The sequence below is a fragment of the Nicotiana attenuata genome, unplaced genomic scaffold (genome assembly GCF_001879085.1).
Source record: "Nicotiana attenuata strain UT unplaced genomic scaffold, NIATTr2, whole genome shotgun sequence".
Classification (NCBI taxonomy): Eukaryota; Viridiplantae; Streptophyta; class Magnoliopsida; order Solanales; family Solanaceae; genus Nicotiana; species Nicotiana attenuata.
Genome location: NW_017670295.1, coordinates 58,378 through 130,466, shown reverse-complemented (window position 1 = coordinate 130,466; position 72,089 = coordinate 58,378). Strand labels below are relative to the sequence as shown.

Genomic DNA, 72,089 nt, shown 5'->3' with positions numbered 1-72,089 from the left:
GTGAGAGTTGATCCTTTACTTCGGAGCATTTCCGGGGTTAGCAAGGTAGTTGCACGGCGTCCGCAACCTTGCCTTTCTCCTTCCTATCTTTTAGCACTTGTTTTTATTAGACTCATCTTGTATTGAGTAATCAGATTGTCCTTTAGACGCTCATGTACTCCGTGACACCCTAGTTTTGGGATGGTTGTATCGTAATATGAATCTTTCTTTTATGTCTTAAACAACTTATTTAAAAATGAAGGAAGTTTTTTCGCAAATGATTTGATTTTAGTATTTGTGGTTTTGGGTTGTGTTGAGTTGAGGCCGGCCTAGTTCCACGATAGGCGCCATCACGGCATAGTTTTTGGGTCGTGACATTTACCTAACTTCCAGTTGACCAGATATTATGTTCAATGTTTGTAAATGTGCCAGGTTTCAGTCAGCTCCTAAGGAGTCACAACTAACTGCAGTAAAGAGAATTATTTGTTATCTCATTGGAACTATTTCTTACGGACTATGGTATCCACGCTCTAAAAATTTTAAATTAGAAGTTTTTTCATATGCTAATCTTGCAGGTAATAAGGAAAGACAGAAAAAGCACCAGCGGGACATGTCAATTACTTAGAAAATCATTGATATCTTGGAATAGTGAGAAACAACGATCAGTTGCACTATCTATTACGGACACTGAATATATATCAATTGGACAATTTTGTGCACATTATTATGGATGTCTCATCAACTGGGTGACTATGAACTATTTTTTAAACCTATTCTAATATCTTGTGATAACTCTAGTGCTATATGTCTTTCAAAGAATCATGTGCATCACTCTAGGGCTAAGCATATAGACATCAAACATTTTTCATTAGAGATCATGTTTTCAAAGGAGATATAAAATTATCTTTTGTTGGCACTACTGATCAATTAGCAGATATTTTTTACTAAGCCCTTACTTGAAGATAGATTTTGTCTTTTAAGAGGACTACTTGGTATTATTTCTCTTGATCATAAAAATACCTATTTGATATTTTTAAATTCTTGTATGCTTGATGTTTTAATTTTGTTTGTTTGTTTGTACTCATTAATGTAGCTCCTCCGATTTTCCTCTCTTTTCCCATCAGTCGCAGCTTTTAAGAAAAAAAAATCAATTATCATGACCTTTCACTGACACCCTTTCCTTTCTTGTACTCAACCGTCAAAACTCCGCCTTTTTAACTCTGAACCACTCTTCTCTGTCTCCATTGTTCCCATTACTCAGAAACCCTCTTCAGAAACCCTTCAATCTCCTTCCCAACAGTTTCTCCCAAACACCCCAAAACTCCTTCTGCCTCCACTAGAAAGAGCACTCGTTCAGAGGAAAACACTCATCTCAGCCTCCAGAATCGGTAGACCTAAGGTCTGACCATGCAGAAGGGTTTGCCTCTTCTCAGGCAGAACTCTGAGATCACTCTCACTTAGGAGAAAAAGCCCTAGGAAAAAGGCCCATAGAAGACCCCCATGAATCTCTTACCCCCAAAAAATCTAAAATAGACCTTTCAAGCTCTCTAGAGTCAGAACTCAATTTTTGGGATACCCAAATAGGGATTTCTTCATTTCCCTAAAAGACAAGCCCATTGCTCATGGCAGAGTAGTCGACCTTGACGACATAAAAGCCCTCAATTGTAAGGTAAAGGATCTTTTTGTTTTTCAAGGATGGTCAAAATTCCTCTCTGTATCCCCTTCTAAAGTTTATGAACCCTTAGTGAGAATGTTTATGCAAATCTTCGCTCTGGCAAGCCTGATAAGTTAGAATCCTTAGTTTTAGGTAAACGTATTGTTCTTGATTGTGCCATGTTCGATTCAATTTTCTGTGTAAGTGCTCTGGTTTTTTCCCATGTTTTTAAGAATACTTGGCCTGATGATTTTAAAATTTCTTTTGATCAAGCAAAATATTGTATTGATGAGTGTCCATCTGATCTCCTCCCTAACCAGTTAGGTCCCAATGATGTTAGCTTTGTAACCCGAGTTTTAGCCCACATTTGCAACCACTCTTCTTCCTCGCACTGGACCATTCTCCACCTTCTCTCAACGAGATACTTTTCTTGTCTACTGTCTTGTGACCAAACTCAAGATTAAGTTAGCCTCCTGGGTCATAAATTTCAGGATAGAAAGTGCTGATGATCCCACCAGTTTGCCCCATGGTATGGCTATCACTTGCATCTTAGAAGCCCACAACATCTCTGTATCGCAATACCCCTTTGTCTCTATTTCAAAATCCTACAATTCTAGAGCGTTTGCTAGTATGGGTTATGTGTGTATAAAGGGCTCTTCGGTGAAGAAACAGGATGGTGAAGTAAAAAATGGTCAACATGATTCCAAGACCAAAGCCTCAGTTCCCAACACAGTGTAAGTGATCCTGATCTCGCCGAGAAACTGACTGCCATTGATAACAAGCTGACCAGCATCCAGGATCTTCTTGCTTCCATTCAGTCTACTGTTGGTGACATCCACACAATCTCGAAGGAAACAAGGTCAGATGTTTCAAAGATACGGGTCAAAATTCTCAGACTTGGAGAAAACGCAGTCAAAGCTTTCAAGGAAGTGCATGACAGGATTGACGGGGTCACAGGTTTCAGCCAATGCCAACTTTCACCGTCTAAAGGAGGCGATCTGCAATACTCTTACTTGTTTCTTGCGTCGCTAGCTGAGGAAATCTCAAATAATATTTTTTGTGTTTTGCTGTTTTGGACTGGATAACCAGTGGATTGGATGATTTCTTTTCTTTCTTTTGCTATAACTCTGCATGCCTATTATGCCAACTTTAGTATCTATATTACTTGACTAGCCTGTAGTTATCGTTACATTGCCTGTTTTAGTCTGTGTTTATCCCCTCTTTGTTGATGTCAAAAAAGGGGGAGGAAAAACTATACATTATGCATGTACAGAAAGCACATTGCAGGAGTCGACTAACGGAAAGAACATAGTATGAAAGCACTTGTTGAGGGGGAGTCGACCGCACTCGTTAAGGGGAAGTCGACTGCACTCATTGAGGGGGAGTCAACTACAAGAACTACATGGAAGTCTACTGTTGTTTACTTATATTATTTTTGTCATCATCAAAAAGGGGGAGATTGTTAATTATAAGTTTCAATGATGAAAAATAATATAATCACTTTTGGTGTAGGGACTCAAGGAATATTCTAAAGGGATGCGAGAAGCAATACTAGTCAGGAATAGATCAAGGGAAACAATCAAGATCCGCAATGCAAAAGGAAGATCAGAGATTGACGGAAGAAATACAACGCAAAAGAAATATCTGAGATTGATGGAAAAAATCAATCAATCAGAGATTGACGGAAGAAATCAATCAGAGATTGATGGAAGCTAACAAGGAAAAGAATCAGCGATGAAAAAGGAAGAGATGACGAAGATCCGGCAAGAATAATTAATCAGAAGCTATTACTGGAAGGTCCGAAATCAAAGGGAAACGCAATCACTGAGAATCAATAAAGCCAAAGATCAAGGGATCCAACGGATATGACTCGGCGATGGAAAGCTCGTCAAGAAACATATCAAGAAATATTAACGGGGACTCAACTTTATTCCGGGAAAGAATCAATCTATGATTCCTTTCAAGGATCAACTCTCTTGGATTTGCAATCTCTCAAGATTCTTGAAGGCCTCATGAAAAGTATATATACAGACGTTCCAGACATGAAAACACATACTTTGATCGAACCATCTACCCTCCTTTTGTTCTACTCCAAACAAGCATTGTAGTTCTTTTAGATCTGCTGTTAGAGCCGTCAAAATGGGCTTGGCCCGTGAGGCCAGCCCAACCCGGCCCACTACTTGGGTAGGGTTGTGCTAGAATTTTTTGAGCCTATTTAGAATTGAGGCTTATAAGTCCGGCCCAAGTCAGCCCACTAGCCCTTAAGGCTTAACCGAGGCTGGGCCTGGGCCGGCGTGTGGGCCAAAAATTAATTAAATATAAATAAATTACGTATTAAATATTTAATATTTAGAAAAAGTAAAAACTAAAAACTATTAACTGCAATCCCTATTCTCCAACCCTAGATTGCTCATTTACCTTACCATATCAACTAGAATTTAGATTTTTGACATGTATGTAATATGACAAAATTAGTTTTTCTTTTGCTTAATTAATAACGAACTCGAAAAGTTTTAGGTGACCAATAATAATCTTTTTTCAAAAGAAAATATTACTTTAAGTGATCAATGATCAGTTTGGATTGCTTCAATATATTATTAATATTGAAACTGCTCTTCAGTGTAGAAAAAGATCAATTATAAATACACAGGAAAAAAAATTGACCACTAGCAAATTTCAAGAATTTTAAAAAAATTATGGACTATAATGATAAAATCAGCAAATGATGTTAGTCCTTAATTAAAAAATCTTGGCATATAAACTTATGGAAGAAATCCCTGAATCTGAGAAAAATAAAAGAAAATATTAAGAAAATTTTCATGTAACTTTAAAAAAGAAGAGCTAGAGATATAGAGAATTCGCATTTCAATTACGAGATTCTTCGTCAAATATCAAGTTTTTTGTAGGCTCTAAGAAAATAGAAGTTATTTGCATGATTAGTTGACTACGTCACGAAAAAATATTTAAGGATTTAAAGAAATTCTTTTTTCTAAAAAAATTGAAGGGCCGACCCGCCCTAGCCCGCGGTCCTCTTAGGGTTGGGTTGGGCTAGCCATTTTAAGGCCCATTCATGTGGCGGGCCGGCCCATCCTAGCCCACCAAATTTAAAAGCCTACGAGGTTTGGGCTAGGCTGGCCTGGCCTGGCCCGTTTTAATAGCTCTATCTGTTGTGTAACTATTGAGAGAAGAAAGAGAGATAATCACTGGTGTGGTATTATATCAAGAAAAGAAAAGAGATACAAAGATTAAGCTGTTGGTGTAAAGCTACACCATTCCTTCTGTACTCAAGAAACATCGATCACTGAAAGAGAACACCCTTGCAACCCAAGGGGACTGGACTAGGATTCACATTGAATCCGAACTAAATTATGGGGTCTTTAATTCCTACATTTACTATTATCCTACTCTTATTTCTAGTTGACTAATTGGTAAACTAGTCAACTACTAATAACAATTTTTAAAATAAGCAATCCAACCCCCCCCCCCCCCCACTTTCATGTTATGGCCATTTTTTCTATAGGCAAAGCTGAATTTCAAACGAATAATTTTTATGAGTGTTTGTTTGCTAACTTATTTGCATGTGACTTGCAAGTTGGTGTTTGTGTGACCAGCTTTGAAGAAATTTGACCTTCAACTTCAAATAATTATTTGTAAAATAATAAGGGTTCAGAATCATAGGCGAATTCAGAATTTTAACTTTATGAGTTCAAATTAACAATCCTACTATTTCATAGCAAACATCAGATCATATGGTAGTTCTTTTGTCTCCTTGCTTTACGTTATGCTTGTTCAATTCAAAATATAGTATTAGCATAACTAATAAAAAAGATATTTCACTTTGTGCAAACAAAAAGATAACTTCCTTTGTTCGATCAGATAGAGCACCACATATTGGTTTTAATTTTGTTGGGGTGTTACAAATACTATTTGATGGATCATAGTGCTAGTGGTTTGGCCATGGTTGCTAGTTGTTTCAACATCGTAAGTAAATACATGCAGGGGCGGAACCAGCATTCTGGCTACGGGTTCGACGAACCTAGTAACTGTGAAGATCTAGAGGACAAATAGGACAAACAAAAGATTGTTTAGAAGATAGTTGAGCAGAAATGGAGGAAATATTTTTAATTCTAGCAAATTGAATATGTCCCAGCCTATGATGCCAAAGTACATCATGCTTGTTTATACTAGGTACATCATTACTAGAAAGTAAAGGAACACAATTAGATTGTTTGGTACTTGCAAGGGACCTATCACCACTATTCAGACATGGCACATTTTTATTGAAAACAGAAGTAGGACAACTAGGACTAGAATCAGACTCATTGGCATAAAGGAGCTTGTAGAGGCCTTGGTCCTGTCTACCAAGTTCCAGAAGCTTCCTCATGAAATGGGCCTGTATCAAAAGGCATGAAGAGGAAGTAAACAAAATGATGCATTGAAATTGCAGAATCAACTTGTAAACAGAGACTAAGTTATATTGAAAACTAGGAATGTATAGGACTTTATGAAGAGTGAAAGAAGGGAACAAGGTAACAGAACTAGTATAAGTGACTTTTGCTTTGTAACCATTGAGAAGAGTTACCAAATAAGGAGTAGGAAGTGGAGTAAGATTAGAAAGTATGTCTTTGTTAGAGGTCATATGGTCAGTAGCTCGACTATCTATAATCCAAATATTTCTACTAGCACCAGACAGTAAACAAACATGAGAATCATCATTAATATAAACAGGCAAAGAGAAAGTACTACCAGCAAAGTTGGCAGATCCCATGAGGCTAGTTTGAGAATCAGCAGCCGAAGGAACTTGAGTTTGTTGCAAGAGGGACATAAGTTGTGCATACTGTTGCTTTGTCAATCCAGGTATGAAGAAGCTTGTTCCTCATGATCAGAAGCAGTGTAAAGTTGAGGTGAGTTATACCGAGGTGGAGTATAGGCTGTTGCAGGACACTCAACTTCAGCAGCCACATTAGCAGCCATCCTTTTCCCTTTAATTAAATTTGAAATTCTGTGGAAATCCATGTAACTTGTAGCATTTATCGATTAGGTGTCCAGGCTTTTTACAGTATTTGCAAAAAATATTTCCCTTGGGCTGATCAAAATCCACTTTCTGAGTATATTGCTTAGGAGGGAATGCCTTACTGTTGACATTCGGAGGAAAAACTTTATTGTTGGCATTCACATTGAAAGAAGCAGCTTCTGGGACCAGCTGGGGAATGTGTTGAACTTGCCTCTGATTTTCATCTTGAAGTAGAGTACTGTATGCACTATCTAGTGTGGGAGGAGGTTGCATCATTAGCAAATTGCTTCTCACTCCCACATATACTTCATTTAGGCCCATAAGGAATTGATGAAGCTTATCCTCCTCCTCATCCTTTTGAATACCATCTCTTGCAGCACACGTGCAACGATTTCCATGATTCTTACGCATTGTACCCAGCTCATCCCAGAGTTTTTTTAGTTTATTGAAATATGATGCAATGTCGAGGGAGCCTTGTTGTGTGGAGGCCTTCTTTATCTCAAACACCTTAGTACCATTCACAGCCCCATACCTACGCTCCAATTGTTTCCAAATGCTCTTGGCCGTCTCGGAGTACTGGACACTCTCAGCTATAGTTGGTGAAAGTGAGCTAGTTAACCACGAAATCACCATATTGTTGCATCTATCCCATTGATGCAGCTTTGCAACATCAGTGGTAACTGGTCTAGGGCATGAACCATCGACAAATCCTATTTTATTTTTAGTAGAAAGAGACACTATCATGCTTCTTCTCCATCCTCCATACCCCGACTCAGAGAATGGAGTACTCACCAAACACATCCCAGGTATATAAGACGAGTGGAGAAATAAAGGACTTGTGGAGTCAGGAATGTACGTAGAATTATTACTAGAGCTAGCGTCCACAGGAGTTTCAGTATTCACCATTTTAGCAAAGTAAAAAAAAATACTCTTCAGCAAAAGAGAATTTCTAGGGTTTTTCTGGCAAAAAAAATAGAAGTTTCCAAAAAATAAATTCCAAATGAAACTCGGCAAAATCGAGAAATACTCACTGATAATCCAAATCAGCAAAGAATCGAAGAAGGAAATCACCGATGATCCAAATTCCAGCAAAGAATCGAAAAAAATTATTGTCGCATACCAGTCGCAACAAAAAAAATAGTGAACGAGCAAAATCTTCGAATCAAACGACGAGGGTAAGATCGGTCGACTCCTCTCGTTAAGGTCTATGTAACGCCCATGGCTCTGATACCATGTGAAGATTAACAATCATATGAAATTGGATATGGTTTCAGAAAAGAGAAGAAGAGAAAAATTCCGAAGGAAGCCTCGATATTTTTCATTCTCATTTGTTCATCTATACAGAGTCTTCTAGAACCTATATTTATACTTGGGGCAAAACTATAAACTCACTACCCTTTTTACATGGGCTGTAACCCGGAAGTTTATAAATACATGTGGGCCAAACTTTGGGCCAAAACTGAACAAAAGAACTGAAGTAAAACTAGCTAATTTGACTAACTAATAAGTGTGCATTATGTAATTCCAACAGTAACTCTTGTTCAAACTCTATATTTGTTTTGAAAAATTCATTAATTAGTTATAAATCAATAATATAGAACCCAGTAGCTTAAAAGTCATAGAAAACTAAAGCCATAAGCTTGAAATTCTAGCTCCACCTCTGTATACATGTGGGTATAAATCTTGTGACAATGCTTCCTAAATTGGAGTACTTACAAAAACAAACAAGAGAATCAGCACTTGTAAACAGAGTTAGAGTATATTCTATAAAGAAATTAAAATATAGGCCATCTCAATTTCGGTTTAACTTTTTATAAGATGGTGTTGGTCTTAGATTTTGGAAGAATTGCATTGGAAAACCAAACTATGTCCCAAAAACACAAACACATCAAATTCAAAGCCCCAAACTCGAGCCACTCGGAAAAATAGATCATTGTATACGGCTATACGCATCCCCAAACACATCATGGGCTACTTGCGTGTAAAAGGGATTTTCTTTATCTGTGTAAAAGATTGGCTATCAATGAAGACAAAGTTAAACCTTGACTAGGAAGAAAAAAGGGAAATTTTCATAAAACACTATCTTTTAGTAGTAATTAGTCATCTATATATACCATTTGTTATATTACGGATTATAGATACTTTTTCTGTGGTTATAAGATGTATTTGATATATTTAAGCTATTGTATTCATGAATACAGTAGCAAAAATAGGCGTGAATCAGGGAAGTCCAGCTAATCAGTTGTTGTATCCGACTGTATTCATAGAGTGAAACATGGGATTACAGCTGGACAGATTATTGTATTCGACTGTATTCACGGCGTGAAATAGGGGATTACACTGTTTTTAAAATGGAAAGTGAATCAATTAACATAATAGACTCCTAATATAACACAACAAACTCAATTATAACACACAAAAATTGTATTTTCAATTATAAAAAAGACTCTCAACCGAAAAATACCCCCAAAACATAGCAATCTTCAGAGAAATTATATAATACATATGAATACATAAATTATATTAATTAAAAAAAACATATGAATACATTCATGGCATATAGCGAGACAGTGAATACAATGAAATACATAGAATACAACAGGATACATTGAAACACAATGAAAAAAAAGACAGTGAATACAATGAAATACATGGAATATAACGAGATACATTGAATTACAATGAAAAAAAAGACAATGAATACATGAAAATACATTGGAATATAGTAATAGAAAATCAAGTTGCTCAGCCCCAAACTCCGTCGTCTTTGTTCAAGAACAAACCCTAATTTCCGGAGAATTCGCCGTAGCAACGTTTGAAGGCACAACACGCGACACCTTTGAGATTTGAAGGTACAACACGCGACACCTTTTTTCATTACCTGCTACCCAACAGATTCAATCTCGGCCGTCCACGCTGCTGTTCCGTCGCCGCTGCTCCATCGGCCACTGTATCCAAGGCTTTATATTTTGTCGGTGGTCAGATTGAATTCCCTCCGATAAAATCCCAAAGACTCTGTCACCGACGGATAAGACTGATTTGATGAGATCCCCTGAAATTCCATGGTTACCTACCTCAAAGCACCCAATCGTTGCAACTAAATCAGATTTTTCGAAATTGATTCATTGCTTAACGACGCTAAAGACTCATAATTGAGTTTTGATGGATTGCGAATGGATTTTTGCCTGGGGAAGACTCGATCAGGAAGCCTGAGGTCCGCTGCTACCCAACATATTCAATTCGGTGCAAGAATTGATCGGAATGAAAAGAAAATAGTGTGGGTGAGAGGAATTTTGAGATTGAGCATCGTGTTTTCAGGGAAAGGGGAAGAAACGGGATGTATCAAAGTAGAGAGAAAGAAAATAGTGTAACTGAATAGCGTATTTAGTGGCTTAGGGCTAGGAGGTAACCAAAATTAAGTATTTTGCTATAAACCTTAAAAGGTATCTATATGATATAATTTTTTTAAATGGTATTTATTTAAAATAAATAAGGTGTTAACCTTTGCTATATGAGGTAAAAACAAGGAGGGATTTGCATCTATACCCGCTTTTTGGATCACGTTTTAACTTGTGCCCGCTTTGCAAGAAAAATTACAAGCGTACCCACTTTTTCGCGTAACTTCAGCATACGGGGCTGAAGTAGCAAAGGCAATCACGCAAAACTTCTGCATTCTCGTAGACGGGCCTGAAGTAGCAAAGGCAATACGCTGAAGTTTTTTTGTCCTGGATAAGATGCTGAAGTTATTTAGTTCATTTGTAAAAACTTCAATACTAAAATAGCTGAAGTTTTTTTGTCCTGGATTCATTAGTTTTGTCATAAAGCTTTTTCAAAAACTTCAGCAGAAGATGCTGAAGTTATTTAGTTCATTTGTAAAAACTTCAGCACTAAATAAGCTGAAGTTTTTTTGTCCTGGATAAGCTTTTTCAAAAACTCAGCAGAAGATGCTGAAGTTATTTAGTTCATTTGTAAAAACTTCAGCACTATATAAGCTGAAGTTTTTTTGTCCTGGATTCATTAGTTTTGTCATAAAGCTTTTTCAAAAATTTCAGCAGAAGATGCTGAAGTTATTTAGTTCATTTGTAAAAACTTCAGCACTATATAAGCTGAAGTTTTTGAAAAAGCTTTCTAACATACTACATAAATAATCACATTATTCTTTCATAGTGTATTACTACTATAAAATAATCAGATTGCCAACAATATCTAAATCATAAATTTTGGAAACAATAAACGTGAAAAGAACAAAATTACGTGGAAATATTCACAAATTATTGTTTACTAACTTACGTAATTATTTATAATTTATTTTTAAATAATATGATAAACATACTTATAGCAATCATCCCCTGAACTGAAGTTTCATAGCATCACCAACAGCAGCAGAAGAAAGAAGAAGAAGAAGAAGAAAACAAAGGAGGAGAAGGAAGAGGAGAAAAGGGGTTGAAGTTGTTTAAAAAGTGGGTACAAGTTAAAACAGTTAAAAAAATTGGGTATAGGTTAAATGGGGGAGACCAAATAGGGCACCTCGTGCAATTTTTATAAAAACAAGTCAAAATAGATACTTCCTCCGGTCCATAATAAGTGACCTTTTTACCTTATTATTTTGATCCAAAATAAGTGTCCATTTATATAATCAAGAAGGAATTAATTTTATTTTTCCAAATTTTTTCTTTATTTACATATTCCAATGTGTCAAGGTAACAATTAATCAAGGTTAATTTAGTAAATACATCTTTTTTTTCTCTAAAAGATCGTATTTCCTTAATGGGCGTGTCAAAGGTAAATTGGTCACTTATTGTGTACCCGATGAAATAGAAAATTGCTTTTTAAAAGAAAAAGCCAAGTGTTAGCAAAAGCGGTTTTACCCAAAATTGTCTTTATATTTAGGAGTACGTCTAATATTGTCCATCATATATAATATTGAGCACTTTACATCCTCTTAAGGTGTGTTTGATACGGAGAAAAAATATTTCAAAATTCTTTTTTTTTTTAAATTAGTATGTTAAAATAAATAAGTTGCACCTTGTAGTTATCTGAAAAAGCCAGTCATCACTAATATTTTGCAAGTGTCATATCCCCCCTTCCCCCCCCCCCCTTATTTTCTAATTTTTTTATGTTTGGTTGGCTTCAATTTTGTTTGTTTTTTAATGAACTCATTTTCATCTAATTTTAGGCAAATAAATTCCCTACCAAGAAACCTCCCCTCCCCAGCCCATCCCCCATTTTTAATGAACTCATTTTCATCCAACTCATGAAAATTGTAGCCCTTTGAGTCTAGTTTCAAGAAAGTTAAACCAATTATTATTTGAATGTTTGTACAGAAAGTTATGATCAAATTACTAAAGCATGGTAGTGCATATGCTGCTGAAGTGCGGCCGCACAATTTAGATCGTGGCCGCAGAACCTGGAAGTGCAGACCACGCGTAAATTGTGCGGTCAGCACTGTGGGAGATCAGATTTTGTACTTTATAAACGAGGGTTAGAGTATTATTTCACATTTGGACTTTGGGAGCTCAAATTGAGGCGATTTTTTGTGGGTGTTTCAAGAAATTCATCGAGGTAAGTGATTCTAACTCGGACTTTGTTAATATACTCATTGTTTTCACATTTAATTAGTGTTTTGAGATGGAAATTTCGAAAAAATTGTAGAAACTTTATAGGCTTTAATTTGAGGATTTGAAGGTCGAGTAGTGATTGGATTTGACTAATTTTGGTATGGTTGGACTCGTGGTTGAATGAGTGTTCGAATTTTATAATTTGTCGGATTTCGGGACGTGGGCGCCACGTTGACTTTTGGTTGACTTCGGGGTTGTAATTGTAAATTCTACCTTTATTATTTAGAATTGTTTCCTTATGCATTATTTGATATATTTGAGTTACTTTAGCTAGTTACGAACAGTTCGGAGGATGATTTGAGCGAGACGACGCTTTTAGTGTATCGAATTGGCTTGATTGAGGTAAGTGTTTTGCTTAACTTTGTTGCGAGAATTTTTTCTACTAATAACCACTGTTTATATGCGGGGTTGATATATATATATATATATATATATATATATATATATATATATGAGGTGACGAGCATATATGCATGTGTTAGGGTTAATCATGCTCGGGGATAAATTATACGATTTATTGTGCTTTGCAGAATTATATGACACCCTTGTTTCATGTCTTCCTTGACTTCTAGATTACTATCACTAGAAAATTAAATGCTAGAAATAATATTTAGCTTATTATAATTTGATTAAAACTTGATGGACTTTTGTGAAATAATTGATGTACTAAATGTTATTTATCTGTATTGCTGTAATTAAATAAAACAGTAATCTTTCTGAAAAATAAAACAGAAAGTTAGTAGAAACAATTCTGAAAAATAATATTCGAACTTCAAAATAATTTTTGAAACGTTGAAGGAACAAATCGAGCCCACTGAATACACAGTGCGTCCTTAAGGAAATTATTCCCCTCAAGTACCCGAGGTTATGGAATATATCCTCCCAGGATAGAACGATTTAACTCACCAGTGTATCGGTACCTAAAACTCTGGTGATCGGCGAACCACTCGATGGTCGTAAAACACACTGAAATACTTTGTGCAGAAGAAGAAGAAGATTCAGAAAATTTAGTAAGTAAATATTCTGGGATTTGAAGGTCTATTTATAGCCAACTTGGTGATGTTTCTGAAGAGGTTTGCAACCTTTCAGAATAGTCATGACTGTTGGAACAGGTGTGACCCTCTGAAGAGGTTTGCAACCTTTCAGAACAATCATGACTGTTGGAACATTTTTTGCGGGAAATTTTAAACGAATTTAAATTAATCCGGGAAAGAAAAACGGGCTAGACCGGACCGGGTCGCGGGTCATCCCTCCATTTTTTTTCCCAACATTTTCCATTCACACCTCTTTTATTATTATTTATTAAATAACAAACCCAACAATCCCCCATATGAATGGGGAATGGCTATAAACTTAAAGGAATGCACAGACGTGTGTGTGTTTTACAAGCAAGAATTAATTGCATCTGGATAAGTAGGTTTTCCTTTGAACTTTCCGTAGTGAACTTATATCGGATATACTCGGTCAATCGGTAGATTTGATATCTTTGAACCGTCGAGCTTTGTTGTATACCTAGACAACATAAGTCACACAATCAATCCTTAACCATCTATGGTTCTCACGGTTGTGTTCGTTTCAGCCATGAACACCGCCTGGTTTCATGAGTGCTTAGAGAATGGGCCTTTACTTTCATTCTCCTTGAAGCGGCTTACACTTCACACTCACATAGGTGATTCCTAAACGTGTAATCCTAAAGACACACTATCTGGTCATATCCTGCCAGACTTAGCAAATCATTAAAAAGCTTTAAGCTTTATTGACTCATCAAAAAAGCCTTAATGCTTTACCTCGTTTTTGAACATTGTCTTCATCACGAGAATGGGTTGAGTTAGTTGACAATGTTGAACCGTCATTCATAACTTTGTTTGATCTCTTTGAACCTAGCTCTTGGGATCTCCAGTCTGCTAGGTAGAGTTACTGCCATGATGACTTGTCCTAGGCCTTTAACCCCATTTCCTTTGATGATCTTTCAACTGCCTCTCTAGATAGGCCTTTTGTAAGTGGATCCGACACGTTATCTCTTGACTTTACGTAATCAATTGTGATAACACCACTAGAGAGTAGTTGTCTAACGGTATTGTGTCTCCATCGGATATGACGAGATTTTCCGTTATACATAACGCTCCCTGCCCTACCTATTGCCGCTTGACTATCACAATGTATACATATAGGTGCCAAAGGTTTGGACCAAAATGGAATATCTTCCAAGAAATTCCGGAGCCATTAATCTTCTTCACCGGCCTTGTCTAAGGCTATAAACTCATCCTCCACTGTAGAGCGGTCAATGCACATTTGTTTGGACGATTTCCAAGACATCGCTCATCCACCGACTGTTTAGAATCAGTTGAACCGGTGATCTAATTTGCATCACTATACCCCTCTATTATCGTGGGATACTTATTGTAGTGCAAAGCATAATTTGGAGTATATTTCAAATACTTCAAAACTCGTTTCATTGTCATGAACGTTCAATGCAAACTTCCTTATGTTGTAGACTAATACGTCTCGATTTTCGATTGCATATCAGATTATTGACTACACTTAATGTAGTAATTATAACAACAACTTGAATGATTGGCATCAGTTGTGGCCGCAACCTTTTAATATATAACACATTTCGTGATCATTCCGTCATTTTCAAGCATTTGGATGCTATTCATTCATATGTCTATATGATATGCAAATTATAGCACCTCCATTCATGAAATAAATCCAACTTGCAATGGATTTTGGTCATGCTCATCGGTTAGTTCACCTCATTATAGACCAACGTATTAATATATTCATTCATGAACGGTCATGTCTATCAGACGTATCTTTCTATGAAAAGTTTCAACCTTCAAAGTGACATCATTTCATAAAAGAACTAAACAATATAAATTTTTTCATTAAAGAAAATGACCTTTCGAGAAAGGCATGTGACCAACTTCCGAATTAGTAGTTTCATCAACTAGTCTTTATTAAGACTAAACAACTGATGATTTTACCAACTACTATATCAATGGAGTTCAAAAATTATATAATTTAGACATTACGTCTAACATTGGCTTTTGTCATGCATAAGCTAAAAGCCTCCACATTTTAAATATTTCATCAACATATCATATATAATCAAATAATGACTATATGATTTGAAGTATTCTTAACGTAAACACATTTGTTTACACTCATTAATTTTTGAAACCATTTGACAATATTATTGGTCAAATCTTGCATGTCATTGTTTACTAAACAATTGTATCCAAACGTTACGACTTTCCCGGTTTCTCGGCCAGAGGAACAGCAGTGCGGCTTGACGAGGCTATCGTCGTTTGCACCAACAGTCGCAGAAGGAATTCCATTCTCATATGCCATTTCTTACAGTGAACAACAGAAGAGATCAATTAGTGGTAAAACCAAAACAGTAAATAATACTGTAATTAATAAACAGTACGTAATAAAAACAACTGAAGTTTTTATATACTGTTTTACAGAAAAAACGATGAAGTTTTTATGTTCTTCAAATCGTTTTCTGAATTTCAATACCCTGATGAAGTTTTTATATCTTCAAATCAGAATAATAAAATTCAGACAGTACAGAATATAATTTAATAATTTTCTTAAGATTGTTATTTATCTGTATTACTGTAATTAAATAAAACAGTAATCTTTCTGAAAAATAAACCAGAAAGTTAGTAGAAACAATTCTGAAAAATAATATTCGAACTTCAAAATAATTTTTAAAACGTTGAAGGAACAAATCGAGCCCACTGAATACACGGTGTGTCCTTAAGGAAATTATTCCCCTCAAGTACCCGAGGTTATGGAATATATCCTCCCAAGATAGAACGATTTAACTCACCAGTGTATCGGTACCTAAAACTCTGGTGATCGGCGAACCACTCGATGGTTGTAAAACACACTGGAATATTTTGTGCAGAAGAAGAAGAAGATTCAGAAAATTTAGTAAGTAAATATTCTGGGATTTGAAGGTCTATTTATAGCCAACTTGGTGATATTTCTGAAGAGGTTTGCAACCTTTCAGAATAGTCATGACTGTTGGAACAGGTGTGACCCTCTGAAGAGGTTTGCAACATTTCAGAACAGTCATGACTGTTGGAACATTTTTTGCGGGAAATTTAAAACAAATTTAAATTAATCCGGAAAAGAAAAACGGGCTAGACCGGACCGGGTCGCGCGTCATCCCTCCATTTCTTTTTTCACCATTTTTCATTCACACCTCTTTTGTTATTATTTATTAAATAACAAACCTAACACTAAATCCGGTCGTTATTATACTTAATCACAAATACGACGCTACGACCATTATACTTGAGATTTTGAATTCAATAATTGAGTGGAAGATCATTTTTGAGACTTGGTGAAATACTTGAATAATAAAGTACTTGCGATTAATTGAATTGTTATTGACTTGAAAGTCATGACTGATGTTCAATTGGAACATTCGTTTAAACACTCTCCTTGATGTTATTTATGTTATCTACCTTGCTTGTTAATGATATACATGTGCTTGTTAAGGAAGTGTAAAAGCACGAAGGGTGATGCCGCGCCATTCATACACATTATTATGCAGGAAGAATAATACCGTGCCATTTTATATACATTATCATGTGAGGGAGAGTGTAAAACACGAACGGCGATGCCGTGCCATTTCATATATATTATCATGTGAGGAAAAGTATAAAGCACAAAGGGTGATGTCGTGCCATTCATATACATTATTATGCATGAAGGATAATGCCATGCCACTTTATTTATATTATCATGTGAGGATGAGAGTAAAGTACGAAGGGTGATGCCGTGCTATTATTTTTATATTATCATATGTTCATGGCATGAAGGGTGTTTCCGTGCAGGCGAGGACGAGGGACATACATTATATTGTGATATCTTTTCGTTGTGTATACACTCACGCCTTTATCTTGAGCTGTTATTGTACACCTATGTTTTCGAAGGATGATTTGAGCAGGACGACGCTTCTAGTGTATCGAATTGGCTTGGTTGAGATAAGAATTTTGCCTAACTTTGTTGAAGGAATTTTTCCTTCTAATTGCCATTGTTTGCTACATGCGGGGGTGATACATATATGAGGTAACGGGCATATATGCATGTGCTAGGGTTAATCATGTCCAGAGGTAAATTATACGATTTATTGTGCTTTGCAGAATTATATGACACTTTTGTTTCATGTCTTCCTTGACTTCTAGATTACTATGGATAGAAAATTAAATGCTAGAAATCGTGATTTAGCTTATTATAATTTGATTAAAACTTGACAGACTTTTGTGAAATAATTGATGTACTAAATCCGGTCGTTATTATACTTAATCACAAATACGACGCTACAACCGTTATTCTTGAGATTTTAAATTCTATAGTTGAGTGGAAGATCATTTTTTAGACTTGTTGAAATACTTGAATAATAAATTACTTGAGATTTATTGAATTATTTTTTACTTGAAAGCCGTGATTGATTTTCAATTGGAACATTCATTTAAACACTCTCCTTGATGTTATTTATATTTCCTACCTTGCTTGTTAAGGATATACATGTGCTTGGTAAGGAAGAGTGTAAAAGCACGAAGGGTGATGTTTTGCCATTCAGATACATTATAATGCACGAAGGATGATACCATACTATTTCATATACATTATCATATGTGAGGGAGAGTGTAAAGCACGACGGGTGATGCCGTGCCATTTCGTATATATTATCATGTGAGGAAAAGTATATATAGAGCATGAAGGGTGATGTCGTGCCATTCATATACATTATTATGCACGAAGGATAATTCTGTGCCATTTCTTTTACGTTATCATGTGAGGATGAGAGTAAAAGCACGAAGGGTGATGCCGCGCCATTATTTTTATATTATCATATATTCATGGCATGAATGGTGTTTTCGTGCAGGCGATGACGAGGAACATACATTATATTGTGATATCTTTTCGTTGTATATACACTCATGCCTTAATCTTGAGTTGTTACTGTACACCTATGTTTTCTATGTGACTTATCGTCGTTGTTCTATTTGTGCCCTCTACTCCAATTGTTGATGCGTTATCCATGCCTTTTATCTGTTTAACTTGCAAATATTATGATTTTCTTCTTGTTTGTTATATTTGCATCTAAGTCTCCTACCATGCTAGTGAGTGCAGTTTATATTCTTCTTTCCTAATTGCTGTCATAATTTCTATGCCTTTTTCTTTAATTTTTTCCAAAAAAAATTCCACTACGTATTGTTTCTTCTTTCTTCTTTAATTCTCTCCAAAAATATTAATATCTTCGTATCTTTTGAAAATCTTATGGGTGTGTTTGGTATGAAGGAAAATGTTTTCCGGAAAATATTTTTCAATTTTTCCATGTTTGGTTGGCTTAATTGTTTTGAAAAATATTTTTCTTATCTACTCATTTTCCTCCAATTGGAGGAAAATGTTTTCCTTATCAAGAGAAGGGAAAACAATTTCCAAAACTCTTTCTCAACCTTCTCAACCTTCCCTACCCTCACCAACCCACCTCACCTCCTCTCTCCAAAAAAAAGGTTTTTTTTTTCTTTTCAAATTTCAGTTTTTCCGTTACCACCCCACCCCAACCCCCACCCACAAAAAAATATTATTTTTTTATTGCAATTTCAACTATCTGTTTTTTCATTTTTCTGCCCCCCCTCCCCCGAAAAAATATATTTTTTAATATATTTTTCAGTTTCAGCTTTTTTATTTATCGGTTTAAAGGTTCAAAATTTTACAAGTTCCAAAGTTATGAGTTCGGAGGTTTATGTGTTTGGAAGTTTACGGATTTAGAAATTATAAAGTTTACGAGTTAGAAATTCTGCTGTTTCGAAAGTTTAGCGGTTCGAAAGTTTATGAAAAATGTGAGTTCAGAAGGTTGTTGGTTTGAAAGTTTATGACTTCATGTTTAATATATCTAAATTATTTATGAATACTCTTGAGAAGTCATTTTCCTTAATTTGCATATCAAACACTGAAAAATGATTAAAATTACTACTTGTTTTTCCAGAAAATATTTTCTTGGAAAATATTTTCTACGAAAAATATTTTCTTGGAAAATATTTTCCACGGAAAATATTTTCCGTTATACCAAACATACTCTTAATGTTAACATTCTTAAAATTTTTATCCTTGACTTACTCGTGTAGGCGTACTCTAAATTAATGCTGTATTGTGGGCCGGTCTAGGACCGGGACCGGACCGGGCCCGCGATCTTAACGGGCTAAACGGTCCCGGCGGGCCTGTCCTGGTGGGCCGGTCCCTAATGGTGTAGAAAGCCCGTGGCGGGCTGGTCCCTTGCATGAGGCCCACGAGACCGGGACCGCTAAGCCCGGGACCGGCAGGCGGTTCTGGGCCGGTTCAACCGGGCCTAACGGTCCTAACGGGCTCCAACGGCTCTTTTTTTAAAAAAAAAAAATTTTTTTTTTTAAAAAGACCAACGGTCAGATTTTAAAATCTAGCCGTTGGCCTTTAATTTTCAACCGTTTGGAACTTTAAAAAATAGCCATTTGGCCCCCAAACTTTATATAATTACACTTTTCCCAATTCTCAACTATAAATACCCCCTCATTCTGTTATTTTTACTCACCAATTCATCAATCTATCTCAATCTCTCTCAATCTATATCTAATTTCTCTTCTATAATTGCTTATTTTATTATTGCAATTTCGTGAAAAATTGTGAAGTTGGTGAATTGAAGTATTCAAGTCTTCAACTACTTCAACGATTTTCAATTTTCAAGAAGTTGTTCGGCAATTCGGTAAACTCGTTCCAACTCTTAAGTTTTAAGAATATATTTTTGTGTGTTTAGTTTGCATAATTGTAATTAATATGGCATTTTCTTTGAAAAAAATGTTTGGTGGTAAGGGAAAAGCTAAAATTGGTGAAAGTAGTCTCCAACCTACTACCCTTCCCCCGGCTCCCCGACCCAGACCTGTTACCCGTCCTGCTGCTCCTATTATTCTTGATAGTGATAACCCTTGTTTTCAATTTTCCGATAGTGAATTTTGCCATAATGTTGCACCAGGTGAACAATTAAATGAAGAAGTTATGAATGCTCTTTATCCTAATCAAACTATCTTAGAAAATGATGAGGAAAATGAGGATGTAGATGAAACCCAACCGGATTTAGATGATTCACCTACTAGTCCTGTTAATAACCCAACTGATGCCCCGCCCGACCCACCTGTACAAACCCCTACTTTCAATAGACAACCTTCTAAACGCCTAGAAACATCAATAGTTTGGAATTTTTTTACTCAAGTAAGAGAACAAAATAAGGCTAAGTGAAAACTTGTGGGAAATTGCTGGCGCATAAATATACTGGAGACCATAGCGGTACGGGTAGTTTGGCTAGGCACATACAAACACACCCTACAGATAAAGTTAAATATTTACAAATGAAAGCGCAGCAAGAGGGGACAAGTGTAGATACTGCGGTTAACCCTAGTACAGGTTCAAATCTAGTTCAACCAGGAATTAACACTGTGACCGGTGGTATTTTATATTACGATCCTAATAAAGATCGTGAAGAATTAGCAAAGATGGTTACCGTTATGTGCTTACCATATACTTTTCCTTCTAACCCTAATTTTGTGCATTATATTAGAAAAGTTTTTCATCCTACTTATAAAGGTTGGCCTCGCGCAACAGTTAAGAGCGATATTTATAAATATAAACATGAATATGAACAATATTTGTGGTATTTATTTACTCATATAACTAATCGGATTTCTATTACTACTGATATTGGTAGAAGTAATAATGACTGTGATTATCTAACTGTTACAAGTCATTGGATAGACGAGGAGTGGATAATGCAAAAACGCATTATTGCGTATAGAATAATTAATTCACGTCACACAGGTAAGTTTATTGCTAACACTGTTGCAGATATTTGTAGATATTTTTGCATTAGAGATAAAATAATGGCAATTTCTATGGATAATGCTTCTAGTAACACTAGTGCTATAGGCATACTTACAACAACACTAAATCCTGCATTTAGTAATTGTTTCCATGTGAGATGTATTTGTCACATTTACCATTTAATCGTCGGTGATGGTATGAGAATTTTAAATTTAGAAATTGAAAAGGTTAGAATGGCTCTTAATTGGCTTTTTTATTCAAACCGTAGAAGTAGACTTTAGATCTTTCAGTTGAGGAATTCTACACTTGCAGAGGCAAAAGCCTCAATTAAAATAAATGCTCAAACAATTTATAATGCTTACCAACTTGTGTTAGATCATGCTAGGCCAAATGTTCCAACCCCTACTTCGTCTAGTTCACAATCATCTAAAAGAGCTGCGGGCCTAAAAGCACTTAAATCTTGGACGGAGTTTAGGGGTTCTCAAGGTGATAATTTTGATGAGACTTCACATCTAAATGAGCTTCAAGTTTATTTGTCGCAGGGACTTGAAAAGGAGAATCCAGACGGCACCTTTGATCTTTTGGAATGGTGGAAGGCAAGGGAAAAACATTTTCCGGTTCTTGCAAGGATGACTCGGGATATTTTATGTATTCAAGCTTCAACAGTGGCATCAGAGAGCGCTTTCAGTCAAGCAAGACTTCAAATAGGTGATCATAGAGCGTCTATGAGGGAGAGCTTGAAAAAATCAGTACTATTCAGAGATTGGATCCGCTCGGAAAGAAGAAATTTTGGACTTGCAGAATCACAACCGGAGATAGACGAAGCTTATGAAGAAATGATAGCGGAACTTGGGAGGATGCTGCTTCGCCCGAAAGCGGTGATGAACAAGCTTCTTTTCCGCCAACACCAACGGAACCTCCTTCGAACCTTGAAGGATTTATGAAATTTGTTAGAGATACTATGTAGATTATGGTGTAACTTGTACTTTGGCACATCTTCTTTAGTTTTTTTTCCTTTTAATGGTGGTATTAGAACCTTGTTGTGCTCATTCCATTGGGGGGAGGAAGTCTAAGAAAGATATTGCCATTTTTGTTAATGTCGTGATAATAAAAATATATATAACATATATATATATATATGTATATATATATATATATATATATGTATATATATAGTTTAGTTTATATATATATATATATATACACACACACACACACATCTAACACACACACACACACACACACACACACACACACACACATATATATATATATATATACACTATATATACTACATATATACATACTATATAAACTATATATACTATATATACTACATATATACATACTATACACACACACACACATATATATACTACATGTGTGTGTGTGTGTATAGTATGTATATATGTAGTGTGTGTATATATATATATATATTTTGAAATGGTGGGCCCCACGGACCGTTGCCAACGGTAATATTGCACAAATAGCCTTTTTTTTTAAACACTTTTTCAATTTACAAACTAACCTTCTCTAAAACTATAAATACCTCCCCCCCCCCCTCTTCATTTCAATACTCAATACTCATTTCTCAATCTAAATTTCTCTCAATCTCTCAATCTCCAATTTTCAAGACTTCAAGTCTCAATCTCAAATTCTGAATTCTCAAATCTCAAGTTAAATCATGCCTCGTACGGAAAGAGTGCACTCATTTGTTTGGCAACACTTTGAGGTGCTAGAAGAAAATGAAGAAGGTCAGAAATTAAAGTGCAAGAACTGTGGTCAAGTCTTAAATTTTCGTTCAGGGTCTGGCACAGGCAATTTAAGGAGGCATATAAAGTATTGTCTTGAGCGTCATCCGCAAATTCGTATTTAAGATTTTTCGACAATTTGTGTTATTTTAAAATTATTAGACGTATTTATGCTTCATGTTGTACTTTGTTATTAATTTATTATGCATGCCAATTTAGTTTTACTATTGATTTGTTATTTTACATTTTCGTCAAACACTTTAATAATTAGATTTCTATATTATATATACTACATATATTTATATAGCCATGCATAAGAGCAATTTATATATATACATACACATATGATTTACAAGAAATTGCCTTAAATAAAAAAAAATTTAAAAAAAAAGCCCGAAAATAAAAAAAGCCCGTTAGCCCCGCTAAGCCCCACGAGCCCGGCCCATTTAGCCCAGGACCATATGGGCTTAGGCCCGTCACGGGCTGGTCCTACCCGTTGAGCCCACGAAGCCCGGGACCGCGAAGCCCGGGACCGCCAGAGCCTGGGACCGCTAAGCCCGGCCCGTTTAGCCCGGCCCGGCCCCGGCCCACAGCCTTACTCTAAATAGATCTTATCAGTTGTACAAATGGGGATATTCCCTCATTTCATTTTGTCTACGCTCTTTTTAATATAATATATGTATAAATGGTACATTACTATCTCTAGAACTCTTAACGATATACTTTTAAAAGATAATATTAGCTGATATGACATTTAAGGACCGTGGTTAGTTTATAAGTCAAAAATCCTGTAAATGAAAAGAAACTGAACAGTAAAAATATACTTTTTATTTATACAATATTAGTTGGAAATATCTTTCTGATTGTGGAGAATCTCTGTATGTGCAGGTTGTACAGATATCTCTTTATTAAAAATCTATTTTTCGTTCCTTTTTTTCTAAATGTTTTACAAACATGTTTGAAATTTTTTGTTGTGAAATAATTGTGTTTCCGAATTAGGTTGTGGATTAATTTATGGATGTCAAAGTTCTTTGAACCGGTACAAGTCAGACATTGAATTGATCAACTATGCTTTAGTCCCAACTCCCAAACAACTATATTAGTTTGTAACAACATGATTATGCAGTCAGTTTGAAGGAATTGTTAGTTAAATGGATTAATTGGACTAATTCTGACCAAGTTTTATAAACTAGAGGATAAAAAGTGATATAAGAATTATATATGAAGGATAATATTGGACCAACCACTAAACTTTAAGGTATAATTTTAACTACATTAGTAAATACTAGGCGTCTGAGGTCTTCTTAACACACTTCGCCACTAGGCTAGTCTCTTAGTTGTGGTAGACCAAACTGTAGAAGAGCTTTGAAATGGGGTTTTGATACATTACCCACAAAAACAAAACTATTTATCCTTGTCTACCCATTTATTTTTCTACCCATAAACTGATTACATTTCCTACCCATAGTAAATTTTGTGGGGAATTTTCTCTTTATTCTCCAATTCTTTTTTATTTCCATACTTCTTTTCTTTTCTTTTTCTTTTCTCCTTTTCTTTTTTCTCATTCTCTTCTTATTTTTTTCTTTTTTCCTATTCGAATTTTATTTAATTTTTAATTTATATTCTTTTTCTCTTCATAATCTATTTTCATTTACTATTTTCACTATTTTTTATTATTCTTTTTTTTATATTATTACTAAAGAAAAATCAAATTGTCTACCAATTAAATGTAGCTAATACAATCAAAAAAATATTAACTAATATTTGATACCACTATAGTATATAGTTATACTAACATGGTATACAATTGTGCGCAAAGAGTTAAAAAAAATTTAATTCAATTATTAAACTGAAATAATATCAGTTGTCAATAAAAATTTCAAAAAATTCTAAAAGGATCTAATTGTATGAGTATACGTTACATTGTATAACATACTATAATATTTTTTTTTTTTTTGCATTTTCAATTTGCCTCTCAAGCTGGGTAAAAGCTTAAAACAAATTAAAAGGGAAAGGCAAGTGAATTTACGGGTAATAAGTATACTATTACAGTATATTGTATACTGTAGCGGTATACTGTTAGCTACCTGTGTTCTTCTTCGATTATTACAATATACCGTTATAGTATGTTGTAAACTATAATAGTATACTGTTGCAGTATAGCTATATACTCCTATAGCATATTGTATACCGTAGCAGTATACTGTAGCTGTGTTCTTCTTCGATTTTCAACTGAAAATTTCGATCTCAATCACCTCAAATCAGCTCCAAATGCTATCGAATTTCATATGAACTTCCAGAAGGTACTATAAGCAATATTTAACAGCACCCACTTTGAATCAAACAAGAAATCTTCAAAAATAAAATTGAGCTTCAAGCCCAACAATGGTGGATATTCAAATACACATATTGGTGGATTTCAACTTTCCGTGAGGAATATCATCATTTTGGAGGCCTTCATGCATGAAAGCTAAGGCCTTAGCTACAGTGGCTGCAATTCCTAATCTGCTTATTGCCCAGTCGAAAATTTGGTTGCCCTGAGATGCTGAAATGGATAGTTATATGCAGTAACTTTACCTTTCCATATTCATTTTCTATGTATGATGTACAAACTTGTTACCAGATTATTTTTTATATAGGAAAAAAGCTGATGGGTATAAAGTGAGTAAGGTAAAATGAGGAGGAAGAAGAAGAAAGGCGGGTAAATAGTTTGGGGAGCATGGGTAGGAGTAGTAAATAGTTTGGGTCTGGGCATTAAAGGGTAAATAGTTTGAAATTAATGGGTATAAAGTGAGATTTGCTCCTTTGAAATAGTGATGAGCACCAATCATGTCATCTAAATGGACTTGGCCGGAAAATTTTAGCGCTCTGAAATTTCATATTGTAAAAATTCGAACTCTAGTATACTATGGAAGAGATTTACATGGAGGGAGTTTCGAACTTCGTGATAATTGTGAACTCCAGGAAAAATGTTGGAGTTCGAAATTTTGTGGCTACTTTTTAATTATTTTATTATAATTTTTTTTGTGGCTATTTTTAAATTTACTTTGCGAATACTGGCTATATTTTAAATTGGTACCTAAAAGTCGTTACATTTCTTAATATCACCCTTCTAGAATTTTACCAGATACTCCTATATAAGACCGTGTTTTCCCATTCCACTTCCACAACACAGCCTTATAGCAACACACAAGTTTTCTTGCTTGCTTTTTTTTTTTTTTTTTTATTTAACTATCTTCACTCGATCACCACCATGTCTGGAGGTAAAATTAAATTTCTCTACCTATAGAGTTGCATTGTGCTATTCATGTACATGTATTTAGATTATAAAAAGTTTTACATGATTAACACATGATTTTTCATTCAAGTGCTTTTGTTTTAGATTTGTGATACAAGGTTGTTGGAACAACTAGCAATTGTAGTGAGAAAAGAAAGGAGTTGAAAGAGAAGTATAAAGGCCAGAAACTCATTTGCTTCCCTTATCATGTCATCACAACAGAAGAAGATATGCATTTTCTGGTTAGGTTAGCACAAGAGAAAGACAAGATTGTGAAGAAAATTGTTATTCCTCGTTTTATTTCTCAAAGAAAATCTCTCTATTTCTTCTTATTTCCTACTCTTCTTCTTTAAGGTAAAAATGTCGGAAGGCCAAAGCAGCAAAGGAAGGCTCCACTCTTCAAAAATAACCCGGTATACTTGATATTTTCCCCTGCACATACCAGCTCTGCATCTCCTCATGTTTTTAAAAGTGTTTTGGTATTCACTCCTTGATATTACTCTATTTCATATTTACAGAGACTAGCTTTAAGCATAAATTACAAGAATTTACAGTGAAAAATGGCAAGCCACTCCCAATTTACAATACAATTGAAGTTAGTAATGATCATCCACCGCAATTCAGATCCAAAGTCTGGGTTGGATTTGAATACATGATCGGATCAACACATCACATCAAGAAAAAAGCTGAGCAGGCAGCAACTAAACTTGCTTATAAATGCCTCAGCAAGTATGCAGCCAAAGAACTTCTTCTTAGTATTAGAAATTCATAGTGAGTAGTACTCTACGTAATTCATATAAGTAGAGTACAAAGGGATTTTGTGTTTGTCCAAAAAAGAAGATATCTTCTTTATTGTGTGTACTGTACACAAATCATTAGTTGCGCAAAGGGATTCTTATGATATTTATTCCTAAATTTTGATTGATCCGGTGGAAGAGTGATCCTCATTTTATATTTAACACCCTTGAGGACAAGAGTGGTTTGATGGAGAGGGATCTGATACGAGCTGGACTTAGTCATTCTAGAAAGGAAATTGTTGTGTTTATGGGGAGCTGTGCGTTCATCTGTAAAGGGTGCATCTGCGCAATTGGAGTAATAACAAAAGGAAATATATCAGAGTTGTGGAGCTAACACTTTTGGTCCCTATACTTTTAGAGTTAATATTTTTGATGTTACACATTAGTCCCCTTTAGTATACTTTTGTTCAAATTTATCCCTCCTTCCTTGTTTGACCCTTAACAGTCTATTTTCAAATGTGTGCAGGATGGACACTGTGCTACTGCAGAAGAAATGGAATACTGCCCTTGGCGATGCTCAAACAGAACAAAATAGGTATAGGAAAGCGCTGTGGAATCAGGCCGGATAAGGCAAGAGCTGCTTGGTTTTACTTGCTACTTAGTGTTCTCAGGAGAAGATGTACTATTTGGCAAGGCTAGCATCTGAGGAAGAAAAACTCACTAAAAGAATTGTTGTTCCTTCTTTTCTTTGTCAGAAAGAGCAGGCTGCTATTATGAGCATAGCAGATGACTATGGGTTTGCAGTTGCTGGTGAGTGGGCTATGGTTAGGTGGCTGCGGAAGGCATACCGATTGTTCAGAGTGTACTTTGAGTAGGTTACTTGCAAAGGCGTCTCAATAAAAGTCGTGGCCTAAAGCCAAATTTTGATAAGTGGCCTTAATTTTTTATTTTTTTGCCTATAGTATAGTTATCTTGCAAAATATAGTATTAATATTACATTGGTTTTTTTTTTTTGCCTATTATTGGGTTATCTTATAAAATATAATATTTATATTCACATTGGTAAGAAAATTCAAGTTTATAAGATATTAGCCGTGTATTTATAATTTATTACCTTGGATCTTATTGTAATAAACGTTATTTATCAATATGAAGATGTGAGTTTCTTAATTCAAAGTTCTAAAATATTTTTATTGTTAAAAAATAGATAATTTTTCTTTTTTTTTAATAAGGATTTTGTATTTTTTTTTCTTTTTTCTATAAACTTCTAAGCGAAAATAAGATTATAAATCCATAACTAAAAATATTTTTTGGGCTCCAAAATTTAGGGGCCTAAAGCAAAGGCTTTACTAACCTCCCCCTTGAGCCACCCCCGGTTATTTGGTGTAATTGTTTCCTCAATCCATCTTCTGTGGCTTCTTTGCCAGTTCTTGCTCTGGTTGTTCTAGCTTCATCACCTTGGAGTTTCGGATCTGGATAGATAATTGACTGGTAGTGGAAAATACTTATTTGTATGGGTTCAAATTTGGACGACCACGGCTATTGACCAATACGACAAAAGATGAGATCTTTACAACACGACGTCCTGTGGAAGACGGTGACGACCAACAAACGGATAGAGGACGCATGACTTTCGCAGTAATATAGGTCTAACAGGAAGCTTTAGGAATATACTTCGAATATTCCCTATGTTTTTTTTTTTCTAGGGTTCATAAGGGGGTTGTACCTTATATATAGTGAGGAAAAAACCTTGTAAAGGGGGGACTTTCGACTAAGAGCATCCATTACAATATTTATTCTACATTCTTGGTGATCGTTCTTTTTACGCTTAATCATTCGGTTCCACGAGATCAATATATATTGTTTACCTTGTTCATCCCTTATGTTCCTCACTCTAGAGTTTATTATACTTGGCTGAGATTTACCCTTTCATCTTCTTTAATTGATTTAATCAAAAAGGTTTCAAAATCTTTTGGGTCAAACAATTTGGCGCCGTCTGTGGGGATTTCTTTAGCTAAGATTATAGTTTTATCTAGACTCCTGAAAGGGATAATCACTTCTTCCGAGCTTGGTACAAACCAACAATGGCAGGGATAGGAGATGCAAGGCAAAAAGCCATAGTAGGCGTCACAACCAACCTCCTAGACACCATCAACGAAGATAGCAGAGAGGATCAGGAAAATGAAACACCAAACATCACACCCAGGGGAGGCACTTAACCTCCCCCGCACGGAAGTGTAACTGCTTCACGCGAAAGGGAAGCCTCCACATCTGCAACAGGAGAGGCACCACCGATAGTAAGAAGACTGCTGGAAGAATGGCTAACAAGTGCTCTGAACACCATCCTTGATAAACCCACCCAAAGGGATGATAGGAATGCGGCACATGCAGATGTCATGATAAACGAGGGTGAGCAAGACGCCCCCCGTACAGGTAACATTTATGTTGCTAATAACGCAGGCAATGATACGCTTGTTGCCGTATTCAAGAATATGGAGGAAATGAAAAATGAGAATAAGGCACTCCATGACCAAATGAAAGAACACCGAGAGAGAGTTGACAAAATACCAGGAGCTCCGAAGTTGCTGCCAAAATGCGATGTTGGTCGATTCATCGAGAAACCATACAGTGAAGAAACGGCCGCTTACACCATTCCAAAGACCTTCAAAATTCCACCCTACTTAAAGATATATGATGGTAATACCGATCGAGAAGACTACATCATCCACTACGTTACAGCCGTAAAAGGCAACGATCTCTCAAAAGAGCAGGTACCATCGGTGCTGCTAAAAAAGTTTAGCGAAACCTTAATAGGGGGAGCCTTGATATGGTACTCTCAACTACCAGCACGCTCGATAGCAACATTCGAGGAAATGGCAAACAAATTCGTCACCGCCCATGCAGGAGCCAAAAAGGCAGAGGCTAGGGTAAATGATATATTTGCCATAAGACAGATGCACGGCGAGGGACTTAGGGACTTCTTAGCTCGATTCAACAGGGTGAGAATGAGCTTGCCGAATGTGTCAGAAGGAATGGCAGTAGCAACCTTCCAGAATGGATTAAATAGAAGCGGGTCGAGGGCAACTAGAAAATTGCTAAGCAGGCTCATGAAATACCCTCCAACTACTTGGGAAGAAATCCATAACGCCTACTGCGCCGAGGTACGAGCTGGCGAGGACGATCTAAATGGCCCGACCCAACGGTTGACGTCATTCCAAATCGAAGCAAGGAAATATCGCCGCAACAAGGGTCGAAGAGATCAGTTGGGGCCCCACTCTGGTCGGGAAAGGCATTAACCCTTTTAGGACGTCTGCCCCGCCTCCACCACGACGCACAGATGCTCCCCCTCGACATACGACACCATATCGACACGAGAAAGGTATGCCTCCACTCCTATCCGCTCACAATTTTTGTGTTTCTCCTTCAGAAATAGTGTACGCCCTAGAGAAACTCGGTCCAAAGGTGCAATGGCGGCAAAAGATGAGGTCAGACCCCAGCACTCGAAAGTCAAGTGCTTTCTGCAAATTTCACCAAGAAAGGGGTCACAAGACCGAAGATTGCATAGGACTACGACAAGAAGTAGTACGAATGCTAAACCAGGGTCACCTGAAGGAGCTGCTGAGCGATCGAGGACGGACTAACTTCGCCCGTGGACGCGAACAACCCCAAGGACCTCCAAAACTGCCCTCTCCCGCTCGCACCATATAGATGATCATTGGCGGGGGCGACAACACAACGATCAATCATGTCAAGTTCACCACCACACATAAACGATCAATCACTCACAAACGGTATGATGACCTCGAAGACAATATCATCTTCGATAAGTAGGATGCCGACGGTTTGTCTTTCCCTCACTATGATGCTCTTGTTATCACTTTACATATCGCAGATACTGATGTAAAAAGAATATTGGTAGATGACGGGAGTGGCGCGTGTATTATCCATCCTCGAGTCCTCGTGCAGATGAGACTCGAAGATATAATAATGCAGCGCTGTATAACGCTAACAGGTTTTAATAATGCAGTTGAACGGACTTCTGGAGAGATAGTGCTACCCGTCCTAGCTGGAGGAGTCACCCTGGAAACGACATTTCACGTCATGAACCAGGAAACGACTTACAACGCCATCATAGGGCACTCGTGGATACACGCCATGCGAGCGATCCCTTCCAGTCTCTATCAAGTGATCAAGTTTCCTACCCCATGGGGAATATTCAGCATTCGAGGGGAGCAACACACCGCACAAGAATGCTATCGTATCGCCCAAGATTGCGCGCACACCCAACAACTCAAAGGAGCAAATGTGGAAGCATAGCAATCAGCAATGTCGGGAGCCAAACTTAACGTGCGGACAGACGTTATCAAGGACCCTGACATCGTGGAAGCATCTGAATCAACGATAGAAAATCTTGATCCCGTCCTGCTAGACGGCAACGACAGCACAAAAAAGGCTTATATCGGGCACAACCTCTCGGAACTAGGTAAATTTCATAAGTTCTTGACTGACCATGCCGATTTGTTTGCCTTCTTCCACGCAGATATGCCAGGCATCCCAAAAGATATCGCCACCCACAAGTTAAACGTCGACCCCCTATATCCGCCAGTGCGGCAAATGAGAAGGAAGTTCAATGCCGCAATCAACGAAGCCGTCAGCGAAGAGGTCGATAAGCTACTCGCAAATGGCTCCGTCCGGGAAACGAAATATCCTCAATGGGTCGCCAATGTGGTCATGGTGAAAAAGAAAAATAGAAAATGGCGAATGTGTGTAGATTTCACGTACCTAAACAAGGCATGTCCAAAAGATTCTTTTCTATTGCTACACATCGACCAGCTCATCGACGCAACAATAGGACACGAGTTGCTAAGCTTCTTGGATGCCTATTCGGGTTACAATCAGATCCTCATGGAAGAAGAAGACCAGGAGAAAAAGTGATGCCGTTCGGACTAAAGAATGCGGGGGCAACATATCAGAGATTGGTCACAAAATGTTCAAAAACCAACTTGGTAAAACAATGGAAGTCTACATCGACGATATGCTGGTTAAGAGAGGAAAGAAGATCGTATTGGTCATCTAAAGGAAGCCTTCGACATATTGAGACGGTACAGTATGAAACTAAACCCCGAAAAATGCGCCTTCAATGTAAGCTCGGGAAAGTTCCTTGGTTTCCTAGTGTCACAAAGAGGCATTAAGGTCAACCCGAAACATGTTAAAGCCATCGAGGGAATACCCGAAACACTGACCAGCAAAAAGCAGGTACAAGAATTGACAGGACGGATAACAGCCCTGTTGAGGTTGATCTCACGGCCATCGGATAGATGCCATAAATTTTTAATGTATTAAGGAAGGACAACGGGCTCCAGCGGAATGTAGAGTGCGTCGACGCCTTGAGGAAACTAAAAGCGTACTTGTCTTCGCCACCCTTACTCGCCAAAGCAGACCCAGGCGAGTGCCTCCTAGTTTACCTAGCTGTATCCGAAGTCGCGATAAGTGCAGTTCTAGTCCAGAAAAGCCAAGGTACGCAATCTCCAATTTACTATATCAGCAAAACCCTAATTGACGCTGAAACAAGATACCCCCACCTTGAAAAACTGGCTCTGGCGCTAGTCGTAGCTTCACGAAAGCTTAGACCATATTTTCAGTGCCACCCCATAAAGGTAGTGACAACCTTTCCTCTCAAGAGTATCCTACACAAACCCGAACTATCGGGTCGGCTGGCCAAATGGACGATAGAATAAGTGAGCACGATATAACATACCAACCGTGAACTGCAATAAAGTCGCAAGTGCTCGTGACTTCATCGCCGATTTCAGCGTAGAGATACTGCCCGAAGTCGAGCAAGAAGCGCTTTGCACTTCATCCGAGCGATCCGACCTCTGGGTCCTCTACACCGACGGCGCGTCCAATGCGTCGGGATCGGGAATGGGACTCGTACTCAAAGTCCCAACGGGAGAAGTAATTCGTCAATCTGTATGATGTCCTGAAATGACTAACAATGAGGCCGAGTATGAGGCCGTAATTGTAGGATTAAAATTGGCCCTCAAGTATGGTGCTCGGCGGGTCATCCTCCGCTGTGACTCTCAACTCGTTGTGAACCAAGTTACTGGGAATTTCCAAATTAAGGAACAAAGGTTGCAGAAATATCAGACTAAAATCCACAAACTGCTGCAAGAATTCGACGAATGCCGATTCGACCAAATACCCCAAGCACAAAATATCGAAGCAGATGATCTCGCCAAGCTGGCAGCAGCAGCTAAAAATATCACCAAGGAGAACGTGGTCACCCTTCTCCACTCATCAATAGACCAAGTCGAGGTACATTCTATAAATTTAACTTGCGACTGGCGTAATCGCATCGTATCATATCTACAGGAAGGAACACTCCCACAAGATAAAAAAGAAGCCAAAAAGCTCTGAATACAAGCAGCCAGATACAGTCTCATAAACCACGACCTTTACAAAAGGACGTTCGGCGGCCCGTTAGCCAAATGCCTCGGACCCAATCAAATAAGGCGTGTGCTCGAAGAGGTACACGATGGCCACTGCAGCGCCCATACTGGCAACCGATCCCTCGTTAGATGTCTTATTCGTGCAGGATACTACTGGCCCACTATAAAAAAAGAGGCCGCAGAGTACGTCAAGAAATTCGAGCAATGCCAGAAATACGCCCCTATGATACACCAGGCAGGGGAACTCTTGCCCTCCGTCACCTCTCCATGGCCATTTATAAAATGGGGGATGGATATCGTCGGGCCCCTCCCAGTAGGGCGAGGTAAGATACACTTCCTTATGGTTTTAACTGACTATTTTTTCAAATGGGTGGAAGCAGGTGCGTTCGATCAAATACGTGACCAAGAAGTCATCACGTTCATCTGGAAAAATATCATATGCCGCTTCGGCATCCCCAAAGAAATCAGTTGCAACAATAGACCCCAGTTTGTCGGGAAAAAGACGACTGAGTTACTCAAAAAATGGCATATCAAGCGGATACTCTCCACGCCATATCATCTTGCCGGCAACGGTCAAGCGGAATCCTCCAATAAAACAATATTAAACATATTAAAGAAAAAGCTTGAAGAATCCAAAGGGCTATGGCCGGGAGTACTACCGAAAGTGCTATGGGCCTACCGCACAATGCCGAAGACTAGCACAGGTGAGACGTCGTATTCACTGGTCTACGGCACCGACGCAGTCATACCCATTGAGGTCGGGGAACCTAGCCTGAGATACTCCAATGAGAGTGGATCAAGCAACGACGAAAGTAGGTTACAAGACCTCGATGAGGTCGAAGAACGAAGGGATATGGCACACATAAGAATAGTGGCCCAAAAACAACAAGCAGAAAGGTACTATAACAAGAAGGCCAAAGTACGACCACTCAGAGTCGGGGAGTACGTACTAAAGGCCAAAACACAAGCAACGAAGGACCCGAATGAAGGGAAACTGGAAACAAATTGGGACGGGCCGTATAAAATCACAACACCAGCAAGTAAAGGAGCATTCCAGCTAGAAACAATGGAAGGAAAGCTATTGCAAAATAACTGGAATGTCGCCCACCTCAAGTACTTCCACTTTGGAAAAAGTCGCTGTCCGAGTCGTACTCTTTTTCCCTCGCCCGGGTTTTATCCCAATCGGGTTTTCTCGGGGAGGTTTTTAATTAGGTGACGAGGGGACGTCTCGAGGTTCGAAGTATTGTTCATTGCCCCGCCTACCGATTACATCTCTAGGCCGAGCAATGAAGGGACTAGGTATAATCTCCATTATATGTACTAAGTCGACATGTATATCCAACATATGAATAAAATTACTCCATTATGTATACGAAAGCAACACGCATCTCCAATGTATGAATGAAACTGGCATCCATGACACTCCAACAAATAAAATAGAACGCCACCCTCACGACGGGATACTACTTCGGCGTCAGCTCGAAGCAACATCCCAATGGCTAAGACCATCGGCGTAAAATGAGTTCGACATCACTCGAACTACGACGAGATACTACTTCGGCGCCAGCTCGAAAGTAACATCCCTATGGCTAAGGCCATCAACGTAAAACGAGTTCGACATCACTCGAACTACGACGGGATACTACTTCGGCGCCAGCTCGAAAGTAACATCCCAATGGCTAAGGCCATTGGCATAAAACGAGTTCGACATCACTCGAACTACGACGGGATCTTACTTCGGCGCCAGCTCTAAAGTAACATCCCAATGGCTAAGGCCATCGACGTAAAAGGAGTTCGACATCACTCGAACTACGACAGGATCTTACTTCGGCGCCAGCTCGAAGGTAACATCCCAATGGCTAAGTCCATTGACGAAAAACGAGTTCAACATCACTCGAACTATGACGAGATATTACTTCGGCGCCAGCCCGAAAGTAACATCCCAATGGCTAAGGCCATCGATGGAAAATGAGTTCGACATCACTCGAACTACGACGGGATATTACTTCGGCGCCAGCCCGAAAGTAACATCCCAATGGCTAAGGCCATCGACGTAAAATGACTTCGACATAACTCGAACTACGACGGGATATTACTTCAGTGCCAGCTCGAAAGCAACATCCCAATGGCCAAGGCCATCGACAAAAAATGAGTTCGGTATCACTCAAACTACGACGGTATACTACTTCGGCGCGAACTCGAAATTAATATCCCTATGGCTAAGGTTGTTGCCAATGAAAAGAGTTCAACTAAACTCAATACAATAAGTTTGCATTTCAACAAAGCGTCGAAGCGACGTAACTACGGCAGAAGTCGTCAAAAAAAACCAAAGAAAGAAAATGACTCAGAGATGTACGACCAAAAAGACCTCTATCCACAGCAAATATGTTACAAATATTTGTCTCTACAAAGGGCTCAAAGATGCCCTTACAAAAATCGTGAAGCAAAAAGTAAGTACAAAACAAATACTACACATCATTCCTGGTGGCATACAAGTCTTCGTACCAAGAGTCGGAGGCGAGTCTATTCGCATCATCAGAATTGATATCATCTCTGTCAGGCGTAAGAGGATCATACTTGCATGCCTCACGAGCTGCACGAGCCTTGGCACGTACATCCCGAAGCTCCACTTCGGACGCCCTCCCATCAACATGAAGAGCCTTGTACGCATCGAGCTGAGCCTCGGCATGAACCCACAACTCATATAGACGTCGAGGCACAACGGGATCAACTGGAGCATAAGATGTAGAAGGTTGCGACTGTCGTCGTACGTCCTCCGCTTTTAAAGAATCCATTTTCTTGTTCAATGCGGATAGTTCCGCTTCCAACCCTTGAACACGCCCCTCAAGCACTGCTATCTTAAGTGCGGACGCCTCCTTCTCCTTGGTCAGCTCCGACCTACAAACACAGAGGGCATCTTCCAAAACCGCTGCCTCAGAGACAACAGTCGCGAATCTATCGGAACTCACGCCCAGCTCACCTTTAAACTCATTGATCTCCATCGTCTTCGTATCCAGTTCGGTAGTTAAATTGGCCACCTTTGCTTGGATGTCGGCATTTGATAAGTAGGATTTTAACGTGTTTTATGCCCCTACTTGCCTATGCTTTGAGTATAATTTGATACAAAATAATCCCAAAATGCTCACAGGTTGTGCTTGATTGCAGGTTTGAGCGACAAAGTGACTGAATTGTCAAAGATCGGCTCAAAACGGAGTGAAACCTGCTCAAGCATCAAAGGCCAAGAAAAGTGAAGGAAAAAGATCCTAGTGCGGACCGCACAAAAGTGCACGCGGCCGCACTAGGAGAATCAGAGAAGTGATAATTCAGGACTCTCACAACACGGCCACGGTTGGACTTACGCAGCCTGCGCTCAGATCACGCGGCCGCGCCACATTTTCATGCGGTTCGCGTGAAGAGATTCAGAGAGATGAAGTTTGGGGACCAAAGCAAGCCACGCGGCCGCGGTCACATTTACGCGGTCCGCGCCAGATCTCATGTAGCCGCGCTACACTTTTGCGCGGCCCACTATCCTCAACTTCAGAGAGCCAACCTTCAAGATTTCAAGAGCCCACGCGGTCGCGCTACCTTTTTGCGTGGCCCGCGCTGACCCCGCAGGGGTATTTTTGTCCAAGTTTTTCAGCCATTATAAATAGATCCTTTTTCCATTTTTAGGTTAAGTTTTAGATACCTAAGGCTGCTGAGCTCGTGAGAACATTGGGTTTAGCCATTTTTGGCGTTTTTAATCTCTAATTTTGTATTTCTTCCTTAGTAATCAATTATTATGTTTGCTTCTTCATCTGTTTCTTTAATTTTTGCATCTAGCATGAGTAGCTAAACTCACTAGCTAGGGTTGTGGCTCAACCCTAGTGTGGGTAATTAATGGGTGTTGCAATCTAAGGCTAGATTGATATTGGGTGTTTGCTATTTGGGTTAATTTTAGGTTTTCATTAAGGATTGGTGGTTGCAAACACTAATTCTAGCTTGGTGGGTTTGACTCTTCTTGAGAAAGAAAGTCTATGACCCAAAAATTGACCCAACAAGAAATTGGGATGGACCCATGAGAAATGGTAGTCCCAATAACGGGTTAAACCTCGAGAGAGTAATTACCCCACTTGAACCCTAGTTGCTTGGTCAAATTGGCCTACCCAATTGATCTCGAGAGAGTCAATTGGGCAAAATCACTCTCTCTACCGAGAGGTATGAGAGTGGGTACAATTGAGCAACGGTTATAGCATAAGCCCCAAATAAGTCAATTTACCCTTAGTAGCATCTACCCGTTAGTTAGCCACCTAGGTAATGCCACGACCCAAGTGCTTTTCTCTATATTAATTACAACTTAGCAATATCTCCATAGCATAATTTAGCTTCAACTATTAGTCTTAAAGTAGAAGATATAAAAAACCAAAACCGAAATTGTTAGAAGTGATATTAGAAGCACAACTACAATTCTAAATTAAGCAGATAATACAACTCCCTCTCTAGCTCCCTGTGGAAAATCGATCCCGATCCACTATCGGGTAAAAGCTGTTGCAACCCGCTCTTCCTACTTTAGTGTAGTGTTGAGTCGGAAGCGCTCAACTTTTTGGCGTCGTTGCCGGGGAGCTTACGGTGTTGACTATCGGTTTGGTTAGTTTTGTGTTTCGCTTCTCTTTCCTTCTTGTTTACTAATTCTGTTTGTGTCGATCATTCAGGTACTATGGCTCTCAATGCAAACGACCCTCTTGGCAACGTGAATGCGGGGGAGGAGGTAGATGATCTTGAGCCCGAAGAGGTTCAACCACCTCAAGTTCCACGTAGAGGCCGTCCGACCAATGCAAATGGTAATAACCTTTTCCAGACCCTCCTCCGCCACCGCCAAGAGCAGTCCCAAGAGTTCTTCCAAATCAAGGGTACGCGAGTGCCAGTGTTCCTCCCCGAATCCGGGCGGGGAACTTTCAAATCACAAATGTTATGTTGACCTTGCTCGAGCAAAGAGGGTATTTTACGGGCGCCTCCGACCAAAATGCATACAAGCACTTGAAGGGGTTCGTAGATACTTGCTGGGGCAGCAAACAAACAAACGTGTCCGAGGATGCGTTGAGATTGAGGCTTTTCCCGTTCTCTCTTCGGGGTAAAGCGTTGGACTGGTTAGAAAGGCTACCAAATCATTCCATCACTACATGGGATGAATTGGCGGACAAACTTATTGCCAAGTTCTTTTCTCCAAGTCATATGGCAGCTCTTCGGGACGAAATTCTAGCTTTCAAGCAAATGCCAACGGAACCTTTGCACGAGATATGGGAACGATATAGAACAATGGTGAAGGAGTGCCCTAACAACGACATGACTGAGGCGATGATCCAACAGACTTTTTATAGGGGCATCAACACCACGAATCAGTGCATTGTGAACCAATTGGCCGGTGGGAACTTTATGAAACTTTCTTACCAAGAAGCTTGTGATGTACTTGATGAAATGGCTGACACTTCTTCGGCATGGCAAAGCCGAGCAAATGTGCCCCAAGGTGACCCCACGGTCATCCATTTGCACAAGGAGTTGAATGACCATGGCCAAGCTATTGCCGAACTTACAACAACAATGAATCAGTTGGCGAAGGCGCAATTGCAACAAGTACAAAATCCGCGCCAAGTCAATGCAATGGAGAATGTTTCTATGCTAAAAAGAAGGCAAAGAGGGCAACAACAATCTCAAGGTAATGGTGAGAAATTTGACAACAACAATGATGGTGGTGGTTATTCGAACAAGTGTTATGATGATCAAAGTGAGGAATGCCAATATATCAATAACTACCAAGGAAATAGAGGAAATCAAGAAAATCAACAATGGCGCCCCCAAGGCAATTGGGGCAATCAACAAGGCGGTGGAAATTGGAATAACAATAATCAACAACAAGGTGGTAACAATTGGAACAATAACAATCAGAACAACAATTGGGGTAATCAAGGTAACAACCAAGGCAATTGGAACGGGAACAACAACAATTGGAGCAACAACAATAACAATCAAGGAGGGTGGAATAATGGTGGCAGGGGGCAAGGCTTTCAAAGCCCCCCATGTTTCAACAACCAAACAATCCACCTCCCTTTCAGTCGCAAGGGTCTAGTTCTTCTGGGAGTGACATGGGACAGATAGAAATGATGTTCGAGCTGATGATGAAAAAGAACCAAGATTCTGACGCATAATTGGCTTCACATAACACATCTATCTGGAACCTAGAGGTGCAAATAGGTCAAATTTCTCAAGCTTTAAATACCCGACCTAAGGGTGCGCTACCAAGTGACACGGTAGTGAACCCGAAGGGGGGTAACAATCATGTGATGGCAGTTATAACTAGAAGTGGAAGAGGTGGTGCAAATGCCGACCTCAAATGAAAAGCAAGTGGTGAATGATGATATTGAGCTCCGAGAAGATGTGGATCCTTTGATTGATGAAGTTGTGGTTGAGACAAATGTGAACAAGGAAGTGAGAATAGATATTGATGAGGCCGAGGTGGAAACTCAAGAGGCCGTGAACCCGTCTAGGGAACACATAATAGATATTCCAGAACCGGTGGTTCCAAAAGCCAAGGCACCCTTGCCTAGACCACCTCCACCTTATCCTCAGCGGTTAGCAAAGCAAAAGAGTGACAATCAGTTCGAGAAGTTCATCGATATGATGAAAAGCCTCACAATCAATGTTCCTTTGGTGGAGGCACTCGAACAAATGCCTGGTTACTCAAAGTTCATGAAGGATTTAGTCACCAAGAAGCGTTCTATGGAGTGTGAAACAATAAAGATGACGCACCAAGTTAGTGCAATTGTGCATTCTATGGCCCCGAAACTTTAAGACCCTGGAGCTTTTACTATTCCTTGCAATATCGGGAGTGCGGAGTTTGCTAAGGCCCTATGTGACTTGGGGGATAGCATTAATTTGATGCCGTACTCAGTCTTCAAGACTTTGGGAATTGGGCAACCTAGGCCAACCTCAATGAGACTTCAAATGGCAGACCGGTCGATGAAGAGGCCTTTGGGTATAATTGACGATGTGCTTGTCCGGGTTGACAAATTCATATTGCCGGCCGACTTTGTCATATTGGATTATGAAGTGGATTTCTAAGTGCCTATTATTCTTGGGAGACCTTTCCTAGCTACGGGGAAGGCTTTGGTTGATGTTGAAGCAGGTGAATTGACATTTCGAGTGGGGTGATGAAAAGGTGGTATTTCATGTTTGCAAATCAATGAGGCAACCCAATAACACGGAAGTTTGTTCACTTTTAGACATTGTCACATCTGTGATAGTGGATGACACAAGTTCCATGATGAATGTTGAAGATCCCCTTGAGGCCGTACTTCTTGGCATAGATGTGGAAGATGATGCTAGTAGGGTGGAGTGCGTGAATGCATTGCATGGTATGGGTTCATATTCATATGAGCCTAGGAAGCTATCTTTGAATCTTGAAAACCGCAAAACTCCACCAACTAAACCATCCATTGAGGAGCCACCGGTGTTGGAGTTGAAACCACTTCCTCCACACCTCAGGTATGAATTCTTGGGCTCTAATTCTACTCTTCCAGTTATTCTTTCTTCTTGCCTTACTAACTTACAGGTTGAGGCCACTTTGGAGGTGCTTCAAAAGCGGAAAAGGGCAATAGGATGGACCTTGGCGGACATTAGGGGAATAAGCCCCGCATTTTGCATGCATAAGATCATCTTGGAGGAGGATGCAAGGCCATCTCTTGAACATCAAAGGAGACTCAACGAGGCAATGCAAGAAGTGGTAAAGAAAGAGGTTATCAAGTGGCTTGACGCCGGTGTGGTTTATCCAATCTCTGACAGTTCGTGGACTTCTCCAGTCCAATGTGTACCAAAGAAGGGTGGAATGACGGTAGTGACCAATGCCAACAATGAGTTGATTCCTACTCGGACAGTTACGGGTTGGAGAGTGTGTATGGACTATAGAAAGCTGAATAAGGTGACAAGAAAAGATCATTTCCCACTACCATTCTTGGACCAAATGCTTGATCGTCTTGCGAGCCGGGCCTTTTATTGTTTTCTAGATGGCTACTTGAATCGCGCAGCGCACTCAACCTTAGGAAGAGTGGGCGCTAATACTTTTACCCAATAGTGGTATCGGGGTCAATTTCCATAGGGAGCTAGAAAGGGAGTTGGATATTTGCTTAGCCTAGAAATGTGTGTTTGCTTCTAATTGATCTTCTAACATTTTTGGGTTTTTATGATTATCAACTACAATTTAACAACTACTAATTATAACTAAATTATGCTAAGGTATTAATTCTAGGTTGTATGNCTAGAGCGCACCCTGTTGTGCTCTGACTTGGGAGCTCAGAAGTTGAGGCATTATTTCTGTGCTTACACCACGTATCTCATATACAAGAATGGACCCATTGAAGTATATCTTTTAGAAGCCCATGCCCACCGGCAAGCTAGCCAAGTGGCAGATCCTGCTGAGTGAATTTGACATTGTCTACGTGACTCAGAAAGCAATCAAAGGACATGCCCTAGCAGATCACCTCGCTGAAAACCCTGTTGATACCCAATTTTTCCCTATATTTTTATATATGCAAAATACTTTCAAAATAGCATGTACAGGCATATATAAACATGCCACAAAGTTTTGGTATTTTTCCTTTATTTTTTTTAAAGATTTTAAAACCAATTTATTGTCTATTTTAATACTAAATTCAATAATTATTCCCAAACTAGCATTTTTTAGTAAATAATTTATTTTATTCTCATATTTACCCTAAGATATAATTGGCCTAATTTTTGCATATTTTTATACATTTATTTGGTATTTTTTAAGCTAATTGCATAAAATTATAATTATAGCCTACTTTACGATTAACGGCATTCTATAATTATAAAATCACTTTTAGTATTTTTACATTAATATTTATATGTTATTAATTGGTCCAGTACCTTTAATTTATTTTCAAGTCATTTTTTACTATTTTATAAATTAAAAGGGGAAAACTGGCTATTTAAATGACAGCCCTTTTGTATTTCAATTTTAGCCCAAATTGGACCCCCAATCACACCCTAATCAAACGACCCAATTTTATTATAACCCGACCCATACCCTTTCTTATCATACCCAAACCCGGTCCCCATTTAACCCATTTAATCCCAGCCGTTGATCTTTTAGATCAACGACTCCCCTCGTCCCTTTCCTTTTTTAATTCAAACAACCCCTTTACCCTACCTCATTTTCTCCTCAGCCGCCGCCTCTGCAACCCTCCACTCTCTCAAACTCTCTCAAGGGTTCTCAAACCCTTTCCGCCTCTTTCCGTCTCAGACCATAGATCCACTGGAATCTATGGCCACCAAAGCTATGGAGATCTCACACCCACCCCCTGGTGCTCTTATACACCGGTTTTGTGAAGATTCAAGGCCTGACCTTGAAGATCTCTACCCAGATCTCCTTCGATTTAGAGTTCCATGGTCGTCTCCAGCTTTACTCTGGCATATCGTGGACGTTCGAGCCTGAGTCTAACTTCTCCGGCTTAGATCCACGAGTTTTCCAGGCCTTTCTCACTTCTAGGTTTCTTCTGAAACCCTAACCTTTCGAGGTCTTCTGATTTCTCTAGTTCTGTCCTAGATCTGTGTTTATCTTGGGGTCTCAAACGTTTTCTCAAAAGTATCTTTCAAAACTTGCTTTTTAACCTTTTCATCTTCCCCGATTTAGGATTTCTTTGATCTTTTAACATGCTCTACTGTGATTCTTATATGTTTTTTTCTACTATGTTTCTTCTACTATGTTTCTTCTATGATCCTGATGTGCTTCTTCTACTGTGTTTCTTCTACCTTGTTCTTACGAGTTCTTCTACTGTATTTTTTTTGCATGATTGTTCTTTAATGTTATTCATGAGTTTCTTCTACTGGGAAATACGTGTTCCTTTATGATTTCTGCTCTTATTCCATAATATTTTTTCCTGACTTACTTGTCTTCATCTCTAGACTCGATTAATGGTAAAAAACCCTAGAATTTGGGGGTTCATTCGAGTTTTGAGGTTATTTGTTATGTGATTTGTTTGTTTCTTATCTCCAAACGTGTTGATTTCAAAACCCTAGTCTCTTTGGACCTATTTGAGTTCCTGAAGTTGCTTCCTCTACTGTTCGACTGAGTTTCGAGATCTTTGTGTCAACTTTGTTTCTTCATATGATTCCGACCTGTTTACTTGACCTTTCGCATGCTATCTGGTATTCCCTCTTCTCTGAGATGACTACTAGGTTCCTATGGTCCTCTACTCACTGATTTTCTTTGATTGCATGACACTCTTCTTTGTCTTAAATCCAGCCTCGCATGCTTAATGTTTATGCACTCTTTATAGGTCAAATTTCCCTCTCAAAATAACCTTGATTGTGGACTGATTTCAAATCTCTTTGTCTAATTCTGATTGCACTCTTGAATTGACTCTCTCCTTTATTGGTTTGATTTCCTTTGTTTCTTGGACTTGTTGAAATATTTTCCTTTCGACCTTGCCTTTCTACTTAAGTTGATTTGATCCCATTACCTTAATTACATTAGTATGGGATTCTTACAGACCTTTCCTTAATAAAGGTCTAATGAACTTAACCCCTAATACATGTGGTATACTCGTGCTATGCTGAAAATATTTCCTTATTTGTCATGTCCAGCCCTGCGTGATTTCTTTCCTCATTTAACATTTGCATGCTACCATTTGGTTTAATTTTTATTAAAGGAAGTCTTTGATACTGATTTGATTTTAATAAGACACATATTCCTCCAATTATGTCTAAATAACAGTCCTTACCTTATTTATGCATGTTTCTCACACTATAAATACCTGCTCTTTTATTAACACCAAACAAAAAAAAGACACTAGAAAAAACACCGGAGTCTTTTTCAGAACTCACACTCACACACAAAGTATTCTCTCTTGTTGTTTGTGTTGTGGCTTCTTTGCAATACTTCTGCTCTCTTTTGCTTGTCTCTTTCTAAAACTGGTACGCCTTTATTTAAGCTTTTGCCTCATCCATATGTGTTTATTCTATAGTCTCATTCTTTTGTGTGGTTTGTTGTTCATGCTTCGTAACTTATGCTAAGTATTTTTCATTTGTTTGCTTCTGTTCTCATATGAATCCCTACCCCTAATCCCCTTTATGTGTTGAGTTGAAACCTTGGCCTGACAGTATCCCAATTACTGCCCAGGCCATGGTTTGACCTTCAATAGGTCCTGACTCTCCAATGTTTGGCTAGTGGGCTGGTCAGGGGTGTGACGACATTCTATGTTGCTGGGCATGACCACCAGCCTGCCTTGGTATCCCCTAATTCCCTCTATTGCACTTACACTTGTTTCTAGATTCTAAGTTCTGCCCCCCTCCAATGAGCCTTGCCTTGGGACCTTGAGTTCCCTCTAAACTTGGACAATGGAGGGCTGGCCCTTCCAAACTGCACTTTAATTCAGTTATGTAATGATATCTGGGTGTAAGCATTGCCTGGAGTTCTTGAAACTCCTTGGAACTTTGACACATTCCAGATAAGAGAAAGGCCTTGGAACTTGATCCCGACAGTTGGCTCATATCATGTTGTTAGACCTTGGGTCTGAATTAGGCTCCTTGGATGCAGCTTAAAAGCTCTGATGTAATTTTATTTTTTATTTGATTCATTTGGTCTGTAAAAAATTTTGAAATAACTTTGGGGTTTTAGTAAAAGGGGAGGGTTATCTGTGTATGCATAAGGGTAGATATCATGCCTATAGGAGTTTTTCTTTGAATTTCTGCACTTTCACATATAGAAATCATGCTTATTTCTGCACTTTCATCTATAGAAATCATGCTCATAAGAATTCTGCACTTTTATGTGTAGAAACCATGCTCATAGGAATTCTGCACTTTCATATATATAGAAATCATGCTCATAAGAACTCTGCATATCATATAGATGTCCTGCTCATAAGAATTCCGCATGTAGGAACCATGTCTTTACGATTCCGCATTTTTGCATCTATCATTAGGCAAACAGTTATAGGTCAAAATAATAATCAATTGCATCCTAGATACCATGCTCATAGGATTTTCTGCACTCTTGCCACGCCTGTAAAAAGTGTGTAAAATTAACAACGCTAGAAAGCATGCCTATAGGAACTATTAACCCAATCTGAATCACTCGTTTTATGATTAGTCCGTCAGTAGTAACCAAATGCAGAACTCGTATCATTCTGTTAAAACTGGCAACTTTCAGTAATCAGTTCACTTCCTTATTCCTGAAACCAGTAAATGCCATCACCTAGGCAAACAAGTAAGTAGTTAATTAATTGCACCAGTCTTCGATAAGTTACAGCCAAGCGAGCCTAATTCGAACTTCTTGTCTAAAAATATGTAATGAACCAGCTTGCCTAACCTTAAGCATAATTTGGACCTAATCAGTATATGTCAGACGTGCCAAACTACATGATTTCTGTGATTAAAGGAGGTTTGTCTGAGCCTTAATTGCTTTTGTGCTCCCATAATTGTTTTATGTGTTTTGCCTGACGCCTTAGCATTTTAACCTTTTGAACCTCTGAAAAGCCAAGCTCCCTCTCTTTAGGATTAGTGGTCCTAAAGCCTCCAGGACTGATAGGTGGGACGGTTAATAGCACGCTGTAGGTAACGACACCATTTTGCGCTTAATACCTTATCGGGGTGGTAAGGGTAGACATGGAGATGATGATCACACGATAACACTACGCATACGATTGGTTACCGGTGTTGAGTGGATGATCCGTGTGATTTATAAACCTAGGACCCCTTGCCCTATGTTTAATATCAATAAATTCTGTCTTTTCAATTACCCAAAACCTCCCTTTATTTTTTTTACTGCATTATCCCTTTTCCTTCTTTGTTTGTAAATTCCAGCATGCTTGTTAGCAACCCTTATGTGTAAATTTATTTGCATACTTGTTTACAATAAAGTCACAACATAGCATGACCGGGAACCACACTAGTGGATCTTGAGGGGTGCCTAACACCTTCCCATCGAGATAATTTCTAGCCTTTACCCGAACTCTGGTTTTCCAATTCAAAACCCTTCTTGGTGTCCTTATGCACTCAGTCATTAGGTGGCGACTCTTCAATTCCAAAAACCCAATTCCCAAACGGGAATAGAGTTGTCTTCCCGAATGTTGTAAACCCGATTTCGCGAGAAAAAGGGGGGCGTCGATAGGGGTAACAATCATGTGATGGCAGTTACAACTAGAAGTGGAAGAGGTGGTGCGATGCCGACCTCAAATGAAAAGCAAGTGGTGAATGATGATATTGAGCTCCGAGAAGATGTGCATCCTTTGATTGATGAAGTTGTGGTTGAGACAAATGTGAACAAGGAAGTGAGAATAGATATTGATGAGGCCGAGGTGGAAACTCAAGAGGCCGTGAACCCGTCTAGGGAACACATAATTGATATTCCGGAACCGGTGGTGCCAAAAGCCAAGGCACCCTTGTCTAGACCACCTCCACCTCATCCTCAGCGGTTAGCAAAGCAAAAGAGTGACAATCAGTTCGAGAAGTTCATCGATATGATGAAAAGCCTCACAATCAATGTTCCTTTGGTGGAGGCACTCGAACAAATGCCTGGTTACTCAAAGTTCATGAAGGATTTAGTCACCAAGAAGCGTTCTATGGAGTGTGAAACAATAAAGATGACGCACCAAGTTAGTGCAATTGTGCATTCTATGGCCCCGAAACTTTAAGACCCTGGAGCTTTTACTATTCCTTGCAATATCGGGAGTGCGGAGTTTGCTAAGGCCCTATGTGACTTGGGGGATAGCATTAATTTGATGCCGTACTCAGTCTTCAAGACTTTGGGAATTGGGCAACCTAGGCCAACCTCAATGAGACTTCAAATGGCAGACCGGTCGATGAAGAGGCCTTTGGGTATAATTGACGATGTGCTTGTCCGGGTTGACAAATTCATATTGCCGGCCGACTTTGTCATATTGGATTGTGAAGTGGATTTCTAAGTGCCTATTATTCTTGGGAGACCTTTCCTAGCTACGGGGAAGGCTTTGGTTGATGTTGAAGCAGGTGAATTGACATTTCGAGTGGGGTGATGAAAAGGTGGTATTTCATGTTTGCAAATCAATGAGGCAACCCAACAGCACAGAAGTATGTTCACTTGTAGACATTGTCACATCTGTGATAGTGGATGACACAAGTTCCATGATGAATGTTGAAGATCCCCTTGAGGCCGTACTTCTTGGCATAGATGTGGAAGATGATGCTAGTAGGGTGGAGTGCGTGAATGCATTGCATGGTATGGGTTCATATTCATATGAGCCTAGGAAGCTATCTTTGGATCTTGAAAACCGCAAAACTCCACCAACTAAACCATCCATTGAGGAGCCACCGGTGTTGGAGTTGAAACCACTTCCTCCACACCTCAGGTATGAATTCTTGTGCTCTAGTTCTACTCTTCCAGTTATTCTTTCTTCTTGCCTTACTAACTTACAGGTTGAGGCCACTTTGGAGGTGCTTCAAAAGCGGAAAAGGGCAATAGGATGGACCTTGGCGGACATTAGGGGAATAAGCCCCGCATTTTGCATGCATAAGATCATCTTGGAGGAGGACGCAAGACCATCTCTTGAACATCAAAGGAGACTCAACGAGGCAATGCAAGAAGTGGTAAAGAAAGAAGTTATCAAGTGGCTTGACACCGGTGTGGTTTATCCAATCTCTGACAGTTTGTGGACTTCTCCAGTCCAATGTGTGCCAAAGAAAGGAGGGATGACGGTGGTGCCCAATGACAACAATGAGCTTATTCCCACTCGAACCATTACCGGGTGGAGAGTTTGTATGGACTACCAGAAGCTCAACAAGGTGACCCGCAAGGATCATTTTCCTTTGCCATTCCTCGACCAAATGTTTGATCGTCTCGCGGGGAGAGCATTCTATTGTTTCTTGGATGGGTACTCGGGCTACAATCAAATTTTAATAGCCCCGGAGGACCAAGAGAAGACTACTTTTACATGCCCCTATGGAACATTTGCTTTCTCCCAGATGCCGTTCGGATTGTGCAATGCTCCGGCGACCTTCCAACGATGCATGATGGCTATTTTCACCGATATGGTGGAAGACATATTGGAGGTCTTAATGGACGACTTTAGTGTGGTTGGTGACACTTTTGATGCATGTTTGGTGAATCTGGATAGAGTTTTGGCTTGTTGTGAAGAAACTAATCTAGTTCTCAATTGGGAGAAATGCCATTTTATGGTGGAATAAGGTGTAGTGCTAGGCCACAAGATTTCAAAAAATGGGATTGAGGTTTATAAGGCAAAAATCGAGGTGATTTCTAGACTCCCTCCCCCTACTTCTGTCAAAGGGGTGAGGAGTTTTCTTGGTCACGCCGGCTTCTACCGGCGGTTTATCAAAGACTTCTCGACGGTTGTCCATTGTGCAAGCTACTAGAGAAAGATGCCAAGTTCGTTTTTGATGAAAAATGCATGGAGGCTTTTGAGCTCTTAAAACACAAGTTGACCACTACCCCTATCATAAGCGCGCCTAATTGGAGTTTTCCCTTTGAATTGATGTGTGATGCTAGTGATGTTGCATTGGGGGCGGTGTTGGGTCAACGGGTTAACAAAATATTTCATCCCGTGTATTATGCAAGTAAGACTATGAATGAGGCTCAACTGAACTACACGGTGACAGAGAAGGAGCTATTGGCCATTGTATTTTCCATGGAGAAATTTCGGCCCTATCTTATGGGGCCAAGGTGATTGTGCACACGGCCATGCAGCCCTTAAATATCTAATGACCAAAAAGGATTCCAAAGCTAGATTGATGAGATGGGTGTTGCTTCTTCAAGAATTTGACTTAGAGAAAGTGGATCGGAGGGGAAGTGAGAACCAAGTTGCTGACCATTTGTCCGTACTAGAGGAAGAAGGGAGGCCATGTGACGGTCTCGTGATAAATGATGCATTCCCCGACGAGCAACTTCTCTCAGTGTCAATGAGTGACATGCTATGGTTTGCGGACATCGCCAACTTCATTGTGACTGGAACTGCCCCGTCTGAACTCTCTTCCAACCAAAAGAAGAAACTCAAATGGGATAGTTTGTATTTTTATTGGGATGACCCGTACTTGTTAAAAATCTGCACGGATGGAGTAATAAGAAGATGTGTCCCGGAAGGTGAACGGTTGAGCATATTGGAGGCTTGTCACTCCTCTCCCTATGGTGGCCATCACGGAGGGGTGAGGACAGCTTCAAAAGTTTTGAGTTGCGGTTTCTATTGGCCAACGTTGTTTAAAGATGCTAGTGATTTGGTGAAGAGATGTGATGCATGCTAAAGGGCCGACGGAATTTCAAAAAGGGATGAGATGCCTCTCAACACGATTCTCGAGGTGGACATTTTGATGTTTGGGGCATCGATTTCATGGGTCCGTTCGTGAGCTCTTGTGGTAACACTTATATTCTCGTGGCGGTGGATTATGTCTCAAAGTGGGTGGAAGCCGTGGCTTTACCCAACAATGAAGCCCGTAGTGTAGTAGCATTCTTGAAAAAGAGTATCTTCACAAGGTTTGGTACCCCTCGTGGTATCATTAGTGACGGGGGGTCTCACTTTTGCAACAAGGCTTTTGATTCATTGCTTGCTAAGTATGGTTGTCACGCCCCAAATTCGAGGGACATGACCGGCGCCCGATCGGGTAGCCCCAGTCAAGCGGACCTGGGTGCCTTTCCTAACCCACGTGTTACCCCATGTTTTCCTTACTCAATATTCCAAGAATTAGCCATATAATTAACATAGAGCACCTTTTTGCAAAACATACATACCTACATAATAGTTAATGAAATTACAAATTCTTTGCCCAACACATGAACATAGACTTACACAAGTTCTTAACCCACATCTACTGTCCACGGAGCCTCTAAAAGTACAACATGATAATATAGTATTTGCCGGTAACAAGGCTCCGGCTATACCTTACACAAAAATCAAGAATAAAACTCCGAAAACAAGCGTCCTGAGCCACGCAGGGCCTCGAGAGGAAAGGGGCTCACCAAAAAGCTGATGGAGGAAGAAGGGGAGCTACAATCAGTGGACTGGAGTACCTGCTACGGATCCACCTACAATCCTAACACGAATGTAGCGCCCCCGGCAAAAAAGGGACGTCAATACATTTGAATTATACTGGTATGTATGAACAAACCTTACTCCAAGTAAACTCGAACCATAAACAAGTATGTAGCAGTAATAAAAACAATAATCAAATCAACAAAGAGGGAACAACTAAGCGGAACAAGTATACAGTCTCTCCTGCTTCCTCTTCCACACTTCCACATCAATAATTTCACAATTTATAAGCAAGTATGTAATCGTAATAGAAATAACAATCAAATACACAAAGAAGGAACAATCAAGCCAAACAAGTTTACAATCTCTCCTGTTTTCCCCTTCCACATTTCCACATCAACAATTTCACAATTTGTTCATAGTTTCATTTCAATAGTGATTTCGATCACTTTCCACCCTTATTACCTTGGCCACCCTTATTACCTCGGCCACCCTTATCACCAAAACCCACACCTTATTACTTCGTGTTGCGGCGCGCAACCCGATCCTACCAAGCAATCACAATTCACAAACAATACCACAGCAATGACAATTTACAAGGGAACAACAACAAGTTTCAGGAACAACGACAACAAATCCCAATAACAACGACAACACATCTCAAGGAACAACAACACAACTCACACAGGGTTTATATGACTATCAATGCCATTTCAGTCTTTTTCAACAGCCCGTTGTACCATTTTAATCACAACAATAATTTTCCACAACTAGCCACAAAGTTTGTTACCACAGTTGTCTCAATTTCACCAATCTCGATTCCTTTCCATCATTTATTTCCACAGTTCTTACCACATAACACATTCGCAATCACAACTTGGTTTATTGCCATTTACTTGGACAATCATATCGGACGTCTTAACGAACAACATTTAAGGCATAATATTTACATGAATTCACAAATGGTTCACACAAGTAAACACATATTACTAGCAAGAGTTTAACTTCACAAATAACCCACGTAGACCAGACGTACCAAATGTTGAACACCAAGCAAGGTGATTTTACAAAGATCAAAGTTAGCCATACATACCTGGAGCCGAATTCCCTTTTAACTTCTATTTCCAATTCACCAAATAATCTAGCAACGTCAATCTAGTGCACAATTTAATACACATAACTTAGAATTGGGGTTCACAAATGCCTCTCAAACTTATCTAGGTTATCAGCCCCTTCTTTGTACAAGTCTTTGCTCCCACCCAACTACTCCTACTAGATTTTAGGATATAGAAAGGCATGCATGTATGAGTTCAATCATTATTTTCAAGAACCAATGCATGCATGTATGAGTTCAATCATTATTCCATAAAAAGGGTTAGGGATTTTACCTGCAAGAAAAGGGGGATGAAGATAAGCTTGAAATTTTCCAGCCGGATAGTTTTGAAGAATCAAATTTTGGAAAAGATGACTTTCTCTCTCAAGACCCTCTCTTCCTCTCTCTTATTTTGTGCGGAAGAATGGCATTCCTAACACATATTCGGAGTCGACACCACAAGATACTAGGTTTTGAGCCAAAATATTTTACGGGGCCTCACATCCTCCCCCACTTAAAATCATTCGTCCCCGAATGAAGACCTATTTCAAACTTTTCAGTATTCCAAAGGCCAGTTGGGTTTGAAAACATGCTACGCAGATTCCTATACTTTTCACTATTTCCCATATTCTTAGAAAAAATTTGCCAGAGTTTCCTTTGTAATTTGGACATCTCTACCTGACTGAGGGCCCCCGAAACACAAATTCCAAACACCATAGCAGAATTACAACCACCCCTACAACTGTCATACAATTTCCTACCTTAACAATTGCACGCATTTGATCACTTGATACGTTTTGCTTATGAATCAGTTATTTCAATGAGTTTCACATAATTTAGCAATTTCAACATACTACATGCATACAAATAATTCATTACTAACATATACAACCATTAATTGATTACTTATCACAAGAGTTCTTTGTAAAGTTTTCATTTACCAAAGAGATGTTCACATGACATAAAACAATCACAACACCTATAAGTCTTGCACAACTAGAGGGACTTCACTAGCATTTAGGAGGGAACCAATTCGGACACAATGATAGTTGTTTTAGAAATAGAAAGGCCACATAATTTCTTCTAGACTTGATCAAACAGATGGGGATATTTCTCTTTCATTTCCTTCTCCGCTTCCCATGTAGCTTCCTCAACTTGTTGACTTCGCCACAACACNACAAAAAGAAAGTTCAAAGTGAACAAGAATAAAAAGGGGAATCAAAGGAAACAAAAGTGAAAAGAAAAAGGTGTGGAAAAAATAGAAAAGGAGAAATGATTTGAATTGCATAAGAAAGAGTGACAATGTGTCGCTCTAACCTCTTGAAAAGAAGTTAAATGCTCAAATGAGTCGAGAAAGTGTGCCAAAATGAATCAAAGGAAGTACTTAAGGGAAGATTGAACCCATTTGAACTAAAACATGTCCTATCCTTACCCAAAAGCCTTCACAATGACTCCACAAAAAGCCCTATATGATCTTGAGTTGAAGAAAACCTACATTAGTGGATACTTACATAAGGGGCAAGCATATGGTACCTAGAGCCAGACTTGTGACATTTTTCTTGAGAGAGATGAGTGAAATTCCATCAACCTCGGTTTGTGTGTCAATACTCTAAAAAGGTGAGGTTCGCTTAGGAGAGTTGAGGATGTGTGAGTTTGGGTTCCACAATGACCAAGGTATTTGATAAAAGTTCTTTGATGAAATGTGTCAACCCTTGATGCCCTTGTGTCAAACTTGATCCATAGTTTTCAAAGTTTAAAATGTGTTAATGATGCATTCGTATTGAGGGCAATTGTTAGTCCCAATTGATGCTTGTTGAGGCTACTTTAGGATAGCTGGAATCACTTGGATGTTCCTTTATGGGGTGGGTTTTATTTTGTTTGCTTGAGGACAAGCAAAGGTTTAAGTTTTGGGGAGTTGATAAGTAGGATTTTAACGTGTTTTATGCCCCTACTTGCCTATGCTTTGAGTATAGTTTGATACAAAATAATCTCAAAATGCTCACAGGTTGTGCTTGATTGCAGGTTTGAGCGACAAAGTGATTGAATTATCAAAGATCGGCTCAAAACAGAGTGAAACCTGCTCAAGCATCAAAGGCCAAGAAAAGTGAAGGAAAAAGATCCTAGTGCGGACCGTACAAAAGTGCACGCGGCCGCACTAGGAGAATCAGAGAAGTGCTAATTCGGGACTCTCACAACGCGGCCGCGGTTGGACTTACGCGGCCCGCGCTCAGATCACGCGGCCGCGCCACATTTTCATGCGGTCCGCGTGAAGAGATTCAGAGAGATGAAGTTTGGGGACCAAAGCAAGCCACGCGGCCGCGGTCACATTTACGCGGTCCGCGCCAGATCTCATGCGGCCGCGCTACACTTTTGCGCGGCCCGCTATCCTCAACTTCAGAGAGCCAATCTTCAAGATTTCAAGAGCCCACGCGGCCGCGCTACCTTTTTGCGCGGCCCGCGCTGACCCCGCAGGGGTATTTTTGTCCAAGTTTTTCAGCCACTATAAATAGATCCTTTTCCCATTTTTAGGTTATGTTTTAGATACCTAAGGCTGCTGAGCTCGTGAGAACATTGGGTTTAGCCATTTTTGGCGTTTTTAACCTCTAATTTTGTATTTCTTCCTTAGTAATCAATTATTATGTTTGCTTCTTCATCTGTTTCTTTAATTTTTGCATCTAGCATGAGTAGCTAAACTCACTAGCTAGGGTTGTGGCTCAACCCTAGTGTGGGTAATTAATGGGTGTTGCAATCTAAGGCTAGATTGATATTGGGTGTTTGCTATTTGGGTTAATTTTAGGTTTTCATTAAGGATTGGTGGTTACAAACACTGATTCTAGCTTGGTGGGTTTGACTCTTCTTGAGAAAGAAAGTCTATGACCCCAAAATTGACCCAACAAGAAATTGGGATGGACCCATGAGAAATGGTAGTCCCAATTAACGAGTTAAACCTCGAGAGAGTAATTATCCCACTTGAACCCTACTTGCTTGGTCAAATTGGCCTACCCAATTGGTCTCGAGAGAGTCAATTGGGCAAAATCACTCTCTCTACCGAGAGGTGTGAGAGTGGGTACAATTGAGCAACGGTTATAGCATAAGCCCCAAATAAGTCAATTTACCCTTAGTAGCATCTACCCGTTAGTTAGCCACCTAGGTAATGCCACGACCCTAGTGCTTTTCTCTATATTAATTACAACTTAGCAATATCTCCATAGCATAATTTAGCTTCAACTATTAGTCTTAAAGTAGAAGATATAGAAAACCAAAACTGAAAATGTTAGAAGTGATATTAGAAGCACAACTACAATTCTAAACTAAGCAGATAATACAACTCCCTCTCTAGCTCCCTGTGGAAAATCGATCCCGATCCACTATCGGGTAAAAGCTGTTGCAACCCGCTCTTCCTACTTTAGTGTAGTGTTGAGTCGGCAGCGATCAGCATTCTCGGCCATTACCCCCCTAATTAGCTCAAGCTCATCTTCCTTCACTTTAAGGGATGCCTCGAGCTCACTGTTACGGGCGATGGCCTTCATAAGGTCCTCTTCTCGTTCCCTCAACTCCTCGACCTTACGCGCCAATTGATCCTCCCTCTGCTTGAGCCCTTCGCGGAACAGTTGGAAGTCAGGATCCTGATTGTAGATGTCGGCCATCGCACGATGCTTGGTGCGATATTCTTGATATTTAGAAGACATCTTTCCATAGAGGGCCGTCCTCCTCCTTTCTTGGCCCTCGCACTCGATCTCCATGATAAAGGTCTGACACAAAAAGTAAAGTTAAAACAAAAGGACAGGCCAAAAATAATAACACGAACCCAACGACGAAATGAAAAGAAAGATATCTACCCGCAGGGCCATGCCAGAGACGCTCTAGGATAGCTCCGTATCGCTCATCGCTCTAAGCTCCTCGTTCTCAGGGGTAGCACATAAGGAGCTAAAGCAGACGCCACCTGATCACAGTCCGACAACAAGTTGTAGTCCCCAGGGACAACTATGTGTCGATCAGAACCCTCCACTCTGATCTCTACGTGAGTGTGACGCTCCAAAAACTTACGAACATCCCCCGGGTCGGCATCCGAGCCCGAGTCTTCGCCCTCGATGCGTAGGACCCCTCCAACGTTAGATGATGCGCCACCCTCAGCGGAGCGCACGGAACCACCTCCTTGGTAAACCCCTTCTATTTGGGGAGACCTCCCCACCAAGATGGCGTTGGCCATAAACGCGAGTACCGGTGCCGCCTCCGATGCACCCGTCCTACTCTTACCGGTATCAACGTCCACGCTCTTCCCAAGCTCTATCCTCCTCTTCTTTCTCAACGAAGATTCGTCCCCATTAGAGGACTCATCAACGAGGTGATGGACTGGTAAAGAAGGGATTTTCCCCCTCACGACCATATCCCGAGAGGTTTCCCTCGCCTGTACCAACTGAGCACGACCCTCTCGCGCGGACTCATCCAAAGTGAATTGCATTCCTGCGGAGGCGACAACTTGACGAAATGCAGGGACTGGGGCCCTCCGCCTAGAAGCTCTGCGACCTGTCATCATAAAGAGTCGTATCAATAGACTCTTTATGATAGTCGAAGAGAGATACAGAGGAAGATACTTACCAGATGAAACTTTCGGCCCAAAGCGCTTCACGAAAGGGGCCAGTCTCTATTCTCCGCTGCATGGGACAGCAGACGAGCTACCCAATCCCTTATACCTGCAATAGGGTGAGGTGGGTGCCCCATAGCTGCAAACGAGAAACAAATAAACACTAAGGTGAATAAAGAAGAAAAGAAAGAGTAAACAAGTAGCGACACTTACGATTCTCGTTCCACCGCTCCGGGAATCTAGCGGGGTCAGACACGATGTGCTCAGTTCTAACGAAGAAGTAGTTATGCCAAAATTTGCGACTCGCCCGGTCATCGATTCCAACCACCAGCCATTTTGTCCCACGGTGCCTCAGATGTACCATAGTACCCCTATGAAAGCTGGGAGAAAACAAGTGTAGAAGGTATTGAACGGTAACCTCGCACCCCGCCAACTCTACGTATTTCGTCAATAACGGGAGTATTTTGAGCGTGTACGGGGAAAGTTGCGCCAGGAAAACCTCATAGAATCGATAGAATTCTTCCGCTAACAGGAGAAGGGGGAAGGAATGACCAATCACGAAGGGGCACTCATAAAAAGCACAGTACCCAGGCCTATGGACTTCCACGAAGTCCCTTTCCACTGGAACCATCTCAATATGAGCGGGAATGTTATATTTTGCACGGAGAGCATCGATATGGACTTGCTCAGTTTCAGAGAGTATAGGGGCAGGAGTAGGAGGAGGATCCTTAAGAAAGTCGCTTCGAGACATAGGGTGTCTCGGCAATAACTCCTCCACGGTGGGAAAGTTGTTCCCTTCCTCCACCGTCATGTCCTCACCACCAGGGGGGAGCGCCATGGACAACGGGGTGGCGTCGGAAAGCCCCTCACGAGATAGATGTGTTCTAGGCATCTCTACGGTGGAAAATGTGTTAATGTAACAGAAAAAGCTAAGAACGAAGATTGGAAGAAAGGAAGTAGAGGAATCGTTGGAGCAAACACGGGAGGGATAAGAAAAAATAACCAGAGACGAAATGGCCAAGAGTTTTTGAAAACAAACCCTCCCCCTATTTATAGGATTGGGTGGCGCCAGAATCGAAGCGGAAGGCTGCAGAATGGCACCGAAATTGAAGCGACAAGCCTTCAGCCCCTGTCTCGAAAACACGCATAATGATGACGCACGTGGAAGTGACATCACTTCCCGATAAGACACACCACTAGGGGTATCGTTGAGCACGCTAACCTTCCGTTGTTGGCCATGTCATGGCGTTTCATAAAACCAAATTTCTCCACAGGTATGGGCGATGTACGCTTATCAAGGACGCACAAACCGCAACCTCGACAAGCAGAGGGACTAACTGTATGGGTCCAAATTTGGATGACCACGGCTACTGACCAATACGACAAAAGATGAGATCTTTACAACACGACGTCCTGTTGAAGACGGTGACGACCAACAAGCGGATAGAGGACGCATGACTTTCGCAGTAATGTAGGTCTAACAGGAGGCTTTAGGAATATACGTCGAATATTCCTTATGATATGTTTTCTAGGGTTCAAAAGGGGGTTGTCCCTTATATATAGTGAGGAAAGAACCTTGTAAAGGGGGGGACTTTCGACTAAGAGCATCCATTACAATATTTATTCTACTTTCTTGGTGATCGTTCTTTTTACGCTTAATCATTCGGTTCCACGAGATCAATAAATATTATTTACCTTGTTCATCCCTTATGTTCCTCACTCTAGAGTTTATTATATTTGTTTGAGATTTACTCTTTCATCTTTTTTAATTGATTTAATCAAAAAGGTTTCAAAATCTTTTGGGTCAAACATTGTTCAGTTTCTTGATGTTAATAATTGATTGCCTAGGAGGAAACCAACCGTAAGAAATATGTTTTTCCTTCTTAGACAACATCTATGAGTCTTGATTAAACTCCATATTAGTCTTGGTTGCTGTAGACATATCATGAATAGTACTTGAAGATTGTTGTTGCTGCTGATTGTACTCAGTTCTTTGTTGGGTTCTCATATTTCTTCTTCTGATATGATGTAGTGCCTCTTCTAATTTTCTCTTTTGTGATAAGTGCTAACAAAGATATTGATCCTTCATATTTCCATGTTCATACACATCCAAGTTCTTTTTGTAAGCTTAATTAAGTTGAATGTATGAGCTTTTACTACCAGAAATAGCTGAGAAAAGTGAGCACTCCAGTAGGAGATTGCACGAAAATTAGCTGAGAAAGAATATTTACTGTGCTCTATTCTGTTCTGTTCTGTACTCTAGTAGGAGATTGCATTATCAGGAATAGCTTGATTTGCTTAAGATGAACATTTTCTGTTGCTCTATTTTATTCTGCGCTTCAATTTGTTCTATGCTCTTGACGGCTAGTGAGACATGATAAAATATGAGCTTATTTGCTTTCATCTAGAAGACTGTCTTTTTAAGTTTGACTATGAGGATTTGTATTTTGATTATGCTATACACATCCAGATAGCTTGGACAACAAAGTAAAATAAAATAAAAGAGCCAAAAATAAACTGCAGTACATTAGTTTGTAGTCACATTTGAAAATTCATAATCTGGGTTTTGAAATGGGCACATTTTCTGTTAGCTTCAAGGTTTCACGTATTAATTTTGTTGATAACAAACTAACATAAATATCAATCAAAGAACACTTACTTGTGATAATCTTATTTCTGCACAGGTTTATTCATAAAAGAAGATGTTGGTAAAGATCCAGACAAATACGGGAAAGAGAATATCATGTGAAGAATTTATCAAGGAAGATTATTTTCAGAGAGTTAATCTCCAAGCATCATAGAAGGAATAATATTTGAAAGCCAAGTTTCAAATATTGGATGACTTACTACAATATTGGAAGAAGAATCTGCGGAAATTATGGAAGGAAAGTTTTTCAATATCTTGAAAAGAAAGTTGTTAAAATTATGGAGAAGATCTATTATTTTATAGAAGAAAGATATTACAATGCCAAGGAAGAATATATTTTCTATGGAAAGAAAATATATTATGGCATAGTAAAATCTATATTATGGAAAGAGATTATCTTCCAAGATCAAGAAAGGAATATTTCTCATATAAAAAGGAAGAACTTTTACAATGACTTATTGGAAGAAAATGAGGGATATTTTGTGGAAGAATCTTTAAGCAAAGGAACGTGATTATGCACTGGAGACTTGGAAGGCATAATGTCCAAAGTTATAAAAAGAATTAAGGAAGGAGTTGTAATCAAGATTCTTACACTATTCAATCAAGGTGTCAGACAAGGAAAGAAAATCATTCAATGCATAATTGATAGGATACTCATCAATTTACCTTATCCAAAGGAAAGCAACAATATCTCTGCCCAGGTCTAATATATGGTATGAGAAGATTGACCAAACAAGAGATCATTGGAGTAGCAAATTATGGAAACAAATAAAGGAGCAACAATCAAATTCCCTTGGATTAAGCAATTGCCAGAACAAGTTGAAAGGGGTATAAATATACGAGCTCTATGAAGGAAGAAAGTACACAGCCTTCTATACAATTGTCTATCCAACTACAAGTTCTTTATTATACTCTTAACAAGCATTGTAATTCACGTTAGTAGATTTACTGTGTACACAAAAGAGAGAAGAGAGACAGAAAAATATTGGAGAGGCAGTGTCCGGAGAGGTTGTGTCATTGTTCGTTTCTTTAGTGAGCGAGTGAAAACCAAAGGGTCGTTGTTGGTGAGCGAGTGAAAACCAACCCTGTAAACGTTGGTGGTGAACGTTGAAAATAACACAAGCTGTACTCAACACAAATTACAAAGAGCTCAAGAGATAATATCCTTGCAACCAAGGAGACTGTATTAGGATACCACATTGGTTCCGAACCAGTATAAAATTCCCGGTGTTATTTATTTTACTGCTCTCATATTTTATTATACACCGTATTATCTGTTGTGAGTAGTATCTGCTTAAATTGAAGTACTAACAGTTTTGGTGCATGCTGTCTCCATATAAGTCGACTAGGTCTGAAGAGTAGTCGACTAAAAATTTAAAAAGGCTACAATTCACCCCTCCCTCCCCCCTCTTCTACTTTCAATTGGCATCAGAGCAGGTCTCACATCTTTATTTTTTTGCTTAACAACAAGTGAGAAAATATTCATGGCAGGTCATCAAATTATTAAAACAGTACTTCAAGAGGGATACTCAATAAGAAGGTCGTCGTACTTCAATAGTCAATACTATAGCATTGGAAAGAAAGAATGAAGGTGTATGTCCAAACAGTAGATTATCGAGCCTGTCTAGTTATTCAGAATGGACCAAGACCTATTCCGAACAACAGTGATGGAAAGAAGCTTGTAAAAAGGGAATTCATATTTGACTACACAAAAGAACAGTTGGATATTATGCAAACAAATGCTAGAGCAATCGACATGCTCTATTGTGCGATTAGTGAAGAAGAATATAAGAGAATATCCACCTGTGAGACTGCTAAAGATATATGGGAGAGATTGGGAAATATCCACGGGTACGCCAACAGAGTTAAGGAAATTGAATCCACGTCAACTCTTGAAAAATCCGAAAATGGTGAAGATCGAGAAGACTTGGCCGTGATGCCCAGGACGAGAAAAAGGAAGAGTATAAAGAAGCAGAATAGAAAATCTCAATCCATCCAGAATCATCAAAGAATTGGAAGAATGTGGTTCAACAACAAGAGAACATATGCTGCTACAAATGTGGTAAACCTGGACATATGAAATTAAAATATCCCAGCCTCAAGAAGAAAAATCATAGAATCTCAACTTGGAGCGACGAGGATGATCAAGAAGAAATGACAAAAATATGTCTCAAGAAAAGAGGGGAAACTGACGAGGTGTGCTTTAATGCTATTCTTGATTGTGATCTCAAGAAAAAGAATCACAAATCATGGAGCGACGAGGATGAATCTGAAGAAGAAAACAATCACGAAAGAATGGAGAATCAATGTTTCATGGCAATGGGAGAAACTAACAAGGTATGTCACACTCCTATTACGTATTGTGATAACTGTGATAAATTGCAGGATGATATGGAATTGGTTCTCAATGACTTTAAGAAAGTTCTAAATGAATATCATAAGTTGAGGAAGGAGAAGAAGAATTGGGAGATCCAACTTGAAGAATATAAGAAGTTGACACATGAGAAGAAAGATTGGGAGATCCAACTTGAAGAATACAACAAGTTGAGAAATGAAAAGAATGAGTGGGATATTCATCTTAAAGAATATCTGGTTGAGAACAACTTACTTCAAGAAGAAAATTTTAAGCTTCGCAAACAAATTAGCAGCTTGCACAAATCCCTCAGCCACTACTCTGATCGATCAAAGTCGTCTCCTTGGCTTAACAGCTATAAGTCGACTGAAAAGGGATCTACTGGTAAACGTCCTTCTTTGAACAAGTTGACTGAAGAAAGCTCCAAGTCAACTAATAAGGTAGCGGCAGGTAAACACTCTTCTTCTCATATTACATGCCACTATTGTGGCAATTCTGGACATAAACTATTTGCATGTAATTATGCCAAAAGTTATGTTAGATCAAAATATGTTTGGAGACCAAAACAGTTACATGCATCTCGAATTATTCAATCTACTAACCATGAAGGACCCAAAAAGATTTGGGTACCAAAAATTAATTAATCTGTTTTGTAGGAATTCTGAGTCCAGCCATAAAAAGGGATAAATGAAATTTGCATAATGGCTGGTCATGGCACATGCTTAAAGATGCTTCTAAGTTCATACATTCTCTATAAATGATGAAGGAACTATTACACATGATGGTAAAGCTTAAGTGATTGATATGACTAAAGGTTATTCAAGTTCCTTCGGATGCTTTATAAGGTGATACGTATCTAGTAATATTTTTTTGGTTTAATATAATATGATATGTACAACTACATATTGCTGGAGTCGACTTGCTGCAACATGGTACTATTATGTTTAATGTTAATACTTTCCTTGACTTAGAGATCTTGAATGAACGAATTTATATTTGGCACAAACCATACCTTTTGTATAAGCATTAGGATAAGCAAGCATTCATGCATGTAGTCCTTTCATGTAGTTGTGAGCTTAAAATAATTTGTGAAGAGAATTACTTCTTATATCCATTCTCTTAGTGAAATTTTCAATATTTCATTCAAATCTGAGAAGGTTGTTTAACCTTGATGCGTCGGTAACTTGTGCATGTGGAGATACTCGACTGTTCCTAAGACTCAAAATATTGGGAGGTACCTATATATATGTTTATATTGATGATTATCCTTGCTTTTGCATAGGTCATTTTTTTTAATAAGAAAATAACCCATTTGAAGTGATCATCGATGTGTGTCTTAATAGTATCTATTTGACACTTTCTTGCAACAAGCATGATCTTTTACATCTTTAGTTTGATGCCTCAGTTGAAAGCAGACTTGAAAAGAAAGCATCATTTTTGCATAAATTATCATTATTGGCTTATAGGTGCTTTAATATTATCATTGGATCTTATCTTGAATGAAATTTTGTCTGAGCTATGGGAAGGAAGAAAAATCAATTTTTGGTTATCTTATTTTCTTTGGTTGCAATTGTCTTGGTAAGCCTCTTGACATATTTCTCATTCATTAGTTGTAGAGAAATCTCATCATGCGCGTTTTCCTTATACTAATATTTTTCTAAGCAAATTGTGAATAAGGATGGAGAACTTACAGTGGATAGCTTAAAAAAAATTGCTAGTGACATATCTATACTAGTTGAACTAGACAGTCATGAAGAAGCATTGAATGCTGGATTCTAGTAATACAAGATTTGTTGAGCAAAGCTGAAAGAATCAACAATATGGAAATCCAGTACCAATCAAATGAGCTACAATCATGGATATCTAAAGCCGGATAAGATTAGTAAGGTTGTGAAAATTATGTGTAAACTTGTAGCTCAAGGTTTCACAACAAGAAGGTCTGTTTCTTCATTGAGAGTTTTGTTAGAATATTATTTTTCATGTGCATATTACAAACTTTGTAAACTATTTTTGTATGGATGTTGAAATATTTTTTAAATGGTTTGAAAACTGCATAACATTATTTTCTAGCCTCTCTCTGGAATTCAAAGTTTTTTGAATCACATTCGTGTGACTAAGACTAGTTACCATTTGAAATAAATTCATGTTTATCATGTGGCGATTATTCTTTCCAAAGTTGTATTTACAAGAGCATATTTTTTTTAATACTAACCAAAATCATATCAAACCATTTTTAAGCTTCTGGAAGATGATCGGGTTGGAAATGAGTATAATGGAGAATTTACCTTTATCTTCTCATTCCATAATGCGAAGCAAGGAGAAAATTAGTAAGTCCAACGATCGAATAAAGTACCAAGGTATGACCGGTTATCTATTTCATTTTTATGACAAATATTTAGGTATACCTGATCCCATAATATCTTTTCATATTGCCACAAAAGATCTTTGGTTGATTCTAAATTATGGATTATTATATGCAAGAACTAATTATTTTGATCTAGTAGGATCTTTTCAGATGCAAATCTTGCAGGAAACAAAGTGGACTGAAATAGAAAAAATGGCATGGAGATTTTTTAATTCTCATGGAAAAGACAAACTAGAGCACAAGGCAAAACATGTGTCATTAGATTGCTTGTGAAAGAAAGTATTTTGGAAATCTGCCTGGAGGACATTGACCGTCATCTTGTAGATATTTCCTCTCATTTATGAAAGAAGTTGGTATGGTAATGATAGCCTCGTATATCCTATTTGGTAAAAATGATTCACTAGCATCTTACCTCTTTTGTGTGATTTCAAGTCTATGATAGCATGTCTGCGGTTCGATTCTATTAGAATTATTTTCAATAGATTCAAAATTGTATCGTCCCGCTCTTCGTTATTAGAAGTCTAATAATTCTCCTCAAATATTTGAAATTGTTTTTGGATGACCTAAAATGACCTACAATTTCTCTTGCTTCATATGGTAAGCAATGATTTGTTTACTCGAAAAATTTTCCAACTGAATCAGACCTTTGGTGTTGATTGCTTAGTGTTTATTTGTCGTTATTCTTTCTTTAAACTGGATGAGTTAATAGATTATGAATTTATCTAATTGAGATATTCTTGGAATATAGATTAATTGAGCATATGTTTTGTTATTGGTTCTAGTAATTTATATCCTATTCCACCCTTTTGATGATGACAAAGGGGGGAAAAATAATGTGTACAAAAGTTCAAAAACTCAGGTAGAGTGTATGGAGATAGGGGGAGCACAACTGAGGAATGCATAGATTGAGGGGGAGTTCACACTTGATGTACTACATGCATTTCGAGAAGATTTCAGGGAAGTAACCAGTTTATCTAGCTTATCCCATTACTGCCTTTAATTAAGTCTTTGATTAAATTTTCTTATTTTGTACTCAATGGTTTGCCATCATCAAAAAGGGGGAGATTGTTAGCTTCAAGGTTTCACGTATTAATTTTGATGATAACAAACCAACATAATTATTAATCAAAGAACACTTACTTGCGGTAATCTTATTTCTGCACAGGTTTATTCATAAAAAAAGATGTTGGTAAAGATCCAGACAAATACGGGAAAGAGAATATCATGTAAAGAATTTATCAAGGAAGATTATTTTCAGAGAGTTAATCTTCAAGAATCATAGAAGGAATAATATTTGAAAGTCAAGTTTCAAATATTGGATGGCTTACTACAATATCGGAAGAAGAATCTACGGAAATTATGGAAGGAAAGTTTTTCAATATCTTGAAAGGAAAGTTGTTAAAATTATGGAGAAGATCTATTATTTTATAGAAGAAAGATATTACAAGGCCAAGGAAGAATATATTTTCTATTGAAAGAAAATATATTATGGCGTAGTAAAATCTATATTATGAAAAGAGATTATCTTCCAAGATCAAGAAAGGAATATTTCTCATATAAAAAGGAAGAACTTTTACAATGACTTATTGGAAGAAAATGAGAAATATTTTGTGGAAGAATCTTTAAGCAAAGGAACGTGATTATGCACTGGAGACTTGGAAGGCATAATGTCCAAAGTTATAAAAAGAATTAAGGAAGGAGTTGTAATCAAGATTCTTACACTATTCAATCAAGGTGTCGGACAAGGAAAGAAAATCATTCAATGCATAATTGGAAGGATACTCATCAATTTACCTTATCCAAAGGAAAGCAACAATATCTCTGCCCAGGTCTAATATATGGTATGAGAAGATTGACCAAACAAGAGATCATTGGAGTAGCAAATTATGGAAACAAATAAAGGAGCAATAATCAAATTCCCTTGGATTAAGCAATTGCCAGAACAAGTTCAAAGGGGTATAAATATACAAGCTCTATGAAGGAAGAAAGTACGCAGCCTTCTATACAATTGTCTATCCAACTACAAGTTCTTTATTCTACTCTTTACAAGCATTATAATTCACTTTAGTAGATTTACTGTGTACACAAAAGAGAGAAGAGAGATAGAAGAATATTGGAGAGGTAGTGTCCGGAGAGGTTGTGTCATTGTTCGTTTCTTTAGTGAGCGAGTGAAAACCAAAGGGTCGTTGTTGGTGAGAGAATGAAAACCAACCCTCTAAACGTTGGTGGTGAACATTGAAAATTACACAAGCTTTACTCAACACAAATTACAAAGAGCTCAAGAGATAACATCCTTGCAACCCAAGGAGACTGGATTAGGATACCACATTGGTTCCGAACCAGTATAAAATTCCTGGTGTCATTTATTTTACTGCTCTCATATTTTAATATACACCGTATTATCTGTTGTGAGTAGTATCTGCTTAAATTGAAGTCCTAACAGTTTTGGTGCAGGCTGTCTCCGTATAAGTCTACTAGGTTTGAAGAGTAGTCGACTAGAAATTATTTTTTTTTTGAAGTAAAAGATAATATTATATTACTAATAACAAAAGATTATAGAGTTCTTACATAGTCCCTAAGGACATTTTCATTGCCAAACTTGGCTAGTTTTTCACAAACAGTAGTAACAACATACTTAGAGCTAATACTATAGCCATACTTGTCCTTTAGCAATTGAGGTTCAGCAAAACTAGGTGGACGTGCATGGTAAACACATTTTGAAAATTTAAATCTTTTCACTGCTTCCTTCGCCAAGAGATGGGCCATCACATTTCCTTTCCTGAAGTTATGCCTCAGGATTGGGTGCTTCAACTGGTGCATTAATGACCTGCATTCAAAAATTAGATTAGAGAAGTTAGGGTTATTTTCATTTAGTAATGATATAGCATCCGTTGAGTCTGTCTCTATCTCAATGTTAGGAAGACCGAGTTCCTGAGCAATTTTTAATCCTTCATGCAGAGCCATTAGTTCACAATGTGTGACTGATGAAGCATAGGTTGACTTGCAGAAGCCCAAGATCCAGTCTCCATTATTGTTTCTGAAAACACCACCAATGCCAGCTTCCAGTGTATACTTGGAGAAGGCTCCATCAATATTCAGCTTGATTGCATTTTGTGGTGGTTTGTTCCATCTGATCTCAATTAAAATCCTGCTTTCTTTGAAGGAGTTTTTCTCCATGAAGAAATTATATTCCCAAGCTTGTTGAAGAATGTCGGCGTCATGAACCTTGTAGTTAATGTTATTTATGTTATTGTTATTTCTATTCTTCCAGATATTCCAAATGGCGAAGGGAAGAAAGGTCCTCCAGTTATTTGAATAAAAGCTTTTTTGAATAAAAATCTCTTTTAGGCTCATTAACCAGTGGGTACCTTCTTTTAACTGGATATTTGAGATGCCCATATTTTCCCAGAAAGATTCAGTGCTGGGGCAGTAGATGAAAATGTGTTGTGCATTTTCTACGTGATTCTGCAAATGGTGCAAACCTTGTCTATGTTCATGCCAATGTGGGATAGGAAAGCTCTTCATGGGATGTGATTATGCATGCATTTTCACAAGAAGACTTTGATTTTGTTTGGGTATTGTAGATCCCAAATCCAGTCAAAATTTAATTTAGGAGTGGTAAAAGAATTTATGAGAGTGTAGCATGATTTAGTAGAGAAGTGACCACCGGAAGTGATACCCCAGGTCACAGTATCCCTTTTAAAAAACTTATTAGGGGTAGGGGTTGCAATAATTTTTTCCATTAGGATACTAGGAATGTCAAAAGAGATACCAGTGAGGTCCCATTTTATCATTTTTTATAATATCTTTGATGGAAATGTTGAGGTATTTTTTATTAATAGGGCCACATATATTCTTTCTTAGTGTACTGGAGTTGTGGATCCAATTTGAAGACCAAATGTTCATATTTGAGTGAGAGTGTGGGTGCCATAAAATACCATCATTACAAAGACTCCACCCTTTTAGGATGGATTTGCAAATAAAGGAAGTATCGTTAATTGATTTTTTATTGGCATACTTATAGGAGATGAGTTGAGCCCGGGGGTGTTTGTGTTTTATAACAGCCTCCAATTACAAAGATTCCTCCTTCCTGTTTACTCTTAGTGACAATATTCCAGTTCACTAAATGGAATTTTCTTGAGGTGCTAGTGCTCCCCCTAATGAAATCCCTTTGTATCTTATCAATTTGTTTTAGAATTTTAGCAGGTAGATAAGTGTACTGCATAGAGTAAGCAGGGATAGCATTTAGAGTGCTAGTTGCAAGAGTTGTTCTACCCGTCATATTTAGAAAGGAACATTTTCGGTGAGACATTTTGTTATGAAGTCTGTCAATTATGGATTGGTAGTCTCTAGGCTTCAGACTATGATTTAGAATTTGGAATCCTAGATATTTTGCAAAATCATGAGTAACCTTCATTCCAAGAAGGTTTGAGAAGTAGGAAGAAATATGATGAGGACATAGATTTGGGAGGATTATTTTTGATTTAGTCAAATTGATGGATAAGCCTGATTGAGAGCAGAAAAAATCCATACTAGATTTTATGCAATTTTCGATTTTTTTGTTAGCCTTACCCATTAGGGTGATATCATCCGCAAATAGAACATGAGAAAAAGACGGACCTTTTTGAGAGATTTTTATTGGGTCCCAATTTAAAATGTCTGTTTGATAATAATGAGCTTTGAGAGCAATTTTATGCAAAGGATGAATATGTAGGGTGATAAGGGGTCTCCTTGGCGGATACCCCTACTTGGACTAAAAAACTCAGTGGTTGTCCCATGAACAAGGATTCCCATAGAGTTGGTACTAATGCAGTGTATAATTAATTTAGTGACTTTTGGGGGAAATTTGAAGAATCTAAGAGTTCTATAGACAAACCATTCTAATCTATCAAATGCTTTTTCCAGATCAATTTTTATAAGCATATCAGAGATAGATATTTTGTTTTTTCGAAGATTATTCATGAGTTCTTGAATGATAATAGCATTGTCACTAGCTCTCCTATTTTTAATGAAGCTAGATTGGAGAGGACTGATGAGGTAGGGTAACATGGGCTTTATCTTGTTTGCAATTATTTTCGTAATGATTTTGTAAGAAGTATTACAAAGACCAACTGGTCTAAAATTTTTTAGTTTGTTTGCATTGGAAAATTTGGGATAAGACAAATAAAGGTTTTATTTATACCATTTGGCAGAGTTTGTGTATCAAAAACCTTATGACAGTAGGATTCTATTAAATTTTTGATGATATGCCAGTATTTTCGGTAGAAAAAGGGATGAATTCCATCCGGCCCAGGTGCCTTGAAGGGGTTGAAAGAAAAAACAGCCTTTGTAATTTCCTCATTTGTCAAGGCCATGTCAAGACTAGATAAATCAATACTATTGTGGCACGTAGGATCATCTAGGATGGCCTTTCTATGAGAGGAGGTTTTTGAGGTTGTGAAACCATTTGTAAAGAAAGCAAGAGTATGGTTTAAAATAGATCTTGGATCAGTAATCCATTCACCATTATTGTTGGTAAAGTACATAGTGGCATTACGACACTTACGATTTGAAGCCATTACATGGTAGAACCTAGTATTTGTATCCCCATCGTTTAAACAAGAGATCCTGGAGCGTAATTTCCAAAAGTCTTGCTCCATTTTTAGAATATTTTGTATTCTAATTGTAGTTTAGATTCTAAGTCTTGTAAAAAGAAACTTCTTTGGTAAGAAGGGGAGGTTTGAATTCCATTTAGCCGGGCTAGAAGTATTTTTTTCTTTTTAAAAATATCTCCAAATGTTTCATTCTTCCAGCTTATAACAGTGTCTTTGAAACTAACTTGAGCTTCAATTAAACTATTGTTTGACCAACATTTTTTAACAATGTTAATGAAATCCGGATGTCTACACCAAATAGTTTCAAGTCTAAATGGTTTGTTTGAGAAATTTACATTTTTTGGGCTTAATTGGACTAATAATGGGCTATGGTCGGAGTGGGTTCTGGGCAGATGTGTGACCATAGCCTTTGGGAAAAGGGATAGCCAGTCATTATTTATAAAAATTCTATCTAATCTTTCCATAATTAAGCCCCTAGATTTTTTCCTATTATTTTTCCAAGTATACTTACATCCTTTGTAACCTAGGTCCATTAGACTACACTTGTTGATGCTATTCCAAAGATTGTTACTTCTCCTACAATTTATTGGATTTCCACCAAATTTATCATTAGCACTAAAAATATCATTAAAATCTCCCCCTAGGAGCCAAGGCTTAGAGTTATTTGTATGAACGTTTTCAATATTGTTCCACAGAGTACATCTTTTTCCTAAGCTAGTAGTAGCATATACTGAGGAAAATAACCAAATGGTATTAAAATGAGTTACCTCAACATTGGCGTGGATCTCTTGGTTCCTCCTAACAAAATCATGAACTCTCACTATGCTGGCATCCCACATGATAACCATACCCCCATCTTGACCCTCTGCTGGGACCTCGACCATATTTGTAAAAGGAAAATCATTTAGCAAGGTGATATGATTTTCCATACGGGTTTCTAACAAAGTTACCATGCAGATTTTGTGAGTATCAACCATCTCCCTGAAGTTGATACGCAAGTTATCATTATTACCACCACGAATATTCCAAATGATTATATTAGTAGGCATATACATCATTGAAACATGATTGTTGGTTTAGCTATTCTCCATTCTTGCATGGAGCAGTGGGTTCCTCCTCAGGGATGGAACCAGTATCATTGCATGGCTCCCCAATGTTGGATCTTGTGGAGGCTTGATGTCCATTGAGAACTTGTACAAGGCTGGGGGGCAACTGAGCACATATTTCTTCTCTTGTATCTCCCTGAAGAGATAGACCTTTACATCGTTTAGACTTGAGAATTCTATTATCTCTTCCGACCCTAGTAAGTTCATTTCGTCTACATTCTCTACTGGTGGCTCTTCATGTTCGTGCACATTGGGATTGTCTGGTTATGGAGGTGGGTTGTTTACTGGGGGGACTGCTCGAGCTTGATTTTGGTGAAAGTGGGGGGCTGCTGCCCATGGCATGAAGATTGGGTTTAAGTTCTGGATCTCCCCTAGGGGAAAGAAAGGGAGATCCAGTGCCATATTCTGTGGATGAAAGGGGTTGAAGTGGTGAGGAAGGTTCGTCTGGTTCCTCATGGCTTGAGCTTGGTGTGCATTCAAGTTTGGGGCCAAAGGTTGAAGTATATTGTTTAGCCAAACGTGGTTGTAGTAGTTGCTCATGGCCATGTGCATTCCCTCGGAGACAAGTTGGGCTAGGAAGTGAGAATTTTGGAGGATGATCACTGTTTCCTGGCCATCTAGCATCATGTTGAATGTTACTGCATGGCCCATCAGTGCTTGTTCTATCCATAATAGAGGTCGGTGATCTTGAGGGAGAGGTGGTTGGATGAAGAAGACTGTTTGGTTTCCCTGTTGGTTGTTCAAATTTGGAGGTGGGTTGGCCATTGTGTGAGCTCTTTGGTGCCTTAGGATTTGAACAAGTCTGAATCTCCTTCTTTGTGATACGGGAATTCTTGGCATAGTGAGTACTTAGGGGTTGATTTATATTTTTTGGAACGGCTTGCTCACTGGAAGTTGTAGAGGTTCCAGTAGAAGGATTTCCTAGGGTGTTAATGATTTGGTCTATTTGCATGATTTCTTTGCATGCAGGAGAAGAGATTTTAAGTTGATTTGGTGTAGTAGTAGGGTTAGGCACGTGGTCTTTGCTATTCGCCAAATGGTTTGAAGGTGGGGGCATGTGGAACAAGTGTTGTGGGGCCTGATCTTCATCCATGTAGATGTTAGAAGCAGTATCAATGTTAAAAGGAGGGTTTAGGGAATGGTTATCGGAAGATGTTTCTTTTCTTTCAAGGATAATATCGTTTTTTGTAGCTTTATTATCTACATTAATATGATTAGTGGGCGTTATTAGGGACTGCATGTTGGGTAAATCACTAACCTCCATGTCAGACACATTGTGATTGGGAGTATTGGTAAAGCCACGTTATCAATGTCAAAATTCAAATTATTTTCAGAATTTAGTAAATAATTTTCTTTTATTTTTATTTTTGTTGACGGATTCTCCAAAGTGGAGAACTTGTTACTACAGTTTATGGAATTTCCCTGAGAAGATGAGGAATGATTACTCGAGATTTTTCTGTTACTCATAGGTTGAGTGTTTGAGGGGATATACATAGTATTAGGGGTTGGGGTAGAAAACTTACTTGGTATTGGATGAGGTAGTTTTGATGGAATACCTGGATTTTGATTGGTCCCAGAACTCCACCCATTGGTTCTTTTCTTCTTTGTGAACTTAACCGTTTGCCATGCTTTGCCATTTACTTCACTGACATTGCTCACTTCTTTAGGGAGATGATTTTTATTATCTGAAGTGGAGTTTGTTGGCAGTGAAGTCTTCACATAGTGGCACTTCATTGCCACATGACCAAGTCTTCCACATTGCTTGCATAGAGTACTCTCACCCTCGTATTGGATGATTTGCTTATGGTGGCCAATGTTGATGAATGACTAGCGGAATCTCCAGTGGTAGCTCAATGCATAGTCTGGCGTAGCGTCCCCTTAGAGTTGAAGAAGTGCACGCATCTACTTTTAATAATTTACCAATGGCATTTCCAATTTTTGCCAATATGATACCATCATAAAACTCAGTTGGTAATTGAGG

General features: G+C 38.7%; 4 protein-coding genes across 4 annotated transcripts; 2 read left to right on the top strand and 2 right to left on the bottom strand.

Moving 5' to 3' along the window:
• Nucleotides 1-6,617: 6,617 nt before the first annotated feature.
• LOC109237392 lies at nucleotides 6,618-7,553 on the bottom strand. Its single transcript, XM_019403699.1, has one exon. The coding sequence runs from the start codon at nucleotides 7,551-7,553 to the stop codon at nucleotides 6,618-6,620; it is 936 nt and encodes a 311-aa protein (XP_019259244.1).
• Nucleotides 7,554-30,652: 23,099 nt separating this feature from the next.
• Nucleotides 30,653-31,224, top strand: LOC109237391. The gene is made up of 2 exons (XM_019403698.1): nucleotides 30,653-30,698; nucleotides 30,800-31,224. Exons 1-2 carry the CDS (start codon nucleotides 30,653-30,655, stop codon nucleotides 31,222-31,224), a joined length of 471 nt encoding a protein of 156 aa, XP_019259243.1.
• A 1,668-nt stretch (nucleotides 31,225-32,892) lies between these two features.
• On the top strand, nucleotides 32,893-33,961 carry LOC109237390. The gene is made up of 2 exons (XM_019403697.1): nucleotides 32,893-33,222; nucleotides 33,737-33,961. Exons 1-2 carry the CDS (start codon nucleotides 32,893-32,895, stop codon nucleotides 33,959-33,961), a joined length of 555 nt encoding a protein of 184 aa, XP_019259242.1.
• A 1,863-nt stretch (nucleotides 33,962-35,824) lies between these two features.
• On the bottom strand, nucleotides 35,825-55,201 carry LOC109237389 (ribonuclease Y-like). Its single transcript, XM_019403696.1, has 2 exons — nucleotides 54,911-55,201; nucleotides 35,825-36,394 (listed from the first exon to the last, which is right to left on the bottom strand). The coding sequence occupies exons 1-2, from the start codon at nucleotides 55,199-55,201 to the stop codon at nucleotides 35,825-35,827; spliced, it is 861 nt and encodes a 286-aa protein (XP_019259241.1).
• Nucleotides 55,202-72,089: the final 16,888 nt, after the last annotated feature.

Bases quoted from the DNA above. Each gene is read 5' to 3' on its own strand.
- LOC109237392 (XM_019403699.1), bottom strand. From the start codon at position 7,553: ATGGTGAATACTGAAACTCCTGTGGACGCTAGCTCTAGTAATAATTCT.
- LOC109237391 (XM_019403698.1), top strand. From the start codon at position 30,653: ATGTCAAGTTCACCACCACACATAAACGATCAATCACTCACAAACG. The intron at 30,699-30,799 runs GTATGATGACCT...TACATATCGCAG, and splicing joins CGATCAATCACTCACAAACG to ATACTGATGTAAAAAGAATA.
- LOC109237390 (XM_019403697.1), top strand. From the start codon at position 32,893: ATGACTAACAATGAGGCCGAGTATGAGGCCGTAATTGTAGGATTAAAA. The intron at 33,223-33,736 runs GTACATTCTATA...GGGTGGAAGCAG, and splicing joins CATCAATAGACCAAGTCGAG to GTGCGTTCGATCAAATACGT.
- LOC109237389 (XM_019403696.1), bottom strand. From the start codon at position 55,201: ATGGAGATCGAGTGCGAGGGCCAAGAAAGGAGGAGGACGGCCCTCTAT. The intron at 36,395-54,910 runs GTAATGGCCGAG...ATCCAAGCAAAG, and splicing joins AGCTTGAGCTAATTAGGGGG to GTGGCCAATTTAACTACCGA.